Below are 72,089 nucleotides of genomic sequence, written 5' to 3' on the forward strand. Positions count from 1 at the left end.
TGGGGTTTCTGCCCCCGGCTCCTGCCAGCTGGGGTCTCAGCCCGCTGCCAGCCTGGGGTTCCTTCCCACAGGTCAGCAGCGGGCGCTGAATGGGACCGGCGGTGGGACCCTGGCTGGCAGGAGCCAGCGGTGGAAACCCCAGAGCGGTGGAGGTCTGAGTGGCTCAGCCCGCCCCGTGTGCCATCAAAAATCGGCTCGCGTGCCACCTTTGGCACGTGTGCTGTAGGCTGCTGACCCCTGATCTGGACGATGGGATAGATTGCACCCTCAGCAAGTTCGCGGATGACACTAAGCTTGTGGGAGAGGTAGATATGTTGGAGGGTAGGGATAGGGTCCAGAGTGACCTAAAGAAATTGGAGGATTGGGACAAAAGAAATCTGATGAGGTTCAACACAGAGTCCTGCACTTTGGAAGGAAGAATTCCATGCACCACTACAGGCTGGGGACCAACTGGCTAAGCAGCAGTTCTGCAGAAAAGGACCTGGGGATTACAGTGAATGAGAAGCTGGATGAGTCAGTAGTGTGCCCTTGTTGCCAAGAAGGCTAATGACATATTGGGCTGCACTAGTAGGAGCATTCTGAGCAAATTGAGGGAAGTGATTATTCCTTTCTATTCAGCACTGGTGAGGCCACATCTGGAGTATTGCCTCCAGTTTTGGGCTCCCCACTACAGAAAGGATGTGGTCAAATTGGAAAGAGTCCAACGGAGGGCAACAAAAATGATCAGGCTGCTGGGGCACATAACTTACGAGGAGAGGCTGAGGGTATTGGGCTTGTTTAGTCTGCAGAAGAGAAGAATGAGGGGGGATTTGATAGCAGCCTTCAACTACCTGAAGAGGCATTCCAAAGAGGATGGAACTCAGCTGTTCTCAATGGTGGTAGATGACAGAATAAGGAGCAATTGTCTCAAGTTGTAGTGCAGGAGGTCTAGGTTGGATATTAGGAAACACTATTTCACTAGGAGGGTGGTGAAGCACTGGAATGGGTGGTGGAATCTCCATCCTTAGAGGTTTTTAAGGCCCAGCTTGACAAAGCCCTGGTTGGGATGATTTAGTTGGTGTTGGTCCTGCTTTGAGCAGGTGGTTGGACTAGATGACCTCCTGAGGTCTCTTCCAACCCTAATATGATTCTATGATTCTGTTTTTTTGGCCATCTTGTAAAGTGTTCTTAAAACAATTCTCAATTGTCATTCACATTTTTCTGATTAAATTCTTCCTGATTTGGCTCATAAATGTTTTCAGCTTTTAAAACTAGCCCTCTTAAAACACCAAGTAGATATATCACTGGTTCTGCCTTTATTCTGTTTGCATATTATAAATGTAATTAAGTCATGATAACTTGTACCTGTGTACCTCTTTGTTTTAAGAGGTCTAATATAGAATTATATTGGGTGATTTTTTCAGCAGAAACTGTTTGCATGGAAACCCAAATTTTCCTGAAAAATATGTAAAAGCGACTAAAATAATCTATTTATACATACAATGCCACTGAGTCCATAGCATAAACATGTTGCAAAAATATCCAAGGAGCTGTGCTTTAAAAAAAAATCAATATAAATAATCCACTGGCTAACTTAAAAAAACCCCGCAAAGTTCATTTTTTTAAAGCTACACACACACACACACACACACACACACACACGAAATCAGATAGGGGTGAAATTTACCATATGCTCTCTTTATAGGGATCTCCTCATTGAGAGAGTTGTCTATGCTGACAAACAAAGGTGTTTTCAGGTCTGATAAAGTAAGGTTCTGAGCACCTCCTACAAGGTTCTGAGTGCCTTAATTAGTGTTCAGCGCACCTGTCAGGATTGGGCCTCTAATGAGACTGAAAACTTTGTTTTGGCAAACTTAGTATTGATGGTGGGTTAAAATGTTTTGGTTTGGCTTTTGTTTTCTTTCTTTGCACCCTGCTCGTTTAATCAACTTACCCATCCACTCAGCCATAGGGAGACAAAATACCCCTAAATAACAGAGGGTCAGAATAAACTTTACTCACTGTTGTATGAAGTTAGATGGGATATATGAGCTAAAGGAGTTAACATAACCCAGTCATTGTCCAAATTAAACAGTGTTAAACAAGGTCCAGAGTTTGGCATACAGAGACATCAGCCATGGCAAACAAACTATTAAAATCCTTTTTAACTTTTTATTAATGATAGAGAAAAGAAAGAAAAACAGTTAAAACATTTGAAATGTAAAGTATTAAGTGAAAATTTTATTTTAACAGCATTTCTTGTTCCCTTTTCCTTTAACTAGAGAGAATTTTAGAAGGAAAAAAATAAAACCAGCCCTTGTTTGACAGTCCCTTAGATGGTATTGAATATGGTAACAACCGTTTCATTGGGTAAAAGAGCAAAAGTTAGTTGGGATGGGCTGGAACTACTGTTGTTGCTGCTGTTAAACTCTAAAACTGCCCTTCCTAAGGAAAAAGAGAAGAAATTAGTTGAGATTATATTAGATTAGGTGTTGCTGCTGCTTTTAAAGTCGGATCCTATTTTATCACAGGTAGTATTTGGGATTTAGCTGGAGCCAGCAGAAGTGGCAAAGGTGTCTGAGTCCTCACTCTGGCCTGGTCTGGTCAGGTCATCTCTTAAGGTTAGTACAAAGAAGATCCAGGGTCTCAGGAGATAGTGGGGGTGGCAGCCATGATGGTGAAGCATGAGTCAGTACCCTCTGTCCACTCTTCTCCTTCCTCCCCAGAATCTCTCTCTTTAAAGACACAAAAGGGGAATGATGGGTGGAATAAGCATCCTCTCATTATTTTGTCCACCAATTAGGCCTAATATCTGACACACCAATTTTGGTTCATTAAGTTCTTGTTCTACATCTTCTGCTTTTACCAAGCATGATCTTAATGTAATCCTTGAACCATATCAGAAGGCCCTTTATTTAGACTAATTTATTTCTTCTGTCTCCTTTTTGTATCTTTTTCATCAACATGTGTTATTATAGGGTTATTGTGACCTCTTGTGAACTTTCATATACTTTTGACAGGTGAGTTCACAATTAGATAAATTTTTAGGCCCCACTATTACAACAGAACCCAACTCATTGTCTGTCTCTATAGGAACTCATATTTTCTCATCATCTCCCTTACTTTATTTTACTCTTTATTAAATTTAAATTATTGACAGATTTACTTTGATTTGTCAGAAACCAAAACAAGATAAACATCCATGTTCTAATAATCAGCATCTCCTTGAAGATGCTTTTTGCCCATTAGAACTCCTTGTTTCACTTTAGTAGTTGTTGATACTTCCTGAATTTGGAGATATTTTACACTGGATTTGATTCCACTTGGTTAACTAATTTTATCTGATTTGCTGGTCTTAACACTAGTATCTTTTCAGAAAGCAGAAGAATCTTTAGTTTAAGATATAATATCTATTTGAAAGATGTATGGTTTTTCTATATATTGCTTGCGTTATTCCCTACTGTGAACATTAAGAGATTCTGCTGTATCCTAGTCTTCTGTATCATCTAGTTCAAAATCAAAGAAAAGGGAAAAGCAAGTCCTATTTATAGAGAACTCCAACAGCTTTCTTTTGGACACTGAATTTAGCTCAGTCTCTCTGAAGTCATTTAAAGGGCAAAGTGATATCCAAATTTGAGGAACAATACATCTTTATTGCCATCAACAGCAAACAAATGTCTAATCTTAAAAAAAAAAGTTCACTATATTTGGTTTAAGAAAGCAATATGTTACCTGTGCATATATTGTATGATATGTGATGGATAATTCATTTGCAACAATAGGAATGCTAGAAAATCTGCTTGAACGCATAATCGCCAAGCCAGGAAAAAATGAGTTCTCATCTGATACCTAAATTGCATAATGCTATTTAACATTTAACAGGAAAGGGGGACTCCTTTTGACAAGGAAAAGACAACAACATAGTGTCCCTGGGAAGGTCACTTATAAGGTCTGTCAGTTAAACCCACAAAGATATTGACACTGTAATTTACAATTCCAGCAAGTGTAATACCTCAGCACCTTGCAAATATATGCTGAAATGCCAAAAGAACAAAACCAATAACATAAAAATCTTGTCTTTTGTTCCAATAGAAGCTTCCAATCTAGTGTGATGCTCTGACTAGAAAAATATAATGCAAACTCAGGTGTGTGTATCGGTAGAGGAAACAAACAGGACTGTGGGTTTGCAGTCCTGCTAATGGTCTCACCCCTCACCTCCTTGAGTGCCCTATATTGGGAAAAATTAGAAACATTTTTCAACTATGTCAATCAAAAATGGGATCATTTAAATATATGATTAACTGTTTGCCTATATAAGAACATAAAACAATATGGGTAAAATTCTGACCAGCAATACTCAGGTCTTAAATATATACATTATAAATTCACCACATATGTATACCTCAGTGTTCACTGTACATTAACAAAATGCAATGTACATTTTAAAGAAAAATACAAACAAATCATAAGGACCTAGCACATTCAATAAATAGCCAGGATAATCTCAATCTAGATACCTCAATCTTTTGTGGTCAGGGACCAGACAAGCTAGGAACAGCTGCTGGCCTGCTCCCTGACTAACTGCACTGCTAGGCAAGCTGCATTGCCTTAGAACTCACAGAATGGCTACAGCTCCTGACTGGCTGCTGATTTAGTAGTCTTGGTTATAAACCCGCACTCCCCCGCTACCTCCAGCAGATTAGTGGCCAGTTTATATCCATTTGTTCTTGTGAAAGCATTGGCCCATAACTTAAATAACTCCTTTTTTCCCTGGTGTTTATCCCTCTGATGTATTTATATGGAGCAGTCATATTTCCCCTCAGTCTTCATTTGGTTAGGCTAAATAATCCAAGCTCCTTAAATCTCCTCTCATAAATTAGGTTCTCCATGCCTCTGATCATCCTAGCAGCCCTTCTCTGCACCTCTTCCAGTTTGAATTCATTTTCCTTAAACAAGGGAGACCAGAATTGCACACAGCATTCCAGGTGAGGTCTTACAAGTGCCTTGTATAATGATAACAAATTTCCCTAGCTCTACTGAAAATACCTTGCCTGATGCATCTGTTACCAGATTAGCCCATTACTTTGGGATATACTCATTTATTAGGGTTTGGGGGTGGTGTGTGCTGTAATTCTATCTATTCTGCTTGTGTCACTTGTGTTCTCATATGGAGCTCTACTTCTCCCTGCTGCAAGTTCATTCCCAATGGAGCTATCCTGCAGGACCTAAGATCCCCAGGACTGGGTTCTTCCAGCCCCAGAATCAGAGGAACACATACATACGTGACCAGATGTCCCAATTTTATAGGGATAGTTCCAATTTTGGGGTATTTTTCTTATATAGGCTCCTAATACCCCCCCACCCCCTGTCCTGATTTTTCACACTTGCTGTCTGGTGTCACACACATACGCTCTCTAACAGAGCGTATCTGAGAAGACTGGGTTAATCAGCACTCCCAAGCTGACCCCTTATATGTCCCTGGACTCAGTAGGCTGAGTTAAAGGGAAAGAGAACAAGAACTGTTGTTAAAATAAAAATCAGTAGCCTGTCACCCTCATAGGCCCTTGGATTCAGCAGTAGGAAAATAGTTTGTCCTATTTAACATAGCACTGCATGATTTTCTTTCATATTTTATTTATGAGGGCTGTGGATTAATTTAAGTTAATTCAAATGATTAACTCAAATAAATTAATCACACTGTTAACCAATACCAATTGAAATTTATTAAATATTTTTGGATGTTTTTCTGCATTTCCAAATATATCCATTTAAATTACAACACAGAATACAAAGTGTACAGTGCTCACTTTATATTATTTTTATTACAAATATTTGTACTGTAAAAATGATAACAAAAGAAAGAATATTTTTTCAGTTTACCTCATACAAGTACTGTTGTGCAATCTCTTTATCATGAAAGTGCACCTTACGAATGTAGAATTATGTATAAAATAACCCTGCATTCAAAAATAAAACAAAGTCTAATCAGTCCTATTTCTTGTTCAGCCAGTCGCTCAGAGAAAGTTTGTTTACATTTGCAGAAGATAATGCTGCCTGCTTCTTGTTTACAGTGTCACCTGAAACTGAGAACAAGCGTTTGCATGGCACTGTTATAGCCAGCATTGCAAAATATTTATATGCCAGATGCGCTAAAGATTCATATTTCTCTTGATGCTTCAACCACCATTCCAGAGGACATGCCTCCATGCTGACAGGTTCAGCTCCATAACAATCCAAAGCAGTGTGGACTGATGTATGTTCATTTTAATCGTATTTGTAATAAAATATATATATATAAAATTAGCATTGTATACTTTATATTGTGTTGTAATTGAAATCAATATATTTGACAATGCAGAAAAAATTCAAAAATTTTTAAATAAATGGTATTCTATTATTGTTTTGCAGTGCAATTAATCAAGTACTTAATCATGATTAATATTTTAATCGCTTGACAGCCCATATATATATAATCAATAAAGATATACATTTTACATACACACACACATATCTATCTATCTATCTATCTATCTATCTATCTATCTATCTATCAACACGCTGAAGACAAGTGCACACTGTCCTGAACACTTAAATGTCTGGCTGACCTGCAGAAATGGAGTGACTATTTATAGGAAGACAATGTAAATCAATGGCATTTACCCTACAAGGCTGGAAAACCCTTGCAGGGAAGGCAGATTTCAATGTGACCCAGGACTATACAAAAAAAGAAAACATATAGCACTGCAATAGTAAGAGCATCATGGTTTTTTGATGACATTTCATTTGTTGGTGAGGAGGACAGAATTGCTGACAGGGAGCCCTGCTCAGTGTTCTGTGACCATCATATAATAAATTGACTCCTGGTTAGACGGCAAAATATATCTGTTTTTATATAGCTTGACATCCTTCAGCTAGGTTCACATCATGTAGGTTTCTTCTATGCAGCAAATGCAAATTGTTTTCTAATACATTCCTTGACAAAAGGCCTTGGTATTTTAAACATTTGTTTAACTATGGGGCAGAAGAGGAAGTAACAACAGGCCTTTGGGAGCGATCACACAAGAAAACAAATTTTGAAATTTACAGATGTGATTCAGAGCAAAGTTTTACTGTTTCTGTTACTACAGACAGCTGTGATGAAAATGGGTAAGTTCTATGACCCTGGACAATATCCCATTTTCTCATGGATTTGTGCCACAAAATATTGTGACATATATGGCAATTTCCTGTCATATTGTTGGGAGACCTTACTGAATTAAGTTTAAATATCTCTGAGGTTCATTATATTAAATGAATGGTATATGTGTTACTATGGGCCAGGATTGAATATAACTTCTCAAGGACGGAGATGTGACAGATGTGAGACATGGGTTTTCAAAGGACTATATTGCACAATGTGCCAGACAAGAATGGACTTTTGGAACAAAAGTGTTAAGTGGTTTTCCTGGAGACTATCTAGTGAGAGGTTAATGCAAATTTCTCACCTCTGATTATGCAAAAACCCAGTCTTTTGAAACTATTCCCTTAGGAGTTGGCTGACCACCTGTTATATGAGGCCAAGATCAAAGGCTCAAGCTATAGAAAGGAACAAATTCTTCATGGATGTTCTGATTCTGAATCTGAGATGATTATGAACTCATAACCACTGGGAAAATTCAGTTGTGAGTTTTGAAGGACTGACACATACGAGAGCCAGATGTTGGTGCTGGGGTGGCTTCTGGTAAGCTTTTTTTGCATGTGTGTGGGTTCTTTTATTATTTTGAATATATTTCCTCTGTAATGTTTCCACCTTAAGAATAAATGTGCTTGCTTATGAAGAGCTGTGTGGTAACTTATAACTACAGGCCATTACATTGTTCCAAGCCTCTGGAGAGAAAGCAAAGTGCAAATGGAGGATTTGGGTACTGTTCAGCTCTGAAATTCATGCCCAATGTAACTACAGAACTTAAAATAATAAATAATCCAAACAAAGTTTCTTAATATTAGGTCTGTGATCTGGCAGAGTTTTGTGCCCAGTGTGTCTCACTTTTACAAAAATTCTTCAGTTATATATTTGTTCATATATGTGTGTTTGCACAATCAGCACTACAAGTTGTAAATGATGGATGAAATGCAAAATCCTTGACCACTGAATGGAAAGAATATTATTCTGCACCCACTGTTACATTGCTATCTGGTATATTATTAACCAAAGAAAAAAGCCAGAAAGGTCAGCTAAGCCCAAAAGTTTTAGATAAAGCAACAGTAGAGTTCTAATTACTGTCCTAATAATTTCTATTAATTTGTTTGTTCGAGAAGGTTTTTAAGTCCGAGCAACATGTGTCTAATTGACGGTAGCCTCAAATCATTCTTTGTTTAATTTTTTCAATTGTGAAATGGGATAATAGTATTTTTTCAGCTTCACAATCTTATTCTGAGGGCTAATTAGTTACTGTTTCCACAGGACTTTAAAAACAAAAGGCTCTGTATGAGTACTAAGTATTATTAATAGAATAGTACATACAGAGCACTTTATTTTCAAAGATCTTTACAAACATTATCTAATTAAGTCAAGCACCTGCCACAGAATAACTAAAATCCCAAATGACACAAAGGCTCTCACACAGTGAAAGCTAGTTAAATAGCATGTACCAGTACACTCCAAAATATGGCAATATTCAACGGTATATGGAGGCTGAATAGGAAAGAGGCAGACAATTTTCACCCACCCACCTCAGGAGACTTGAGGAATTAGTGCTAACACTAACGGCTGCATCAATACATCACATTTTAACAATTGGAACTCCTTCTTTCTAGCACAATGAATTTAAGCTGAGAATTCAAAATTACCAAAGAGACTGTGGAATCTGTCATGTTAGCATGAGTGTTGTCTTTGTTACCAGTATGGACTAGAGTCCCTAGGAGAGTGCAACAAAGTTAAATGCAGAATACAGTGAAATAGAGAGTTAGTTGTACTATAATAGAATGGAAGATACCTGTTTTTATACCAAAATCAACTAAATATGAAAAATGTATTTGAATCTATTTTGGTCTGAAAGAGTCAGCTTGAATAATTTCCTCACGCCACATTCACTGGGTACATTTGCAATAATACTGTATGACGTTAAGTAACAAGAAGTGAGTTGACGAGGATATTAGTTCAACCAAGTGTCACATCCAAGGTGCAAGTGAAATCTCAGGGAGACAGGTGTAAAAGGAATGAGCTATGAATTGAAACTGCATTTTCATGAATCTGATGCAGATATAGACATTTGATGTGACTTAAGCCCTGATTCAGAAGACCCAGTTGAAACTCTTTTAAAGCTTTAACTCATCTCCACATCCAGAAAATAGCAAGAGTCTTAAACTGAATATCAACAGCATTGCACATCTAGACCAATAGTATTTTTCTTCCCTTGCTAATATCCATTGTTTCCTACAGAAATGTGGAGTCCATACATAAAAAATATTGAGTGACAATGTATTTTGTCAGTTATTCAAATGAAATAGGAATATCTAACCAATAGGACTCCAATAACTGTTTGAACATGGCCTGTGAAGCTTCTAAACATGAAAAGGAAATTACAGGGTTAGAAACAGACATAAGAAGAAATGTTTTTTTGAAAGCACCATTTTTCAGACCACTTTGAGTTACTTACAAAATTGCAGGCTTGTAATGTGCACTTCTAGCATGTTAGAAGCCATTCTGTTCCAGAATGAACTAGCTAAATGATAACAGAAAATATTCATATTCAGGTTGATTTGTTATAATATTTACATAGGATTTGCTTCAAGTTACTATTCCATCTCCTTCTTTCACTGTTATGCTTTGTGTTTTCATTGTTTTCCCTTGTTATAATTTTTGTACAAGAAAACAAATGGTTTTCCATTACCCCTGGCTTAATTGACATAATACTAATATCTTGCAGCGCTCATGGGGAATTTTTTATTATTATTATTATTATTTTGTCAGAAATGCCAATTTATCTAAATTGAAACTTTCATGGAAACATTGGTTTTGATGAAAACTTCATAGGGAAGATTTCTCAGGTCCAGGATGGAATTTCTTCTCAAAACCAAAGAGGTAGATAGACACCTCAGGAAAACAAAGGCACTCACCTAACATGGGGGACACCTAATGGAGTGCACACACCTCTCGTGAGTGCCCCGTTGGCCAAGTGCACACACCTGCACACTCTCTCTCTGACTGTTTCCAGGGAGGAAACCCTGGAGCACTACTCTATCCCAGAGCAGGGACAAAGTTTTTGCCCTCTTGGGGCTTTCTGGCTACAGCTTTCCAGCTGGTTCACTATGGTTCAGTTCCCCCTCTGGGGTGCTTCAATGTCCACTTCCCCCCAGTGGCTAATTGGAGCAGGGGGGACCCAAGCCTACCCACTACCCAAGGTCCCAGCCCAGGGGCCCTGTAGATCACCAACATCTGCTGTGTTCCTTTAAGTATATTGCGTCTCTCATTTCCTGGGCCACTTCACTGCAGCTCCACACCATCTTCATCCTTACCTCAAGGCCTTGTCCTAATGGAGTCCCAGCAACCAACTCAGGGCTCCTTCTCACTTTCCCCAACTTCTGGCAGCATTACCTGTCTGGGGTTCTGTAGCTCCATCAGCCAGCCACACCCCTACAGCTCCAGCAAGGAACTGAACTTCCTCTGGTACTGCAGCTCTTCTTATAGTAGGCTGATGGACCCTGATTGGTTGTGTCCCACACAGCCACTCTAGGTAGCTTGGAGGAACCTCTCCACTGCCCTTTTATGGGGCGAAGTATGACAAGGCCACAAGGCCTCCAACAAGGGGGCCTCAGAGGGTCTGGTATACCCCATCACAGGGACCCAGGTTCAAGTTATGCTTTGGTTGATTCAGAGCAGGAACTCGAGCCTAGCTCTCAGGTTAGTATCCTAGCCTATGGGACATAGTCTCTCAATCTCTCTTGTTGGAGCTGCTCCACTTTGTACACATAATTAAATATTCACTGAGCCAGTGAAAGAGACACTGACACTACAGCACAGTGTTGGACACAACGACTTTGAATGTAGGAGACCTAGATATGAGTTCTTTCTCTAAATCAGTGTTTCTCAACCTGGGGGATTGCGAGACATGTTTAGGTGGGTGACAGGATCTGTGCAGCAGGGCTTGTGCTCTAGGGTTGCCACCAGTCTTGCTGGAACAATTTCTATAGTGAGCGTGCTAAGAACCTTTGAACCTAACTGTGAACCCTGTATATGATGGCAACCACTTCAAGCCAGGGGATGCGGTAGCACCTCCAGCACTCTTAGTTCCAGCAACTATGGTTGCCATCTTACTAATGGCTGGTAACCAGATCCCTAAGGCCTCACCCTATCACTAGAAAAATTCTCCAGTCTCCATTTGTTTTTTTCTGATCTTTATTATGAATAAGCAAATGTTATTCCACCCTGAGATGGATGATGCAGACCCTGAGCATGCCCAGTGAAAACCTAGGATTTCTAAAATGGTGCTCTGGCAAAGAGCCGTGTGTGTGCGCGCATACCAGCAGATTCACAGTTCTGAGGCAAATAACCGTGAGCATGTGTAAGATTGGTGGCTACTGAGCATGTGCAATAAGGGTGACAGAGAGATCAGTTAACTGAGTAGCCAGCTTGTCAGAGCCCCCTCATGCTGGTCACAACTTGTTTTACAAGTCAAAGCTGTCAATCATAGCTCTGAGGTAATGGTTGATACTGAGCATGTGTGAATGGGATCATTGCTTAAGGGCATAGAAGAAAGTCCCAATAAGACAGTATAAAAGGCCAACTGTCAGCAGGCAGTTTCTTAGTCTGAGTCAGAGAGAAAGATAGAGCTGATCGGAAGAAGACGGATGAATTGGAAGCCAGCAAGGGGAACCAACAAGAAGAACCACTGAAAGAACTGTGGAAGAGAGAGATCAGAGGGGATGATCAAAAGGACAAAAGAACTGCTGAAAAGACAGTTTAGAATTCTGAAGAAAATACCTAAAGTGTCTGTAACATCAGCAGTGCCACAGCATTGGCAACACTAAAACAAAATAACTAAGGGCTAAAGGGACAGAGCAAAAAGAAGCTGCAAGGAGTGTGCTGCAAATGGAACTGTGACAGGAGAAGAGAAGCTGAGCAGCAGCAGTGATTTAAAGGGATACCCAACAGATTTATAAAGTAAGATTGCCAGGTTTAATATAATTATAGTGTAGTATAGTTTAGCATAGTATTTGATATGTACAGTAACCAGACAGCAAATGTAAAAAATCGGGACGGGTAATAGGAGCTTATATAAGAAAAAGACCCCAAAATTGGGACTGTTCCTATAAAATCGGGACATCTGGTCACCCTATTTATATGTGTATGCTTGAAGTGTGCATGTGTGTTTTAATTGTATCTTACTTATGTACAACTTAAAAGCAAATTGGAGATCTGCTGCCAGAGATTTGTTGCATGCTGGCCACTTGTAAAAAACTGCTTCACTGAGAATCATTTAAACTATTGCTGTTGTATTTCAATGTTCTTTAACTTGCAATAAGGGATTGTGTCAGAGATTTTGTGCCCTTTTTAGGATTTTTAGATTATATTGTATTAGGGATTCTTAGTTACTTTAATAAAAGATACTTTGTTTTGGAAAGAATACTGCCTGTATCAATTAGTTTATCAGAAGGTTATATCCATGTCCTTTAGTGTTTCCTTAACAACCCCAGAAACTTTTACCTCGGGACGAACAGACTAAGGGGCAATAGGTAGGTTATTATAGCAGTGTCCCAAAATCCATTTTTGGGGTAACAGCCCCCTGCTCCACCTCTTCCCCCCAAGGCCCCACCCCACCACTCACTCCTATCTCCCCTTCCCCCATAGGGTTGACACCTCTGAGGTACATCTGCCCACACATCCTAGTGGTAATAAGCACAATTTGCACACATGGGGGATTTTCATATACAGACACTCATTTGAACTTCTCTGTTTACATACACACACGCACAGACAGAGGCTCCCTGTTTTGCACTTACAGCTGGGATGAAAAGGAGGATTTATATATACATGGATGACCACATGGGGGGAACTCCCCTTATTTGCACTACTACCTAAGAAAGAAACAGGTGCTCCTCCGCTTGCAACACACCCTCCTGAGAGAGGCACGAAGGTGAGCACCCCTCCACCGATTTTGCACATCCGTCCAGTTCCTGTGTTCCGCCAAACGTCAGGCAGAGAAACATTCTGAACATTCCCCAGTTGGGCGGTTGGGAGTGGGCAGGCTAGGGAGGGCTGCAGGCTGTGATTGGCCAGGTGTGAAGGTGATTGACTGGGCTATATCCCCCTCCTCTTGTCAGTGGTGAGTGTTTGCAGGTTAAGTGTCTCTCCGTGGATTAAATTCAAATCAGCAATGAGAGGTTTCCACAGATCAAAAAAACTGGACATCAGGGCTTGCCACACAAGCCAAGCCCAGGTGAAAACTGGGCAGGTGGCAACCCTATCAGGTTCAGGCAGCTTGAGCCCCAGCCCAGGCAGGGGAAGGGGAAGGGGCTTGTGCTTGGTCCCAGGTGGCTTCAGCCCCAGGTGGCAGGACTTGGGCTCAGTCTCAGCCCTGGATGGCTTCAGCCCTGGCCCATGGTGGGGGGACTCTGCCCTGGCCCTGGGTGGCTTTAGCTTTGGCCCTATGTGGGGGGGCTTGGGCTCGGCCTCAGCCTTGGTTATAGATGGCTGCAGCCCTGGACTTGGGCAGCTTTATCCCTGGCCCCAGGTGGCAGGGCTCAAGTGGCTTCAGCCCCAGCCCTGGGCAGAGGGGTTTGGGCAGCTTCAGCCCCCTACCTTTTCAAGTCTTTGTGTGGGGAGGGGGGTCTCAATTTTTTTTTTAAGTCCAGAGGGTGTTGTCAGCACAAAAAGGCTGAGAGACTGCTTTAAATCATGCAGAACAGGGACTCAATCCTGTGTGTCCCACGTGCCAGGTGAGTACCACAACTCCTGGGAAACTGGCTATTCTGACCTGAGTCTCTTTTTTTTCACATTTTTTGAAACATCGAGTTTACAAACTCTAAGACCTCAAAAATTTCCACTAAACAGAACTTGTTTTCTGGCTAGTCTAAATCACTTGCACTTCTATAGTGCCTTCTTTCTGAAGCACTGAACAAACATGAATACATTAAGTATCGCAACATTCATTTGAGGTAGGGGAGTGTGATGGGGCAAGGCCAGATGGCTTTAGGAAAGTAGTGAGAAACAGGTATGTTAGCCCCAGGCTAAACAAATCCCTGTTACCATGGTAACCAAATGGCAGTTGCTCCAGGTTAATCAAGACACCCGGGGCCAATTAAGATCCTTCCAGAAAGCAGTGGAGACAGCTAGGCTGACAGGGACACCTGAAGCAAATCAGGTGCTGGCTGAAACTAGTTAAAAACCTCCCAGTTAGTGAGATGGGTGTGCATGTCAGGAACTGTGGGAGGAAGTTGTGCTGTTGGAGAGACTGAGTAATACACAGCATATCAGGTACAAGGAAGGAGGCCCTGAGGTAAGGGTGAAGTGGACCTTGAAGAAGTGGGGGCTGCTGTGGGGAAGTAGCCAGGGAATTCTGTGTCCTGTTTCTAAAAGATCAACTACCATAGCTGATACTATTAGGGTCACTGGGCTGGAGCCCAGAGTAAAGGGTGGGCCTGGGCTTCCCACTGATTAATCATTGAGACTCTGAGACTGTGCAAGGGAGGATAGCTTCTCCTCACCTCCCTTGCTGGCTTATGATGAAAATGGCTCAGTAGGCTGTGATCCCTGCCTCTAGAGAGAGAAGGGCTATGTGAAGGGTCACAGTGAGCCTCTCAGGCTAGTGAAATCTGCCAGGAAACACAGGACCCATGGAGACAAGGACAGAGCTTTGTCACAAGAGATACAGAGGGGTTAATGACATGGCCAAACACATAGAGCTATTAATAGAACTCAGATCTCTTAATATGCAGCTCATGCTTTAACCTCTTGACCATTTTTCTTCTGTGGAGACCACCTACACTATACTGTTTAGCAGAATTATGGAAAAGTAGAAAATATTTTTTTAAAAAATCTGTGTCACTTTGAAAATGTTATTTTTATTTATTTAATTTTTTATGTGAAAATGTTATGCCAATTTTTTTACTTGAATTTCATTTTCCAAATATTTTATTTTTTGTTTTTAAATTTTTCTTTTATGGGGGTGTACCTATGTGGATAACTTTCATCCTGCCCCACTGAAGTCAATAGTGCTATTTGCATCTTTATCATTAATTACATGCATAAATCTTTGCAGGGCAGGGTCCATAAGACCTAAAATTGCCTTCTCTTTTTCACAAACTAAAGCTATATAATGGCCCTAGAATCTTTGGCATCTCCCAGGAGTTTAGTTTTAGTTTCCCTTTTTGCACCAGTCAGATTTTTTTTTTTTAGTAACTAAAGGAACTTCTGAAAACTGTCAAGAATATCAGCAGAACAAAAAAAGTTAATCCCAGTCCTTGATCTTTGCATCAGACTTCTAAAATCCTACTCTACAGTAGTGGCTTTTACATACAATTTAATCAAAGGCTTCTGGAACATCACTTTCTGGCAGACACAGTTTGCAGATTCCATAAATCAATAGCTTAATATTTATTTAAAAAAAAACAACAAACAAATCCATTCTCTTCTCAAAAAATATAGAAATCAATTACAATAAAAAATACCCAATAAATCTGTTCGGGTTTTTCAAAATGCAAATGGCTTCTCAGTATAATTCCCCTTCCATCCAAATAAACAAGTTGCTATTGGTGCTTAATGATAGCCTTAACAAATTACGCTTAACACTTGAAAAAAAATTGTGCATTGCAATCTCACAATAATGCACAATATCAGCAATGAATAATAGTGCTTCCAATGAATTATGTGTATTTACAGATGGAAAACTAGCAAACTCCATACATACAAGTACAGATTGAAAAGATTCTGGCTTCATTCCACTGAAAATCAGATTTAAGAAAGACAAAAAACTAAAAAGCATGAGTTTAATTTATTCCAGATGTAGCTAGTTAAAAATAAATAAACTTGAGGGTTCTTCAGATCCCCATGGAGCTCTAAGCTGAACTGGAAGAGGCATTTGTCACCAAAGTTCAACAACCTACATGCTGTGGAACATAAAGGAGGGTGGCTAAACTTCAGAGGAAAAGGTTGGTTAGTTCCACAGCACTGTGAATGGGAGATGGATGTGAAAGTAAAACCTGAGTTGGATACATTCAGGCCAGAGGACAAACATGATATTTTTCCCTTTCAAGTTCAGTCAGTGGTGCCTCAATAATACATGGCAAACGACTGGGCCTCAAAGAGGAACATGACATTCCTCAGCTGCCTTCTCCTCCTCTCACCAGCATTGTGCAGGCCACTGAGACATTTCAAATTTAAATGTTTGTTTTCAACAACTACATCTGTAACAAATTAAGCTCCAGTTGTAGCTGTTTAAACAGACACTTGTATCACAGTGTGGTATCCACACAGAGAGAGCGATGGTGAGATGGGCTCCAAAGACCCAGACAGACCTTAATTTAAATCAGCATACAGAAGTGCAGATATATTTATTTGCAGGCTTGCATATATATGATAACCACACCTTGGTTATCTGTTAAAAATGTAGTGGAAAACCATGGACTGAAATTTTGAAAACACTTACAGTCTAACTTTGCTATTTCAAAATCATATTTCTTCATATATACAAGTTTATCTCTATCAAGATCTATGCCCATGTCAAGCTGGAGGTTTCTGAAATAACTAGTATTTGTTACACAGTCAAAAAAAATCAATAAATAATGAAAGGAAAGAAAATAATTTTAAGGCCCTGATTCAGCAATGCACTTAAGCACATGCTTAACTTTAAGTGCTTCAGGAATCCCATTGAAGTAAGTGCTTTGTGGAATTGAGTCTGTGAGTGGAACACTTTATTCATCACACTGGCCTGGTCTACACTACAAACTTAGGTCGATGTGAGCCATGTTATGTCTACACTACCGAGTCTCTTTTGCTGACCTAAGTGGCCTGTAAAGTTGACTTCTGTACTCCATCTCTGTGAGAGGTGTAGCACTTGATTTGACATCCATGGGTCAACATGGGGATAGTGTAGACATTGTGTGGTGTAATTTGAATGAATTGGCCTCCAGGAGGTGTCACACAATGCTCTGCTGTGACTGCTCTGGAGACCCTTTTCAACTCTACTGCACATCAGCCAGGTATACAGGAAACAGCTGCTCCCCTGTTAAAGACCTGGGAACTTTTGAATTTTCACTTCCTGTTTGATCAGCATGGAGAGCTCGCCAGCACAACTTATCATGGAGACTTAAGGCCACAAACATGCTCCAGCATGGAGTACACAGGAGGTGGTGGATCTTATTGCTGTGTGGGGAGAAGAGTCTGTGCAGGCAGAGCGCCGATCTAGCAGAAATGCTGACATCTATGCCAAGATTGCATGGGGGGGAAGGGCAACACCAGGGCCACGCAACAGTGCCACATGAAAATAAGAGCTTCGAAAAGCATACCAGAAGACAAAGGAGGTGAACAGTCATTCTGGTTCTGCCCCACAGACATGCTGCTTTGATGAAGAGCTGCATGTGATTCTCGGTGGCAATCCCACCACTATCCCAAAACGCTCTGTGGATGCCTCCCAGCTGCGGGCGACCTCGAGCAACAATAAGGAGGACATTATTGACAAGGAAGAGGAGGGGAATGGAGACAGGCAAGTGGAAGATCCATTCTCCCCGACAGCAAAGTACTGTTTTTAACCCTGGAGCCCATCTCTTCATAGGACCAGTTGGTGCTGGAGCGTGATGCTAGGGAACCTCTGGTTAGTACACATTTATAATCAAACTGTAGGGGTTACATGCTATTATTTATGTTTAATCTGAACAAAAATGTAGGTGTAGTGGGTATCGGTGGCCACTCCATCTACATAGAGGGTGCTTTCTGAAAGACTGTTTATGTGCACTGGGATGGCCCAGGAATCCTCCATGGAGATTTCCAGGAAGCTCTCATGGAGGTACTCTGCAGTCCTTTGCAGAAGGTTTCTGGGAAGAGCTGCCATTCCAGTATTAACTCTGCTGGCATCATTGCAGCGCATTGCAGCATAAGGACCAGGTCTGTACCTAGACGCTTGCAGCATCTGCTCCCTTGCCACCACTGTTACTCTCAGCAATGTGATATCGCATAGTGTCACCTAGGGGAAAGGGGGAAGTTTTCAATGCTAGCCCTTGAATTACAAACAATTCAACAAGTAATCCACCCCATTTGGTGAAATCTGGGTGTCATAAGCATGCTTTCCCAAACATGCCCTGGTTGTGGTTGGAAGGGATCACCGTATATTGCAAGCAGCATTGGGGGGGAAAAAAAGGAGGGGGGGCTTCCTGTTTGTCTCCTTTCAGCAGTTGTGATTATGTCGTGGCTTTCAGTGAAGTGTATTGAGGGGTATTTTTTTTTTTAATAAACAGAAACAATGTATGCACTGACAATGCTACCCTTATGCTTTGCATTCCTTGCAACTGAAACCTTGTCCGTCAGCATATCCTCCACACTGGGACAGAGACTTTCCCAGATTAGACGGCGGAAAAATAAGACTCAGGCAGACATGTTCAATGAGTTAACGTGAGCCTCTGAATGTGACAAGACTGAGCTCAGAACATGACAAATTACACTGTCCAAGAACCTAGTCATCTCAAGACTGTAAAGCCTATGGGCCCAGGGCCCAGGATCCTGTCCTTATGACTGTCTCTAAAGTATTTAGCGGCAAAGAGTTCTGTGGCACCTTATAGACTAACAGACGTATCGGACCATGAGCTTTCGTGGGTGAATATCCACTTTGTTGGATGCATGTAGTGGAAATTGCCAGAGGCAGGTATAAATATGCAAGTTTCTTCACTCATAGGTCATGTTTTCTAGACCTTTTATCATTTTTTCTTGCTCTTCTCTGGACTCCCTCCAATTTGTCCACATCTTTTTTATACGGGGGTGCCCAGAACTGGACACAGTACTCCAGTGGAAGCCTCACCAGTGCCAAGTAGAATGGGACATTTACCTCCCATGTCTGTCTTACATGTGTTAATATATCCTAGAATGATATTCCCCTCTTTTGCAACTTTGCATTTTATTTGTGATTGGCTGCAGTTAAGGACATGACTGGGACATGGGCCTAACCATAAGAGCCATGGTGATAGTCAGGCCTGGAGGTTTGATAGGAGCTGAGCTGGAGTCAAGGATCAGGACCATGGGACATCCAGGGTCACTGTAGAGCCATGGGTCAGAGTCAGGGATCAGAATCCTGTTGTGTATTTGGTTGTCATGGTTTTTGTTCCTATGGCAACTGAGTTAGATTATTAGGGGATAGCCCAGCCGGTTTCGGCTGGTTGGGTGAGCTCTGTGTCTGTAAATAAAATGGTAGTTTTGTTAGCTGTCTGCTGTCTGGCCTCAAGTGATTTCTTCCTAAACCGGCTGCCCCCAAGGATATAACAAGTGGCGATGAGGGTGGGATTCCGGTGCTGCTCCAGTAACAGAAGGCAGTAGAAGTCAAGGTAAAGAACAAACAAACAAAGAAGCTGCTTGTTTGCACTGACTGTGAAAGTGAAACGAAAAATCATGGCTACTCTGACCAGGCCACTGGAACCTTTTGATGAGAATATAGAGCAGTGGCATGTGTATACTGAGCGTTTTGAGCTTTTTGTTATTGCAAATGACATTACAGAAGCGAAGAAGGTGCCAATATTCTTATGTACGGGCTAAAACCTACTCCCTGCTATGCAGCTTACTACACCCTGTTAAGCCAGCGACTAAATCTTACAGTGACATTGTGGAAATCCTGGGGTCCCATTTTTCCCCAAAACCACTGGTAATTGCTGAAAGATATAGGTTCCACAAAAGAGACCAAAAGGAAGATGAAACAGTTGTACAATTTGTAGCAATTTTAAAAAAGCTAGCAGAACACTGTGAATTTAAGGAGATGTTAAATGATGCCCTGTGTGACAGGTTAGTGTGTGGCCTCTACAGTGAAGCTATACAGAAGTGCCTACTGACAGAGGCTCAGCTTACCTTACAGAAGGCTGTTGATATTGCTGTCTCCATGGAACTGGCTACAAGGGAGGCGCAATACATCGGTGCATCCCCTAGGGTGCAAAAAGTGTCACAAGAACCGACCCACAAAACTGTGAAGAGTCAAGAATGTTACTGCTGTGGTAAGCCGGGTCACCAGGCATCAGAATGCTGGTGTAAGGACCTGGTGTGCTGACACTGTGGCAAAAGGGGACACATTGAGTGTGCCTGTAAACAAAAGAAAAAGAGGCCTGTGGTCTGGCCGACAAAAAGAGGAACCCTGCATACCCTAGAGCAGACCCAGGATGATCAAAGTGACACCTCATCGCAAGAGGAAGTGCCACTGCATGTTTTGTCTTTGGCAATGGGCTCACATGAATACTGGGTAACCCCGTTGTTGGATGGCAAACCTATACGCATGGAACTGGACACCAGTGCAGCCGTCTCGCTGGTCTCCGAGACTGTGTATAAAGAAAAGCTACAGAATCTTCCGCTTAAGGCAACAAAAACTGTTCTGAAGACGTATACGGGAGAAGCTGTGCCCATGTTGGGCACTATTGATGTTAAGGTGGAGCTCAATGGACAGGCTGCTAAATTGCCACTGTTTGTAACTACCCAGCCTTAATGGGTAGGTCTTGGCTTGGGAAGATTCAACTGAACTGGGCAGAAGTGCACCGGATGACTAAAGAAGAAACCAGTCTAACCCCTATACTAAGGAAACATGCTGCTGTTTTTGGAGATGATTTGGGAAGTATGAAGGGAATCACTGTGACATTGAACATTAAACCTGACAGTCCACCAAAATATCTGAAAGCCTGAACTGTGCCATATGCCATCAGGCTGAAAGTCGAAGCGGACCTGGAGCGCCTGGTCACCAATGGAGTCCTAATACCAGTTACCCATAGCTCATGGGCCACTCCTATCGTTCCAATAGTGAAGAAAGATGGCTCTCTCCAGATTTGCGGTGATTTTAAAGTCACTGTCAACCCAGTGTTGTGTGCAGAGCAATACCCGCTTCCCCGCATCGATGACCTCTTTGCAGGCCTGGCTGGGGGACAAAAGTTCAGTAAGATTGATCTGAGTCAAGCATATTTACAGATGCACATCGATGAAAAGTCCCAAGAGCTGTTGACTATTGTGACTCATAAGGGGCTTTATCGATACTGTCGCCTACCCTTCGGAATAACGTCTGCTCCAGAGGGCTATGGACCAGATCTTGTGTGGCTTGTCAGGAGTTCAGTGCTATCTGGATGATATCCTGGTCACTGGAAGAAATGAAGAGGATCACTTAAAGAATTTAGAGGCTACCCTACAAAGACTGGAAGAGTATGGCCTACGAGTTCGCAAAGAAAAGTGTGAATTCTTCAAGCCCTCTGTTGAATATTTGGGACACATCATTGATTCTGCAGGTCTTCATAAGGCCCCTGCAAAAGTTAAAGCTATTGTGGAGGCTCCCCCACCTCGAAATGTAAGCCAGCTGTGCTCGTTTCTAGGACTACTGAACTATTATGGAAAGTTCATCTCACAGTTAGCCACACTGCTAAAACCACTTCATGAGCTGCTTGGGCAGAACAAGGCCTGGAAGTGGACTGAAGCCTGTGATGTTGCATTTAACAAAGCTAAGGATGCATTGCTAAATTCTGAAGTTCTAACGCACTTTGATCCATCCTTACCCCTACAATTGGCCTGCGATGCATCCCCTTATGGAGTGGGAGCAGTCGTGTCACACATTATGCCTTCGGGAGAAGAGAGACTTATTGCTTTTGCTTCACGCACTCTAAGCAAAGCAGAAACTAACTATGCCCAAATCGAACGTGAGGCATTAGGAATTGTTTTTGGAATTCGGAAGTTTCATCAGTACCTGTTTGGGCGAAAGTTTACTCTTCTCACAGACCATCGACCTCTGATGTCAATTTTTGGACCGTACACAGGCATCCCCCCATTAGTTGCTAGTCTTATGCAACGTTGGGCATTGTTACTTTCAGCACACACATATGAAATCAAATATCGGGAAATCCACTCTGCATGGCAATGCAGATGGCCTCTCAAGGTTGCCTTTGCCGGTCAAACATCAAGATAGTGCCCAAAAGGAAATCTTCTACTTTGAACAGGTAGAGAATACACCCATGACTGCTACTCAGATAAAGAAGGCAACTCAGTATTGTCCCAAGTTATGGACCTGGTGATGCATGGAAAATCTCGACAAATCTCTCCGGTCTCACCCGACCTTGTTACCTACATGTCCAGGAGGATGGAGTTATCGGTCCAATCTGGTTGTTTGTTGTGGGGGAGACGTGTCATTATTCCACCACCACTGAGATCACAGATGTTAGAACAGCTACATTCCGGTCACTGTGGAATAGTGCGCATGAAGGAAATTGCACGAAGCTATTTTTGGTGGCCTGGATTGGACAGTGCTATTAAAGAGAAGGCAAAAGCTTGTATGTCATGTCAGGGTGTGAGGAATGCACCCCAGTGGGCACCCCTACACCCATGGGACTGGCCTGAAAACCTGTGGCAACGTATTCACATTTACTTCGCTGGCTCCCTTGAAGGAAGCATGTTCTTGGTGGCAGTAGATGCCCATTCTAAATGGCCAGAAGTCTCTATAATGCAGTCCACTACTGCAGAAAGTACTATCCAAAAACTACGAGGACTCTTTAGTCGTTTTGGTCTGCCAGAACAACTTGTGAGTGACAATGGACCGCAATTCGTATATCAGGAGTTTCAAAATTTTATGAAGACAAATGGGATACACCACATCACGTCAGCACCATATCATCCATCCACCAACGGATTAGCTGAAAGATTTGTGCAGACAATGAAACACGCTTTGAAATCAGCAAGGGGACAACACTCCATTCAAAAGCATCTGAATACCTTCTTACTTTCCTACAGAAACACACCTCATGCTATGACCAAGGCATCTCCGGCCTTTCTAATGATGGGATGACAGCTGCGCACTTGCTTTGATCTGCTGAAACCTTCTGAACCCCGACAAATTGTGCAACATTAGCAGCAAAATCAAGTTATCAGACAGGCACCCAGAGCAAAAGAGTGAACCTTTAGCCCGGGATAGCCAGTTTTGGCTCAGAATTATACTTCCAGAGCTAAATGGGTCCCTGCCACAATCATCACTCAAACAGGGCCTGTTTCCTACACAGTCCGGACTGCAGAGAATCTTACCTGGCGGCGACATGTAGATCAGCTATTGCCAGGTCATGCCAGTCCTCAGGACACATCTGCAGTTGAGTGGTCTGACTTCACCACTTCTGGTGAGACACCGAATCACAAATCACCTGTTTCTGACTGTTCTCCTCCATTACTGCCGGCGGCTGAGATACCCCTTTGCCCAGCACGAGCTGATACCACCTCCTCACCTGTTCGTGCTGCGGACCCAGAGCCCATGGTACTTTCGGGTGCAACAACACCAGAAGTTCGCTGTAATCCACCTAGAGACAGAAGGCCTCCTCATCGTCTGGATCTTTAGCTAGGGCGAACCCACGGTTATGGGGCAAAATAATCCCCAGGGTTTAGCCAGGAATGGAGGCAGTCTACCCTCCTTCTCTAGTCTAGTGTGTGTTTTATTTAGGTCATGTTCTTATTAGGGGGGGAGGAATATGTTGTGTATTTGGTTGTCATGGTTTTTGTTCCTATGGCAACTGAGTTAGATTATTAGGGGATAGCCCAGCCGGTTTCGGCTGGTTGGGTGAGCTCTGTGTCTGTAAATAAAATGGTAGTTTTGTTAGCTGTCTGCTGTCTGGCCTCAAGTGATTTCTTCCTAAACCGGCTGTCCCCAAGGATATAACAAATCTGAATGCCAAAGCCAATGGGTAAGCTGGAGACAGTCAGAAATCAGAGCCATGAGTTAGAGCCAGGCTTGTCAAGAATGGAGAAGGGCAGGAGCTGAAGTAGGAACAAGAGCAGGCAAGGCAGGGAGCAGGAGGAAGTAGTTGCAGGAAGCAGGACCAAGCACAGCTTCAGCAATGGAACACATTGAGCAGCCAGTGAGCTCTGGCTGCTGCTTGGTCAGCCCCTGGTAGGATCAGCTGTGTCCAGTATGTTGCTAGGAGACTCATTCTCCTGCAGCTGACTCCCAGAGAGTTACAACTCCCAGATTCTTTACAGTAGTACTGCTGCCTAGTTAGTTGTTCTCCATTTTGTAGTTGTGCATTTGATTTTCCTTCCTAAGCGTAGTACTTCACACTTGTCTTTACTGAATCCCACCATGTCGATTTCAGTTCTATGAGATAGGTATATCTCTATATATTATATTTTTTTATTTTTATTATAGTCCGACTTGGCTGCTTTTTGTGTTGAGTTCTCACAGCATTTTCTGTAGTTTGATAGTATTTTCGGTGATCAACACAATATCATCCACATATCTGTGATGGTTTAACTGCCTTCTGTTTATGTTGATTCCACCCTTCCAATTCATCCATCTTATTACCATTTCGAGGCAGGCTGTGAAGAGTTTCAGTGAAACCGTGTCTCCCTTGTTTCACACCTTTCTTGGTGCAGTCAGAATTTGCTTCCTTTAATAGTTTGATATAGTTTGTGTCAATGCCCTGCTCTGCAAGAACTTTCAACACTGCATTTAGCGCTATGCTGTCTAATGCTTTTTTATAGTTGTTGAAGACAATACATAAAGTGAATTTGTATTCCCTTGAACGTTCTAATAGCTGGTTTATAGTGAAAATATGGTCCATTGTGCTGAAATTCCTTCGAAAGCCTGCCTGCTCTCTCAGCTGCTGCTCATCCAAACTCTGAGAGTCGGTTTGTTATTATTTTGGTGAACAGCTTGTAGACATGTGAGAGCAGGCATATTGGATGATAGTTCTTTAGATCTTTATGATCACCCTTCTTGTATGGTAGAATGGTGTTGGATTCCTTCCAGCTATATAATATCTTTTGCATTTCCAAGTAACAGGTAAACTTCTGAGCAAGGGTTTTTGAACTTCACTAACAAGGACTTGGAGTATATGCTCATTGGTCTGTTGAAGTGTTGGTACTGGGACATTTCTCTGAGACGTGAACAGTTCAATGTAGAAATATTTGCAGACCATTTCCATCCCTTTCTGTCAATTACCGGTTTTCCATCACTGTTTTCAGCACCATTAAATCAATTCCCTTTTGCATTTTTTGAGGCTTCTGTAATCTTCATCCATCTTTAAGAGCCTTTCATTTTGGTACTTCTCGAAGTCCTCCTTTAGGCTTCTTCTCATCAACTTGCAGAGGAGGGAGTACTCAAGTTTGCCACCATCATTTTGCTTCATATTCCTCCACTTCTCTAGCAAGTTCTCCATTTCCTCAGAGATTCTTCCCTTTGCTCCTTTTGGTCTTTCTTTCTTGGCTAATTTCATGCATTGCCTCAATTTATCAGTGAAGTTTTTATGATCCTCACCACAGTTATCTATAAGACTCCAGTCTTCCTTGGAAATATTCAGTTTCAAGATTGCCTCATCGAATATTTTTGGCAGCTGTCTCTGATAGGCCATCTGTAGTGCTTTCTTCTCCACCTTTTCACTGAAGTTGAGCCATGCTCTGAGCAAGTGGTGGTCAAGACTGGTGTTAAATGATGGCACTACTGAGATGGCTTGTGCAATGAGCCACTTATTGATCAGAATATAGTCAGTCTTGTTCTTGTTCTTCACATTGGGAATGATCCATGTCCACCTCCTCTTGGCATTCTTCTTAAACCAGGTGTTATCAATGAGCATTTTTTCATTTCTCCGCCAGAGTTGCCAATCACTCTCCTCATGGATTCCATTTGCTGATGCCATACCTTCCAATGAACTTTTCATCTTCTTTTCCTCTTTCAACTTTGGCATTGAAATCTCCCATCACAATTGTACATGTGGATTTTTGAGCAAGGGTTTCCTCAAGCTCCTGATAGAATTCTTCCACATAGTCATCTTTGCTTGTGCATGTGGGAGCATAGCTCTGAATAATCTTGAGGATGCTGTTCTTGTTTTGTTGGAGGTGTAGCACTCTGATGTACATGACTTGAACATGCAGGACATGATTTTTGAAGAACATTCCTTGTTGATGATGAAGCCAATTCCTCCAATGGTTGTTGTGAATTCTCCTTTTCCTAACATGATGGTACTTTTGTCTCTCCACTTCACTTCCATCTCCTTTCTTTGTCATGTTTCACTGAGACCAAGGATATTGCAGGCTGTCCTTGCTGTCTCCTCCATTAGATTGATCAAATTCTTGCTCATCAGTGTCCTGCAGTTTATAGGTGCACACTGAGAGGGAAGTCCTTTTTCTGGCCCCTGAGATTCTTAACAGCCTCTCATCGACTGAACTCCCCAGCACTGTCGTAGAACAGATCAAGGAGCACACAAGAAGCTGGGGCCTGTTTATTCATGTTGTAGCCATTTCTTCAGCCACCCACTGGCTATGCTCTCAGTGGCACGTTTACTTCCTCAACTTAGCTAGCATCCAACCTCAAGAAGGAGGACAGCTGTCCTCTCCCTGGGTTGGCAGTCTGATACCTTAATAGCATGGTTGAACCTACTGAAAAATACATTCCGCTACCCTCGCTGTCAGACAAGCCAGGGTCACTGCTATGCCACATTGAGGCGTGAAGGTAGGATTTTGCAGCAGACTTCCTTTTGTTTGTTTTTAAACCTGCTGCCTATTAATGGCACTTGATGACTCCCTAGTTTTTGTGTTATGAGAAGGAGTTAAGTGAAGGAGTAAATAACACTTCATGATTTGTGTGGAGAAAGTAAATAAGGATTTTATAGAACTCTATCATATCCCCCCTTAGTCATCTCTTTTCCAAGCTGAAAAGTCCCAGTCTTTTTAACCTCTCCTTATATGGAAGCCATTCCATAACCTTAATCATTTTTGGAAAAGGTTCAGAAAAGAGCTACAATTTTAATATCTTTTTTGAGATGGGGCGACCACATCTGCACTCATTATTCAAGATGTGGGTGTATCATGGATTTATATAGAGGTAATATTATATTTTCTGTCTTATTTGACAGCGAACCACTGATAATTGCTCTTTGAGTACAGTCTTTCAACCAGTTGTGCACTCACTTATAGTAATTTCATCTAAACCATATTTTCCTAGTTTGCTTCCCTGGATTCCCTAATGTGCTGTCCAGAGTAGTGCCAATAAATTGATGCATGGTTCTGAAGGACTCTTGCTGCCCAGGGTAAAGGAGCCAGCAGAGGACCATGGAGAGCACTATGTTGAATGGAGCAGGAGACATACAATTCCCTCCTAAGGAGTTCAGTCACAAATTTAGTTAACACACAATTTTTTAATGAGTATCATCAGCATGGAAGCATGTCCTCTGGAATGGTGGTCAAATCCTGAAGAGGCATATGAATGTTTAGCATATCTGTCACATAAATACCGTGCAGTGCCAGCTACAATAGTACCATACAAATGCATGTCCTCATTTTCAGGTGACATTATAAAAAAGCATTATCTCCCATAAACGTAAACAAACTTGTTTGTCTTAGCAATTGGCTGAACAAGAAGTAGGACTGAGTGGACTTTTAGGCTCTAAAGTTTTACATAACTGCAGTCAAAAACAAAACTATGTAAAACAATAATAATTCTACATTTGTAAGTTGCACTTTCACAATAAAGAGTGCACAAAAGTACTTATGAGGTGAATTAAAAAATACTATTTTTGTTTTTATAGTGAATATTTAATAAAAATGATTATATAAAGTGAGCACTGTATACTTTGTATTCTGTGCTGTAATTGAAATCCGTATATTTGAAAATGTAGACGACCAAAAAAAATTTAAATATTAACAGTGCAATTAAAACTGAGATTAATTGAAATTTTTTTAATCTCATGATTAATCACATTTAATTTTTTAAATCATTTGACAGCCCTATTTTCTGCATAATCATTTGAGAAATATACAGAGTATAGATCAAGTAAAGATCAATGGTTTTAGAATCCTGTGCAAAGTGTCTGAGTGTTTCATGTGTTACATCTACCACATGTCCCTTGAAGAGGTAGACGTAACACATGAAAGAACATGCAGATGGCTGGAGTTCTTGGAGACAGTGTGATTGAACTGTTTTATGGAAAGGAGTCTGAGGGCTTAGCACTAGTTCCATGAGCTGAGCAGTGGTCTGCATGGTCAGAACTCTCATGACAGGGTACTAAACGGAGATTATGCACTCAAGAATGTGCCTAGGGGCCTCTCGATGGGGGACAGTTCCTGGACTCCATTCAGACTGTGTAGGCTTAAAACAGCCAGGAATTCAGACCCTGGAACCCCTCAGAGCAGTCCAAGTGGCCAAAAGGTGATGCTCAACTGGATCTCTGACACAGTCAGTATATTTCAGGGATTTGAATGAGGGCAGTGTGGTACATTGGCAATCCGGTGTTGGGAGGTTGGTCAGCTAAGAGGTAACAGCATGAAAGAAAACATGAAGACAAGAATGGGAGTAATGAAGGAAGCATTGAGGCTAGTATCATTGGCAAAATGGAAGGGCAAAGGGATGTGATAAGATATGTTTGGATGTGTACACAAGAATGACCATACTGGGTCAGACCAACGGTCCATCTAGCCCTGCATCCTGTCTTCCGACAGTGGCCAATGTCAGGTGCCCCAGAGGGAATGAACAGAACAAGTAATCAAGTGACCCATCCCCTGAAGCCCATTTCCCAGCTTCTGGCAAACAGAGACTAGGGACACCATCCCTGCCCATCCTGGCTAATAGCCATTGATGGATTTATCCTCCATGAGTTTATCTAGTTCTTTTTTGAACCCTGTTATAGTCTTGGCCTTCACAACATTAGATAGAGGTGTGATCCAAATCCTATTGAAATCAGTGGAAAGGCTCTGATTGACTCTAATTTTGTATCAGGCTGTAGATACCAAACACTTCGCTCACACAAGTAATCTTTGTTCACATATATAGTTCCACTAACCTGGTATGAACAAGGACTGCTCACATAAGCAAGTGTCGCAAGATCAGCCCCCATGTTTGAATGTTTTACACATTTTGATTCCTCTTTGAAATTCAAAATATATAGATGGATAAACAGTGATAGCAATGTCAGATTTCCATTTCAATATCCTCCCCTATATATTAGACTATATGAAAATAATTCAGTCTAGTAGCTTAATTCTTTCTTTCAAACCTGTGAAATTACTTTTTTATTTATTGATGTTTATATACGTTTTATTCTGCACATAGAAGCCTTGTTTGCTGAAACCATTTCCACATATTGATCTATGAGAGGACATTATACATCATCCGGGGAAGAGTGTAGCTGAACAAAGTTGTTAACACAGGTACAGTTATTTTCATTTAAAATCTGACAGTTGTCCATCAGACATAGACTGTTATAATTTAGTCTGTCAAGGAGCGTATTTAACTTGTCCCATACTATTAGGAAATAGATTCTTCATAGTCTGAGCTTAATGATGGCATTGATCAAAATGTTAATTTATGTTGATTTATCAAGATATGATGATTATGGTGATAAGACTTCATGATTGGAACTTCCAGAGTAAATGTACTGAAATGATAAATGCATATTTCCCAGGCCAAAGAAATAGATTTTGTATTGCAGTTAATGTTTCATACAGCCCAACTTCATTAAGCACAACTCAACTAATGACATTGTGAATTTGTTCCGTTTTATCAAATTGCATTAATTAGGGAAATGCATCAAAAGTTGATTGTGAAGAAATGTACTTTTCCCTGGAAAAACTGAAAAAATAAATAAATAAAAAGTAATTGGATTAAATTGTCCTCCCCCCATTAAATTGGAATGTAAAAATTCTTTCTCAATTTTAGGGCATGAACTACTTTGTGTTTAACATGTTTCTCATTAAATTTAATTGTAGGGGTTTTAAGTGGGAATGCTCACTGCCTGGATCAGTGCCAGCCTGTTACTTTTTTCCAATCATTAAATGCCACCTCTCTTAGAAAACCAGCATTTGATAAAAGTCTGTGTTATCATTTTTCTTTATAATGTTTTAAAAAGTAATCAACCAGGTCTTTCTTGTGATTCCTTACAATGGATTAGGAGTGAATAATTTATCGAACCAAAATGTGTACTGCAATATTGTTGTCATATGAGTTCTGTTTGTGCGGATGGGGCTCTGCAGGATGCATATGATTCATAGTGATGTCTGTGAGTTCTTAAAAACATTGTTGTGGTGCATTTAATTATAGGAACAGATTCTACAAACAGTTGAAAATTGCACAATTTGCATGTAATTATGGAGATTGGAAATGGATAGGTGGCTTTCATTAGGGAGAAAGTATAGGACTTCCTACTTTTAATCTTCTGTTGACCAGGGTTCTTAGTCATAAGTTCAAGTTCACATTAGAAAATCAGCTTGATACATACTGGAAAACAGCTGTTACTATGTTGTTTTTTTCTGTGTTCAGGAAAGAGAAATATTGAGCTGACTTGTATAAGAGAAGATTTCATTTCCTAAGGAGAGGAGATTCCTGGGGAGCTGATTAGGGCAGAGATCATCACATTTAAGTTATGAGTAAACAAAGGAATTTTAGATAATACTCTGTACTAAGTATTGATAATTGCTTCATGAAAATACATTAACAGTAGCTGTCTCTGGTGCCAAATTGTTCAGAAAATGTGCATTTATAATTTACCATAGAGGAAATTTATCCTTAAAGCAAGCTCTGTACCTGTATCAGAAAGTGCAAGCTATTCAACAGTGGCTACTTTACAAATAAGGCATTTTTGTTCAAAAGACACATAGACACATAGTTGTTGTTCTGTCTGGCAGGCATAAGAACTTCAGAATGGCCCTGATGGGTCAGACCAGTGGTCCATCTAGCCCAGTATCCTGTCTTCTGACAGTGAACAGTGCCAGCCACTTCAGAAGGAATGAACAGAACATGGCAATTTTGAGTGATCCATCCTGTTTCGTACAGTTCCAGCTTCTGGCAGTTGCAGGTTTAGGGAAGTCTGGAGCATAGTACTGCATCCCTGACCATCTTGGATAATAGCCATTGGTGGACCTATACTTCATGAACTTACCTAATTCTTTTTTGAACCCAGCTATGCTTTTGGCCTTCACAACATCCTATAACAACAAGTTCCACAGACTGAGTGAGTGTGTGTTGTGTGAAGAAGAACTTCCTTGTGTTTCTTTTTAAACCTGCTGCCTGCTACAATCAAATGGTAAGTCCAATTGGCTCTGTAAGCTTTTTCATTAGCTGACTGCAATCTGCAGCAAGGCTGTGACCAACTTCTCCTTCTTGAGAATCACTCAGACCATGAGCTAAGCATCTGTTAAAGGGCTTGTGCATACAGGAAAGTTTTACATGTTCTACCAGTATAGTTAGGCTGATATTAATTAAACCAATATAGATATACTGGTATAACTCCCTGTGTGGACCCCCTAGTTCCTGAATAAGAGACTTTTTACACTTTAGCTAAAACCCCTTCCAAAGTGACATAAGCTAAATGGAAAAAAGGATTGTCCAAAAGGAGTAGTTATACCAGTATAACTATATTGGTTTAAATTCCAAGCTTAGTTTATCCAATATTTACTTTCCCATGTAGACAACCAGACTTGTACTGTATTGTATTGTCAAATGACAATATTAAGTTAATTGAGATCTATTGTCCCCTGAAACCATGTGGATTGGTATTAATTGTATGTCCATCCTTTTTCTTTATTGATAAATATATATTAGCAGAGCAGAAATTAAAATTAACCCTGTAAATTTCTGAGCACCCTCGATACCATCGACTCTGCTCAGTGTGCTCTCTCTTCTTGAATAGTGATGCAAGGTTCACAAGCAACAAAGAAAACTGTTTAACATTGTGCTGAATTCGTCTTTTTCCCCAATGTAACCATGTTGCCAGCAACAGGGTTTTATGAAATATTCATCCTGACATTCGAAAATCCACAGTGCTGAATCAGACATTTCAGAAACAGCATCTTCTGATAGAGATGTTTCCAGAATTGTTAATTCATTGTTCCAAGGTACGGTTTACCCATCTGCAGTAGGACAAGACAAAAAAAGAGAAGAAAAGAAAAGGAGTATAGTGCATCCCATAACATTCAGATATTCTATCTATCCTGAAGATGGAAAGTATTATTTCCATATATGTAATTGATGCCCTGCAACCAAGAAGTCATTTACAACCTGATTGCTGCTGAGTGTTCCAGTTATGGTACAATGTGGTAACAAGCACCCATTGTGCCTCTGAATGTCAAGGAGATATCTTAATAATCATGTGACTTCAATTGAATGAATGTGCATGTGGAAAAAAATGAGATACATACCACCATATGGCTACATGAAAAGGATACAACTTTATTTCAAACTATTATCTATTATGGAGAAACCACACCACACAACCAAGCAGGCCATTTCCCTTCTCTGCATCAGTGCTAGGAGAGAAAAGTAGATGGGTGCCACAAGCCACACAGACATAGAGGCAAATCCCCTCACTCTGCCATGCTGTGTTCAGAAACAATGTACATGTAGGCCACTGAGTTACAGAGACCTCAGTCAGATCCTTTCTAATCCTGCAACCTCATTGGAACCTGCCAAATTTGTGACAATCCTAATTAACTTCCCTAAACTGAACTTCTTGCATGATGTATGGAAGGTGAAAAATCCACACAGCAGTTTGCTGACTTTATCATATGGAAAAAAATGCCATCTAGAACCCCAAACTGGCAATCAGCCCATCCCCCCCAGGTTCAACAAAGATCCCCCTAATTAAAGTAAGGGTGGGAAATAGAGACCCCACAATGGTTACCTCACATAGGCAGCAAATTGTATCATCACCCCTCACACTCCACAACAGCCATACAGGAGCCAGTCACCCTCCCCTAATGGGAGTCATTCAGCCAGTCTCAAAATCACTCTCTGTGATAAATGAAGATGCAGTGGCAGGAGGGAGGAGGGGTAGCTCCCTTTTATGGACACCCAGCCAGCCAGTTAGCTATAAAGTCCATCTTGATGGCTGTTTGCTGCTTGATTTACCTGTCAAGGTTTAACAAAGTCCCCCAGGTAAAGGAAAGGGAGTGGCCTTTGACTAAAAGAGCCAATGGGAAGGCTAAAACTTTTTAAAATGGGGGAAAAAAAACTTTCCCTTTTTCTTTGCTTGTCTTTTTTTCCTCCAGGAAAGAGGGGAACAGGGAGCAGTTATGCTGTGAGAAGCTTTAAGCCAGTTATGATCATAAATCATCAGCTCATACCTAGATTTACTTATTTGGAACCCCCAAATGTGTAAGTACATCAGGAATGTTTAGAAAGATGCGATTAGGATTATTTCTGTTTATTTTTTTATGGCTAATGGTCTATTCTGTGCTATCCCCAGATGCTTTTGTTTGCTTGTAATCTTTAAGCTGAACCCCCAAGACAGCTATTTTAGGTGCTTCATTTTTGGAATTGCTCTTTTTAAAATTTAGCAAAAGCCTACATTTCAGATGTATTTTCTTTCTTTTGTTTTTAATGTTTCCTTTTTTTAAGAACAGGATTGGATTTTTGGATCCTAAGAGATTTGTGCATATGTTGTTTGTTTAGTTGGTGACAACAGCTAATTTCCTTTCTTTTCTTTCTCAGCTCTTCCCTGGAGGGGAAAGGAATTGAAGGTACCCCACAGGAAGGAATTCCCAAGTGTATCTTCCTAGGTTCCAAAAGGGGTTTTGCATTTGGGTGGCGGCAGCGTTTACCAAGCCAAGATCAGAGAGAAACTGTAACCTTGGAAGTTTAATACAAGCCTCGAGTGGCCAGTATTACTTTTTAAAATACTTGTGGGCCCCCACCTTCTGAGTGGGGAATCAGCCTTGACACCCCCACTGCCCAGTGGCAGCAGCAGTGGGTAGGACAAGTCCCAGAGCTGAGGCCTCAGAAACAGCAGATGACCTACCCCCAGGTCCTGAGCACAAAGAAGGATGTGTAAGAGGGTAGTTGGGGGAAGAGAGAAGCATCAATTTTCACATGCTGAGGTGAGAGTGAAAGAGAAAGAGAGGGATCATGTGGAACACTTCCTTGGCTGCTCCCAGTTGAGGCCTCTTCCACCCCTGCATCCCTCAGCACTGGAAGGTGTCTCCACTGCTGACGATGTAATAATTTTAATGGTCAATGATAGCAAAATAGGTGTGACCAAGAACTAGCACCACCAGAGTTAGATGAAGAAGCTGCAAATTGCTAAATTAGTAAAAAAAAAAATTCAATTAAAAAGACAAGTGATGCACCAATGAAACAGTCTTGGCTTTAGCCAGTAAATTGCTGTATTTAAACCAAAATGACATGTTGCAACATTATCCAAGAAATTTGAAAGGATTAAAATCTTAAACCTGCAGTGAGTGACCACACAACTGGACTATTTCCAAGTTTTAGAGCCTGACTTGTCAAGGTGCTTCATTTCCCAACAAAGACAATTGGAATTCAGAAACATTCAGGAGGTAATGACAGCCTTGCAAGACTGCAATTACAGAATGATAATTGTGCCATTATGGGCCAAATTGTCTGGTGGTGTAAATGACCAGCTCCTTTGAAGTCAAAGGAGCTAAATTGGTTAACAACAGCAGAGAATCTGGCTCTCTAGTTTTTATCAGAATGAGAATGTTAGTAGTTACTGGCAGCATATGACTATACTCAGGGCCGGCTCCAGACCCCAGCGCGCCAAGCGCGTGCTTGGGGTGGCATGCCGCGGGGGGCGCTCTGCCTGTCGCCAGGAAGGTGGCAGGCGGCTCCGGTGGACCTCCTGCAGGCGTGCCTGCAGAGGGTCCGCTGGTCCCGCGGCTCCGGTGGACCTCCCGCAGGCGTGCCTGTGGATGCTCCACCGGAGCCGCGGGACCAGCGGACTCTCCGCAGGCACGTCTGCAGGAGGTCCACGGGAGCCGTGGGACCAGCGACCGCCAGAGCGCCCCCCCGCAGCGTGCCGCCGTGCTTGGGGAGGCGAAATTGCTAGAGGCGCCCCTGACTATACTATGTTCCCAATCAACCAGCTTGTGGTGTGTAATCAGGGAAAATAACTGGTGCAAGTTCATAAGTGTTTACATTAAAATCAGAGATAGCTTCCAGCCTGGTAGTCCCATAGTTTTATGCACTGTTATGCAAGGACACTAGTTAAATATCCAGTGTATTCCAGCTAGAGATAAATGAATTGCTTCAGAAACCCTCCCCACACAATTCATTCCCTTATCCTTCAGAATCTTCTTGCCATTTTGATAACCAATTTAAAATCAATCTTTCTTAGGCTCTGATATTTCATATTTTTGGTCAAGGATCTGAAGTATAAGCCTCAGAAATGTTGTAAAAAGCATTTTCATGCATTTTTGGCTTAGGTGTGTAGGCTTGTGGAGGTTCTATTTATCTCAACTTATAACCAAAATCAGGGTCTTTTCTGATAAATATCTGAAAGTTCAAACTCCCAATGTTTGGATGTTTACCCATTACCAGTTATCTCTCAGATGAATTTAAAGTGTTGTGGAAGAAGTGCCTCAGGTCAGAGATCCCAGCAACTGATTATGGTGATATTTTAGGGCCCAGTACTCTGAGTTGCTAATGGCCCTAAACTCCCAGTGTTATCATAGAGTGATTTTTTTTTTCCCTCTGGCATTGAGTTGTGGGTATTCTGAACAGCCTTCCCACATGCACAAACAATGCCCAGAGAATTCCCCCACCTGGGAGATGATGATGTGATAATGAAATACTTTATAGTCTATTAATAACCGAGGAGGATGTTTAACATCTAACAGCCACGTGGTGGAGGCTGCAGAGGGGAAGCATTCTGATAAATATCTGAAAGTTCAAACTCCCAATGTTTGGATGTTTACCCATTACCAGTTATCTCTCAGATGAATTTAAAGTGTTGTGGAAGAAGTGCCTCAGGTCAGAGATCCCAGCAACTGATTATGGGCCCTAAAATATCACCGAGGAGGATGTTTAACATCTAACAGCCATGTGGTGGAGGCTGCAGAGGGGAAGCATTCTGATAAATATCTGAAAGTTCAAACTCCCAATGTTTGGATGTTTACCCATTACCAGTTATCTCTCAGATGAATTTAAAGTGTTGTGGAAGAAGTGCCTCAGGTCAGAGATCCCAGCAACTGATTATGGGCCCTAAAATATCACCACTCGAAAAGCCTCCGCAGGAGGTTCCTGGGGAGAGGTGCCTTATTGGGTGCTCCGTGGAAGCACACTCTTCTGCGCCAGGCTATCCTCACGTACAGTGGGAGCATTGCCTCGATGAGCATGGCAGCATAAGGCCCTGGTCTGTGCAGGGTTTCACGCAGCATGTGCTCTCTGTCTCTCTTAGTGACCCGCCTCAGGGTGATCTCGCTCGGCGACTGCTGCATCTAATTAGGGGAATTAGTGTAATGTTACTATTGGGAATGCTTCACTTTTCCTTTGCATAACAATAAGCGTCGTTTAACAGCCACGTGGTGGAGGCTGCAGAGGGGAAGCATTCTGATAAATATCTGAAAGTTCAAACTCCCAATGTTTGGATGTTTACCCATTACCAGTTATCTCTCAGATGAATTTAAAGTGTTGTGGAAGAAGTGCCTCAGGTCAGAGATCCCAGCAACTGATTATGGTGATATTTTAGGGCCCAGTACTCTGAGTTGCTAATGGCCCTAAACTCCCAGTGTTATCATAGAGTGATTTTTTTTTTCCCTCTGGCATTGAGTTGTGGGTATTCTGAACAGCCTTCCCACATGCACAAACAATGCCCAGAGAATTCCCCCACCTGGGAGATGATGATGTGATAATGAAATACTTTATAGTCTATTAATAACCGAGGAGGATGTTTAACAGCATCTAAAAGTTAAACATTTTTAAATCAGAAGGTCCAGATAACTTGCATTCAAAAGTATTAAAAGAATTGGGGCATTCTCAACCACTAATGGTAACTTAACAAATCCTATTGCAATGGGGAAGTTTCAGAGGATTGTAAAACAAGTCTTCCTAGGCCAACCTGGGAAACTATAGGTCAGTTGGCCCAACATTGATCTTGGGAAAAAATCATGGAAAGGGCATTATGGGACATAATCAGTAAAAAATCAAATGTTTGAGATATAATTAATGCCAATTAACATAGTTTTATGAAAAATATGTCTTGTCAAACTTCATACACTTTTTGATGAGATTACAAGTTTGCATTCACATAATATAGTGAGATTTCCAACACTAAGGGTATGTCTACACTACAAGAGTAGTTTGATTTAACTTAGGTCGAATTTGTGGATTCGACCTTATGAAGTCGAATTTGTGTATCCACACTAAGGACACTAATTTGACTTTGTGAGTCCACACTAACGGGGCAAGCGTCGACACTGGAAGCGGTGCATTCTGGGCAGCTATCCCACAGTTCCCGCAGTCCCCGCTTCCCATTGGAATGCTGGGTAGAGCCCCCAATGCCTGCTGGGGGAAAAATGTGTCGAGGGTGGTTTTGGGTAACTGTCGTCATTCAACCGTCACTCCCGCCCTCCCTCCCTGAAAGCGCCGGCGGGAAATCTGTTAGCGCACTTTTCTGGTCAGTGACAGCGCGGACGCCACAGCACTGCGAGCATGGAGCCCGCTGCGATCATCGCTGCACTTATGGCCGTTGTCAACTCCTCGCACCTTATCGTCCACCTCTTCCACAGTCAGCTGCTGAGAAATCAGGCGAGGAGGCTCCGGCAGCACGGTGAGGACATGAAGTGTCAGAGTGGCACAGACCTCTCACAAAGCATGGGATCCCACGCTGCGGAGATCATGGTGGCAATGGGTAACGTTCATGCTCTGGAACGGCAATTCTGGGCCCGGGAAACAAGCACGGACTGGTGGGACCGCATAGTGGATCACAGTGAATCACAGTGGCTGAGAAACTTCAGGATGCGTAAGGGCACTTTCCTTGAACTCTGTGACTTGCTGTCCCCTGCCCTGAAGCGCCAGGACACCCGGATGCGAGCAGCCCTGACTGTGCAGAAGCGAGTGGCCATAGCCCTCTGGAAACTTGCCACGCCAGACAGCTACCGGTCAGTAGCGAACCACTTTGGCATGGGCAAATCTACCGTGGCTGTGATGTGATGCAAGCCCACAATTGTTGAGCTACTGCTCTCAAAGGTAGTGACCCTGGGAAACGTCCAGGTCGTCATAGATGGCTTTGCCGCAATGGGATTCCCAAACTGCGGTGGAGCTATAGATGGGACTCACATCCCTATCCTGGGACTGGCCCACCAGGCCAGCCAGCATATTAACCGAAAGGGCTACTTTTCAATGGTGCTGCAAGCACTGGTGGACCATAGGGGATGTTTTACCAACATCTACGTCGGGTGGCCGGGCAAGGTTCATGACGCGCGTGTTTCAGGAACTCTGGTCTGTTTAGATGCCTGCAGGAAGGTAGTTTCTTCCCGGACCACAAAATAACTGTTGGGGATGTGGAGATGCCTACAGTGATCCTCGGGGTCCCAGCCTACCCGCTAATGCCCTGGCTCTTGAAGCCCTATACAGGCGCCCTGGACAGTGACAAGGAGCTCTTCAACTACCGGCTGAGCAAGTGCAGAATGGTGGTGGAGTGTGCTTTCGGACGTCTCAAGGGGAGATGGAGGAGCTTACTGACTCGCTCGGATCTCAGCGAAACCAATATCCCCATTGTTATTGCAGCTTGCTGTGTGCTCCACAATCTCTGTGAGAGCAAGGGGGAGACCTTTATGGCGGGATGGGAGGTTGAGGCAAATCGCCTGGCTGCTGATTACGCTCAGCCAGACACCCGTGCGATTAGAAGAGCCCAGCGGGAAGCCCTGTGCATCCGGGAGGCTTTGAAAGCTAGGTTCCTCAGAGAGCAGGGTAACCTCTGACTGTTCAGTCTCTTTACAGAGAAGCTGAACCTGCCCCTGTTTCAGTTACTATTAACTTTTTTCAGCGGTTACATACCCCGTTCACCAGGTTTTCCCCCTTCCAACAGACGTTTAAAAATAAAGTTATTGGAACATTGTTAATTAACAAAGTTTTCTTTACTAACGAATTCGCGTTAAAGGGTTCAAACAGGGATGCAGACTGTGGTGGGTACGGTGTGCAGTGATGTACAGACCGCTTCTACACTCGAGGAATGACAGGCTCCTGCTCCTACAGCGGTCTCTGGGGGGAGGACGGTTACAGGAGGGTGTGCAGGAAGGGGTGGGTTTGCAGGAAGGGGTGAGGGGTGTGTGGGAAGGGTGAGTAGGTGTAGGGGGATGATGGCTCTGGCTGGGGCTCAGGGCATCGGAGAGGCTCATGGCTAGGGTGGAAGGGCATGGTAAGGGCAGCCTTCCTTGCCATTTGTGGATGCCAGGCGCTCGGACCCTGGGGCAGCAGACACCTCCCAGAGTGACCCAGGTGCCTAGTGACTGCACTCTGTGTGTGACCTGCTGTTGATCCTGCCCCGATGTCTGTACTCTGGTAATGGTGGCTGTCCTATGCAATTAACAAACCCCTCCCCCCCCTTCACACAAAGTCTTCTGCAAAGAAACATGACGGAAACAGTAATTAACAGCAAACTATTTTTAATACTCAACTACACAGTTGGGGGATGAAACTGGGATTTGGGATTGGGTGAGCCAGGAAGGGAAGCAATTCTCATACTTTAGGGAATGAGAGCTGTTTGGTACATGAGCGCTCTGCTGGGGTGGAGTGACAGTTTTCACGGCCCCTAGCGCCCCTCCTTGTTATTTTGGGTGAGGGGGGAACAGGACTTTGTGGCGGGGGAGGGCGGTTGCAGATACAGTGCAGGGGGGCTCTCTCCTCCTGCCTGCGGTCCTGCAGAACATCCACAAGGCGCCAGAGCGTGCCCGTTTGCACCCTCATTAGGCCAAGCAGCGTTTGAGTCGCCTGCTGGTCTTCCTGCCGCCACCTGTCCTCCCGTTCGCTGTGTGAGCGCTGCTGCTGAGAGAGGGTCTCCCACCACTGGCTCTGCTGGGCCGCCTCGGCTCTGGAGCAGGCCATCAGTTCAGCGAACATCTCGTCCCGAGTCTTTTTCTTTCGCCGCCTAATCTGCGCCAGCCTTTGTGAGGGGGATGCCGGGGCAGGTCGGGAAACAGCCGCAGCTGTGTGATGGGAAAAAGGAAGTGATTTCCTTGCAAAGATACATGTTTGCGAACACTGAACACAGTCTAGTCTGTCTCTGTGAACAAGACCATACACAGCACCTATCTCATGCGCTCTCAGGACAAGTTCGAATTTTCGGCATTCGCTTTCATTGCCTGGGGTCTTGCACTGGAGATCAGACAAGCGGGGCAGGACAGCAGAATCCGTGTAGTAGCCAGGCCTGGTAAGCCGTAAAGTTTAGGCTGCTTAAAAGTTAATGTATAGCAGTGCCCTCCTGCTGCAGGCAATCTGGAAAGCATAAACTCTGACTCTGTTCCACCCCCTCGCGGCTGTCCCCGGGAAAGATCCCTGTATGCTTCCCCTCTGCAGCCTCCACCACGTGGCTGTTAAACGACGCTTATTGTTATGCAAAGGAAAAGTGAAGCATTCCCAATAGTAACATTACACTAATTCCCCTAATTAGATGCAGCAGTCGCCGAGCGAGATCACCCTGAGGCGGGTCACTAAGAGAGACAGAGAGCACATGCTGCATGAAACCCTGCACAGACCAGGGCCTTATGCTGCCATGCTCATCGAGGCAATGCTCCCACTGTACGTGAGGATAGCCTGGCGCAGAAGAGTGTGCTTCCACGGAGCACCCAATAAGGCACCTCTCCCCAGGAACCTCCTGCGGAGGCTTTTCGAGTACCTCTATGAGAGCTTCGTGGAACTGTCCCAAGAGGATTTCTGTTCGATCCCCATAAACATTGACCTTCTTTTCATATAGTTTTTATTCCTGTTTTTTAAAAAATAAATGTTTACATGTTTATAGCACTTACCGACTGATCCTTCCCCTGATTCAGAGTCCGGGTTAACAGCCGGGGAGGGTTGGTAGGGGATCTCCGTGAGGGTGATGAAGAGATCCTGGCTGTCGGGGAAAGCAGTATTGTAAGCGCTGTCGCCTGCCTCGTCCTCCACAAACCCTTCCTCATCTTTCCCATCCGTGAACATCGCCGAGGAACTGCCCGTCGACACTATCCCATCCTCAGAGTCCACGGTCACTGGTGGGGCAGTGGTGGCAGAGCCACCGAGAATGGAATGCAGTGCCTCGTAGAAGCGGCATGTCTGGGGCTGGGCTCCGGCGCGTCCGTTTGCCGCTTTGATTTTTTGATAGCCTTGTCTCAGGTCCTTGATTTTTCACGCGGCATTGCATTGCATCCCGGCTGTATCCTCTGAGTGCCATGGCTTTGGAGACCTTCTCGTAGGTCTTTGCATTCTGTTTTTTGGAGTGCAGCTCCGAAAGCACAGACTCATCGCCCCACACAGCGATCAGATCCAAGACTTCCCGGTCAGTCCATGCTGGGGCCCTCCTTCTACTCTGAGATTGCATGGACCCCTCTCCTGGAGAGCTCTGCATCGTTGCCGGTGCTGCTGAGCTCGCCCCGATGTCCAACCAGGAATTGAGATTCAAACTGGCCAGACAGGAAAAGGAATTCAAATTTTCCCGGGGCTTTTCCTGTATGGCTGATCAGAACATCTGAGCTCGGACTGCTGTCCAGAGCGTCAACACAGTGGTGCACTGTGGGATAGCTCCCGGAGCTACTAAGGTCGATTTCCGTCCACACATAGGCTAACTCGACATAGCCATGTCGAATTTAGCGCTACTCCCCTCGTCGGGGTGGAGTACCGAATTCGAACTAAAGATCCCTCTAGGTCGAACTAATTAGCTTCCTGGTGTGAACGGTTGCACGGTTAAATCGAATTAACGCTGCTAAATTCGAGACAAACTCCTAGTGTAGACCAGGCCTAAGACATTTGACCTAGTCCTACATTCTATTCAGATTTTTTAAAAAAAAATAGCAGTAGACAAAATCATTGTTGCTTATATTACATATATTTAAACTGGTGAGCTGATAATGAGAAACTATCATCCAGAGATGTCCCTCAAACAATTGTTCTTTGCGCAACACTGTTCCGTATCAGTTTTCCCATTTGCAAAATGGGGATTATGATATTGACCTCATATGTAAGGTGCTTTGATGAAAAATGCTATATAAGATCTAGGTATTACTATAATTATCAATCATTGGAAGAAAATATAAAATCATTGCTGGTAAAATTTATAGATATCGCAAATTGTGGAAGTGGTAATTAATGTTGAGGACAGGTCAGTTGTAAAGACTGGTATGGTGGTGGTAAGGCTTATTTGAACAAAATGCATTTCAAATCAACACAGCCAAATGCATGGTCATACAACCAGGAACAAAGAATGTAGGTCACATTTATAAAATAGGGGATTGTACCTGAGGAAGCAGTGATTCTGAAAAGGACTAAAGGCTTGTCTACACAAACATTTAGTTTGCGGCAAGCTGGGCAGTGAATCTACTCTGCACTAGCCTGCTACAAACTATCTATGTGTACTCTGATGAGCATTAATAGTTTGTTAATCCACTTTAATGTAGTCTTCCTTTGAAATGGGAGTAATCAAAGTGGATTAACTAATGTTAATAACCATCATCAGATCCACATGGACACTTAGTCCATGGCAGGCAAGCATGGGGTAGTTTCCACCCCAACTTGAGATGAACTAAATGTTCATGGGGACAAGCCTTTAAGCATCATGGTAGATAATCAATTGAACATGTGCTGCCAGTGCCATGTTGTAGATAAAAGATGGGCACAATCCTTGGATGTATAAGCATGGGAATATCAAGTAGGACAATGGAGGTGGTATTAACTTTGTAAAAGGCATTAGTGTAATCATTACTATGTCCAAATCTGAATCCCACTTCAAAAAGAATGCAGGGTTGGATGGTGGTGGAAAGGATTCAGAAAAGAGCTACAAGAATGATTAGAGATCTGGAAAACATATCATATAGTGAAAGACTAAAGAAGCTCAATCTATTTAGATAATCCAAGAGAAGATTAAAAGGTGACTTGATCACAGTCTGTAAATACCTACATGGACAAGAAATTTCTGAAAAGCAACTAGCAGAAAAAGGCATAATGAAATCCAATGACTGGAAGCTGAAGAGCCACAAATTCAGACAAGAAATATGGTATAACTTTGTAATAATTAGGTTAATTAAACATTGGAACAATTGACCTAAGGATATGATTGATTCTCCATTGATTAAAGTCTTTACATCAAAGCTGAATTTCTTTCTGAAGGATATGCTTTAGCTCAAATGGAATTTATGGCTTTAAAGCAGAAATTACTGGGTGAAGTTCTATGGCTGAGTTATGTAGGAGGTCAGACTACATAATCATAACAATCCCTTCTGGCCCTAAAATCTACTCATTTATGAAAATGGCTGCAATACAGAGCCTCAGTGGTAGTCATTGATAACTGAAAAATAGAGAGTTTTCAGGACTTTTTATTGGATGGCAGTAGGGTGACCAGACAGCAAATGTGAAAAATTGGGACAGGTGGTGGGGTGTAATAGGAGCCTATATAAGAAAAAGACCCAAAAATCGGGATTGTCCATATAAAATCAAGACAACTGGTCACCCTAGATGGCAGGGACCTTTGCTCTACCAAAAAATTGTAACAAAATTAAATAATTTCAAAGTATTTGAAAACAGGTCCAAATGATGTATCCACATATTCTATGACAGGAAAAAATAGATCTGTATTAGCCATTCAGAGAAATTTGCATTCACGATGCCTTCTTCCCAAAGCCCAACCAAATCAGCTTGAAACATTTGAGATGGTTACCCCTGATAATTCAATCTTACAATGGAAACAACAATAATACATTCACGAAAAAAGATATGAGTCCTATTATTATAAATCTCCATTGCACAGTGTAGAGGTGTGCTAATATTGTATCTGGCTAGCAAGTCAATCCATCCCTGTCAGCTGGGAAGAAAACATACACCTATGTGAAAAAGAAGTAACTAGGAATCGTTTCTCTACATTATTTATGCTGGTAATTAAATTAAAAAGTATAGAAAGCAAATACACTGTCAATTATTTTTTATCAGAAAATATATGCAAATATGAGAACACAAGTTTACAGTGTTTGTCATTGTGATGCATGTAATATGGTGATAAACCTTAAAGCCTAGCCAATTTTGTCTTTGATAAATTGATAATGTTACTTCATTATGTGCCGAATCCAATGCCCATTAAAGTAAATTGAAACCAAAACAGATTGGAATTGGCAGACAATAAAAAGAAAATATATTCTTAATACAATCTAAAGATGGTAACTATAGTGTTTCCTCAGTGGCTTCAATGTGGCTTTGTAACTCCTACCCAGATTTATTTCTCTTGACGAAAAAACTTCTGTAGCCACTAGGAGGCACAGAATGCATTTAAGGTACAGTCTGTGTGTTCAGAGTGAATTATAAGCCTGCAGAGCCCAATATAAAGTTTATAAACCTAAAATGATAATGGGGAGATAAAATAGAGCTTTTACAGAATAAAATGATGGAAAGGCTTTATACTTCTGGATCTTGATTTAATAGTGTATTCGGATGTTGTTTGTACCATATCATGCCAGTAATAGCCAGCAAATGCCAGGCTCTGATTGTTATTGTTTTATACATATGGATTCATTTGCATATTAGCAATGAGAGTGCGACACAGTGCATGTCTAAAGAATGGAAAAAAGGACAGTAATTCATCATATCAGTCCAAGAATGCATATACCCACCACACTGATCATCTTGCCACTTTGCATGTTTTCAGTCACCCTGTCCCAGAGAGGAGACAGCACTTCCATAAGTGATAAATCTCTCAAAACTGACAGATATCCCTCATCCTTTCTTCGCATCCTGCTTGACTTTAGTGCACCTTTTGACTCTGTTGAACAATCTGCACTCCTTGACAGAGACCAACACCTAGAAAATCTCCACCAAGCATTCTCAAGACTACAGTACCCACACGAGGAAATAAGGAAACAGATCAACAGAGCCAGACATGTACCCAGAAGCCTCCTACTGGAAGACAAACCCAAGAAAGAAACCAACAGGACTCCACTGGCCATCACATACAGTCCCCAGCTAAAACCCCTACAACGCATCATCAGGGATCTACAACCCATCCTGGACAATGATCCCACACTTTCACAGGCCTTGGGTGGCAGACCAGTCCTCGCTCACAGACAACCTGCCAACCTGAAGCATATTCTCACCAGCAACTGCACACCGCACCATAGTAACTCTAGCTCAGGAACCAATCCATGCAACAAACCTCGATGCCAACTCTGCCCACATATCTACACCAGCAACACCATCACAGGACCAAACCAGATCAGCCACAACATCACCGGTTCATTCACCTGCACTTCCACCAATGTAATATATGCCATCATATGCCAGGAATGCCCCTCTGCTATGTACATCGGCCAAACTGGACAGTCTCTAAGGAAAAGGATAAATGGACACAAATCAGACATTAGGAATGGCAATATACAAAACCCTGTAGGAGAACACTTCAACCTCCCTGGCCACACAATAGCAGATCTTAAGGTGGCCATCCTCCAGCAAAAAAACTTTAGGACCAGACTTCAAAGAGAAACTGCTCAGCTCCAGTTCATCTGCAAATTTGACACCATCAGCTCAGGACTAAACAAAGACTGTGAATGGCTTGCCAATTACAGAACCAGTTTCTCCTCCCTTGGTTTTCACACTTCAACTGCTAGAACAGGGCCTCATCCTCCCTGATTGATCTAACCTCGTTATCTCTAGCTTGCTTCTTGCTTGCTTATATATACCTGCCCCAGGAAATTTCCACCACTTGCATCCGAAAAAGTGGGTATTCACCCACGAAAGCTCATGCTGCAAAACGTCTGTTAGTCTATAAGGTGCCACAGGATTCTTTGCTGCTTTTACAGAACCAGACTAACACGACTACCCCTCTGATACTTGCACTCCTTGAGTGCCTCAAGAAAGAAGATGGCATCTTCAGCTCTTTCTTTTCCTGATTTGAATAGTTATAGCTTTTTATATTGATGGAGGCTTTACATCTTTTTTCCTCTTATCCACCCTTTCAATGTGTTTCAATACTCTGTGCTTGGCTCTTTTCTCTCTTTTTTTTTTCCTGTCCTCTCCATTTCTAGTTTTGTACTTGGATATCACTGTAAGGATAATAAATGTGATAACTGACTCTAAAGATCCCTTCTTTCACTTGTTCCTTTTTTCTCCCATCTCCCAGTTCTGGCTGTTAGGTCCTGGCTGTATCATAGAATCATAGAAATGTAGGTCTGGAAAGGACCTTGAGAGTTAATCAAATTCAACTCCCTGTGCTAAGTCAGGACCATGTACCTAGACCATCCCTGACTAATGTTTGTCTAATCTATTCTTAAAAACCTCCAGCGATGGGGATTCTGCCAACCTCCCTTGGAAGTTTATTCCAGTGCTTAACTACCCTTAGAGTTAGAAAGATATCTTAATATCTAACCGACATGTGGGGTTGCTGCAGACTAAGCAGATTACTTCTTGTCCTACCTTCAGGACAGGACACAGAGAACTGATCCCCATCCTCTTTACAACAGCCCTTAACACATTTGAAGACTTATCAGGTCCCCTCTGTCTTTTTTTTCTCAGGACTAAACATGCCCAGTTTTTTTTAACCTTTCCTGATAGGTCATGTTTTCTAAACCTTATATAATTTTTCTTGCTCCTCTGGAGTCACTCCAATTTTTCCACATCTTTCCTCAAGTGTGATGCCCAGAATTGGACACACTACACCAGCTGAGGCCTTACCAGTGGTGAGTAGAGTGTGACACTATGTCTTACAGACAACAAACATGTTAATACACCCCAGAACATTAACCATTGTTTTTGCAAATGCATCACATTGTTGACTTTGATTTGTGATCCATATTCAATTTATATAATAACTGCTTGCAACTGAATGGTTATAAAGTTTTACTGCCTTTTGGGGGAAAAAAACAACAATAAACAAATGTGCATTTAATTGTTGTCAAAAAGAGAAACTACAAAGCAAAATATAAAACAAATTGTGGGACACAAAATACAGAGTGACTATAAAGTATACATATTTTATGTATGTTTGTATGACAGACAGCTTTTCTAAAATTCCTGTACTCTAGGTTGAGAATACAGAATGTTTCAGCTTTATTAATCTCTCTATGCCAAATAATATTACATCAGCAGCCTATTGTGAATCTCGTGAACAGAAGTTCCCTTTTGTTTGTTTCCTTTCTCTGAACTGTCTTCATTTGTCTGTCTTTAGACTGTGATCTGCATTGATTAGTGACCAGACCTTCTTTAATGTCTGAAAATTGGCTAGCATATCTTGGGCATGACCACAAACAAATAATAAGACATTGACAGGGAGTCAAAGATTCTTTCATCCCTCTTCATTATATGTAAACTAACCTCTGTGCAGTGGGCCAGCAGAACACCTATGCACTACGTAAGTTCCCTTGGAACTCTCAAAATAAGGCATCAGTGGTATCTAGGCCTTGATCCAGCACTCTGCATAGGAACTAATTTCCCTCTTTATGAGGAGCATCGCTGGAGACAGAAACAAAAAAACCCAGAGTAACTGGAAAGGTTAATGAAGAAGTTACAAGTTTTCTGGAAAGAAACAAAGGAATGTGAAGAATAGCTAAAAGGTAAAGATAGACTCAACAGAGGAGAGAGTAACTGAGAAACATAATTTTTGATGGATGACAAAATTATCTATTTGGCAGACCTACTCATAAACAAACTAGGGAAATATAGTCTAGATGAACCTACTATAAGGTGGGGACACAATTGGTTGGAAAACCATTCTCAGAGTAGTTATAACTGTTCACAGTCAAACTGAGGGGCAGGACTTCCTCCGTCTATAGTGTGGGGTTAATCCCTTCTGGCCCAGTGTGGTCTATGCACACCCTGTCACATAAGGGTAGTTAAGCATTGGAACAAATTATCTAGGCAGATTGTGGAATCTCCATCATTGGAGGTTTTTAAGCACAGGCAGCAAAGAGTCCTGTGGCACCTTATTCACCCACGAAAACTCATGCTTCAATACGTCTATTAGTCTATAAGGTGCCACAGGACTCTTTGCTGCTTTTACAGATCCAGACTAACACGGCTACCCCTCTGATACTTTAAGCACAGGTTAGACAAACACCTGTCAGGGATGGTCTAGATCAGGGGTTCTCAAACTGTGGGTTGGGACCCCAAAATGGGTTGGGACCCCATTTTAATGGGGTCACCAAGGCTGGTGTTGGCCCTGGGCCCCAGCAAGTCTGAAGCCCAAGCCCAAGCTCTACCATCCAGGGCTGAAGCCAAAGCTGAACCCCCACTGTTCAGGACTAAGCTTATATTACCGCCCCCCCATCCCAGGAAGAACCCTTCGGGCTTCAGCTTTGGCCGCCCTGAGCGTAGGGTGGCGGGGCTTGGGTGGGCTCAGTCTTTGGTCCCCACTTCTGAGGTCATGTAGTAATTTTTGTTGTCAGAAGGGGGTCACAATGAAATAAAGTTTGAGAACCGCTGATCTAGATAATACTTAAGCCTGGTCTACACTAGGCGTTTAAACCGGTTTTAGGAGCGTAAAACCGATTTAATGCCACACCCGTCCACACTAGGAGGCACCTTATATTGATTGTAATGGCTCTTTAAATCGGTTTCTGTACTCCTCCCCGACGAGAGGAGTAGCGCTAATATCGGGATTAACATATCGGAATAGGGTTAGTGTGGCCGCAAATCGACGGTATTGGCCTCCGGGCGGTATCCCACAGTGCACCACTGTGACCACTCTGGACTGCATTCTGAACTCTGATGCACTGGCCAGGTAGACAGGAAAAGCCCCACGAACTTTTGAAATTCATTTCCTGCTTCCCCAGTGTGGAGAGCTCATCAGCACAGGTGACCACGCACAGCTCATCTGCACAGGTAACAATGCAGTCTCCTGAGAATCGAAAAAGAGCCCCAGCATGGACTGCACGGGAGGTACTGGATCTGATCGCTATATGGGGAGAGGATTCAGTGCTAACAGAACTGCGTTCCAAAAGACGAAATGAAAAAGTATTTGAAAGACTTTCTAAGGCTATGACGGATAAAGGCCACAGCAGGGACTCAGTGCAGTGCAGAGTGAAAGTTAAGGAGGTCAGACAAGCCTACCAGAAAACCAAAGAAGCAAACGGTAGGTCCGGGGCAGGTCGAAAAACATGCTGCTTCTATGCTGAGCTGCATGCAATTTTAGGGGGCTGCGCCACAAGTACCCCACCCCTGACCGTGGATTCCGAGGTGGGGGTTGTAATCTCTGCCATGTCTGAGGACTTTGCGGACGGGGAATATGAAGATGAAGAAGAGGAGGACGACCTAGCAGAGAGCACACAGCACTCCATGAGCCCCAGCAGCCAGGAGCTTTTTCTCACCCTGACGGAATTACCCTCCTCCTAGCCCTCCCAAGCAACTATCCCAGACAATGACGCCATGGAAGGGACCTCTGGTGAGTGTACCTTTGCAAATAGCAAACATTGTTTTTTAAGCAAGCGTTTTTTAATGATTGATTTGCCCTGAGGACTTGGGATGCATTCGCAGACAGTATAGTTACTTAGAAAAGTTTGTTAACATGTCCGGGGATTGAGCGGAAATCCTCCAGGGACATCTCGATGAAGCGCTCCTGGAGGTACTCCAGAAGCCTTTGCAGAAGGTTTCTGGGCAAGGCAGCCTTGTTCCGCCCACCATGGTAGGACACTTTACCACACCATGCATGTAGCAAGTAATCAGGTATCATTGCATGGCAAAGCATAGCTGCGTATGGTCCCGGTGATTGCTGGCATTCAAGAAGCATCCGTTCTTTATCTCGCTGTGTTATCCTCAGCAAAGTGATATCGTTCAGGGTAACCTGGTTAAAAATCAGGAATTTAAGTAAGGGGGATGGCCATTTTCCTACTGGGTTCGTGGACTGCAGCAGCTTAAAAAAAAACCTTTCCTGCACGTAGCCAAGTGGGGGGAGGGGAGGAGTGAAATGCCGATGATCTTTTTCGTGTTTGGTCAGCAGGGATCTTCCCCAAGCTATCAGCCACGCAGTGGGTGGGGGGGTGGGAAGGGTGTTGATTAGCAGGGAGCTAGCGTGGTATTAGCCATGCATTGGGGGGAGGGGTAAATCACTACAGAAGCCGAAAGACAGTGGCTTACCATGGCTGCATGCAAGCTGAATTCTGATGCCCGGACCTGTGTCTGTGAGATCTGTAACCCCAGAGCTGCAGGCACTCAGTATTAAGATGAAAAATGCAACCTTGTAGGGAAATCACATGTGCTATGTAAGGTGAATAGTGCTGTTCACTGTGAAAGAGTATAACCATTGTTCTGTAAAATGTATCTTTTTAAATATTTCTCTCCCTCATGCAGCTACAAATTTTTCAAGCGTCCCTCCTCCATCCCAAAGGCTAGCACAGATAAGGCGGAGGAAAAAGAAGACGCGAGATGAAATGTTCTCGGATATTATGGAAGTTACACGCAAGGAAAGAGCTCATCTGAATGAGTGGAAGGAGGTGGTATCAAATTACAGGAAAGATGCCAGTGAACGTGAGGATAGGAGGGACACCCGAGATGAGAGGTGGCGGCAGGAAGACCGGCAGGAAAATCAGCGGTGGCGGCAGGAAGATCAGCGGTGGCGGGATGCAACTCTGGGGCTGCTGCGTGATCAAACTGACATGCTCCGGCGTCTGGTGGAGCTTTAGGAATGGCAGCAGGATCACAGAGTGCCGCTGCAGCCCCTGTATAACCACCCTCAACCCTCACCATGTTCCACATCCTCCTCACCCAGAAGTGTAAGAACGTGTGGGGGGAGGCTCCGTGCACCCGCCCACTCCACCCCCGTGGACAGCCCAACCAGAAGGCTGTCATTACTGTGAAATTTTTAATGGCCTTCTCCATCCCTCCTATCCTCCTCCCAAACCACACCCTTACTTCTCTCCCTCTTTTTATAATGAATTAATAAAGAATTCATGATTTTTATACTATAGTGACTTTATTTGCATAAGTAAGCTGCACTCGAAGCGGGAGGGTGAGTTGCTTACAGGGAATGAGTCAATCAAGGGGGGGTGGGTGTTCATCAACAAACACAGCAGTCACAGTGTACCCTGGCCATTGATTAAGCTCATTTTCAAAGCTTCTCTGATGCGCACCGCTTCCTGGTGTGCTCTTCTAATCTCCCTGGTGTCTGGCTGCGCGTAATCAGTGGCCAGGTGATTTGCCTCAGCCTCCCACCCCGCCATAAAGGTCTCCCCCTTACTCTCACAGAGATTGTGGAGAATACAGCAAGCAGCAATAACATAGGGGACATTGGTTTGGCTGAGGTCTGAGCGAGTCAGTAATGTGCACCAGCGCGCCTTTAAACGGCCAAATGCACATTCCACCACCATTCTGCACTTGCTCAGCCTGTAATTGAACAGATCCTGACCACTGTCCAGGCTGCCTGTGTATGGCTTCATGAGCCATGGCATCAAGGGGTAGGCTGGGTCCCCCAGGATAACGACAGGCATTTCAACATCCCCAACTGTTATTTTCTGGTCTGGGAAGTAATTCCCTTGCTGCAGCCATTTAAACAGAGTAGTGCTTCTGAATACGCGAGCGTCATGAACCCTCCCTGGCCATCCCACGTGGATGTTGGTGAAACGTCCCTTGTGATCCACCAGTGCTTGCAGCACCATTGAAAAGTACCCCTTCCGGTTTACGTACTGGGTGCCCTGGCGCTCCGGTGCCAAGATAGGGATATGGGTTCCATCTATCGCCCCCCCACAGTTAGGGAATCCCAGTGCAGCAAAGCCATCCACTATGGCCTGCACGTTTCCCAGAGTCACAACCTTTCGTAGCAGCAGCTTAGTGATTGCTTTGGCTACTTGCATCACAGCAGCCCCCACAGTAGATTTTCCAACTCCAAATTGATTCCCGACTGACCGGTAGCTGTCTGGCGTTGCAAGCTTCCACAGGGCTGTCGCCAGTCGCTTCTCAACTGTGAGGGCTGCTCTCATCTTGGTATTATGGCGTTTCAGGGCAGGGGCAAGCAAGTCACAAAGTTCCATGAAAAGTTCCATGCGAAAGTTTCGCAGCTACTGGGAATCGTCCCACACCTGCAGCACAATGCGGTCCCACCAGTCAGTGCTTGTTTCCCGGGCCCAAAATCGGCGTTCAATGGATAGAATCTGCCCCATTACCATCAGGATCTCCAAAGCGCAGGGGCCCGCAGTTTGAGAGAATTCTGTGTCTACGTCCTCATCACTGTCATCGCCGCGCTGCCGTATCCGCCTCCTCCTCGCCTCGGTTTGAAGGTCCTGGTTCACCATATACTGCACGAGAGTGCGCGAGGTGTTTAAAACATGCACGATTGCGGTATTGAGCTGAGCAGGGTCCATGCTTGCTGTGTTATGGCGTCTGCACAGTTCACAAAGCAAAAAAGGCGCAAAACGGTTGTCTGCTGCTTTCAGGGAGGGAGGGGTGAGGCTGTACCCAGAACCAACCGCGACAATGATTTTTGCCCCATCAGGCACTGGGATCTCAACCCAGAAATTCCAAGGGGCGGGGGAGGCTGCGGGAACTATGGGATAGCTACGGAATAGCTACCCACAGTGCAACGCTCCAGAAGTCAACGCTAGCCTCGGACTGTGGACGCACATCACCGATTTAATGTGTTTAGTGTGGCCACGCGCACTCAATTTTATACAATCTGTTTTGCTAAACCGGTTTATGTAAAATCAGAATAATCCCGTAGTGTAGACGTACCCTTAGTCTGCCTCAGTGCAGGGGACTGGACTTGATGAACTATCAAAGTCTTACATTTCTATGATTTATACTGTAGATTAGCAACTGAGTCTGAGAAGAGTAAGGATTGAATTTAAAAATAAAGGGGTCAGAAAGAAAGAGATTACTCATAAATCTGTAAAGAAGAATGTGAAGAATATAGTTTTATGGGACAAAACTGCACCATGGTATATGTGAATCTTACCTCAGCACCCTCTAGACTCCCTATGCCCATTATGCAGGTACAACTGCATGGAAGTCAATAGAGCTGTACCAGGGATGTATTTCAGCTAGTCTTTTAGAAGTCTTTGAAATGAGGAAGGCTCCAGCAATTCTTTGGGACCATTCCAGCCATCACCACCACAAACCATGGTGAAGAACCACCGGATTAAGTAGAAAATAGGTTTCTTGCAGCTGGTTTTGTTCAAAGTTATCATGTTATAAAGATGCTGAGAGTTGGTCACAGAATATAGGAGAAGAAAAGATCTGCCATGGTTTTAATCCAGGATGGATATAGGTTCTATCCCCCCGTTCCAGACTTTGTTTGACATTTTCTGGCTGTACATAACCTAGTTCTGGAGCCCACCGCAGAATTCAGATGTCCGCATGTGGCTGACCCATGCAGAGGTGCAAGGACATAAGAACATAAGAATGGCCGTACCGGGTCAGACCAAAGGTCCATCTAGCCCAGTATCTGTCTACTGACAGTGGCCAATGCCAGGTGCCCCAGAGGGAGTGAACCTTACAGGCAATGATCAAGTGATCTCTCTCCTGCCATCCATCTCCATCCTCTGAGAAACAGAGGCTAGGGACACCATTCTTACCCATCCTGGCTAATAGCCATTTATGCATTTAGCCACCATGAATTTATCCAGTTCCCTTTTAAACATTGTTATAGTCCTAGCCTTCACAACCTTCTCAGGTAAGGAGTTCCACAAGTTGACTGTGCGCTGCGTGAAGAAGAACTTCCTTTTATTTGTTTTAAACCTGCTGCCTATTAATTTCATTTGGTGACCCCTAGTTCTAGTATTATGGGAATAAGTAAATAACTTTTCCTTAGCCACTTTCTCAATATCACTCATGATTTTATATACCTCTATCATATCCCCCCTTAGTCTCCTCTTTTCCAAGCTGAAGAGTCCTAGCCTCTTTAATCTTTCCTCGTATGGGACCCTCTCCAAACCCCTAATCATTTTAGTTGCCCTTTTCTGAACCTTTTCTAGTGCTAGAATATCTTTTTTGAGGTGAGGAGACCACATCTGTACACAGTATTCGAGATGTGGGCGTACCATGGATTTATATAAGGGCAATAATATATTCTCAGTCTTATTCTCTATCCCCTTTTTAATGATTCCTAACATCCTGTTTGCTTTTTTGACCGCCTCTGCACACTGCATGGACATTTTCAGAGAACTATCCACGATGACTCCAAGATCTTTTTCCTGACTTGTTGTAGCTAAATTAGCCCCCATCATATTGTCTGTATAGTTGGGGTTATTCTTTCCAATGTGCATTACTTTACATTTATCCACATTAAATTTCATTTGCCATTTTGTTGCCCAATCACTTAGTTTTGTGAGCTCTTTTTAAAGTTCTTCACCATCTGCTTTGGTCTTAACTATCTTGAATAGTTTAGTATCATCTGCAAACTTTGCCACCTCACTGTTTACCCCTTTCTCCAGATCATTTATGAATAAATTGAATAGGATTGGTCCGAGGACTGACCCTTGGGGAATACCACTAGTTACCCCTCTCCATTCTGAGAATTGAACATTAATTCCTACCCTTTCTTCCCTGTCTTTTAACCAGTTCTCAGTCCATGAAAGGACCTTCCCTTTTATCCCATGACAGCTTAATTTACGTAAGAGCCTTTGGTGAGGGACCTTGTCAAAGGCTTTCTGGAAATCTAAGTACACTATGTCCACCGGATCCCCCTTGTCCACATGTTTGTTGAAACCCATAGCTGTTTGTTTCCAGATATTCTAACAGTTGGGGGTTTAAAATTATTGAATTTTTGTTAAGTACAATTATTAGGGGGGTATTAACTGAAAAAGCCTTTCAATCTTAAATGTTTTTACATTTTGTTTGTGACTGAAGTATTATAATCTGGGATCATCATACAAACCCTTCCCTTTTCACACATTATTTTTGCTGCAGTAATATCATTCCCTTCTTTTTTCTCTCCCCGTTCTGAAACTGGATCAAGGACTAGAGGCAGGCTTCTAAATTTGCCCTTTGATGTACTTTTATCACAAAATGAGGCAAAAGTAAAAAGTATTACTTCTGTATTAGTATAGTGTTGGCTGTTGAAATGAGGTCCTAGGGAAAAAATAATTAAGACTGTGAGATACAACTCAGCCATGTGTTAAAACCTCTCCCCCTCCAAATAACATGCCAAATCTCAGAAACACACCTGTTATTATATCAGTTAGAAGAACTCAGAGATTCAGGATATAAAGTATCTCAGTCACCAAGGCAGACTGCAGGATAATCCACTAATCCAGACAGATGAAAGGAAATGCAGATTTTATGCCCTCTTGAGAATGACAGCCTGTCAAAAAAATAGATCCTTCTGTTCTGCTTGCCAAAAAGGAGAAGAAGAAAGGTCCCCCTCTCAGAAACAAACACGCACACACTTTGTCTATGCTGCAGAGGAACATTTATCAACATTATTACAGAAATCAATCTGCAAACATGTACAGGGAGGAACTTTTTATTTCTCTTAACAACATTAAAGCAAATGTATCTCTTGAAGAAATGCAGTGGTCTTTACATCTAACTGGTGCACAAGTACAGTAAGAACAGAATGACTTTGTTTACAAAGAAATCTTAATTCAAATGACAAATTCTGCTAAATGTCTTCAAACCTAAGAGTTTTTCACAGTGAGTTGGGTTCTGCCACTCTTACTCGAGGTGAATAGCCCTGTGATTTCAACTGGAATACTTGCATAATAAGGTTTTTACTCAACATGAGTCAGGTTGGCAAAAGCTGGCCTATTGTTTTTAATATGATGGTGCACTTTCATTTAAATCTCAAGTGGCATTTGAGGGATTCATTTTCTTGGAAAAGGTACAGAATGTACTTTGAGGTGAGAAAAACAAACATGAGTGATCACTTAGCTTCTCCTTTTCCCTTGTATTTAAGCTATTTGTCCTTTATATACATTGGGGGCAGAAGGCAAAGGTGAGGATGGAAAATCAAGTAAGGCGCTAAGTAGATATAGTCAAAATTTTTAAAGTGCACACTGTCCTCTAATGTGCAAAATGTGCATAATCGCTGAAGTGAGTAAATATGCATGTTTGGGAGGAAAAATTAATCCATTAAAAATCTTCTACAAATGTCAAAAAAGAGATGATACACAAAGAAAGAACCACTGAGCACTTTTGGTTTTGCTAAACAAAGTATTGTATTTTGTTACTAGTGCATATTATTAAATGGGTATTGCTATATGCACACAGATTTGTTTTAATGTCAAAGATTTAGCCATGCTATTTGCATTCTATAATTCCTATTCTTATATTTTAAACAACTTGTATTTGTGTAATTTTCCAAGTCATATGCACTTTCATATTTATAGATGATATAGTTTCTATTGGTTAAAAGTCATAATAAATGGAAAAAAACCTCCCTTACATTAAACATCCTTTACAATTTCCAAAAGATTATTAGTTACCCTTTATCAGAGTACTGCAAAATTACACTGATATTTTGTAGGTCAAGATACATCAACTGCAGTTCTGTATCATGTTTATTTTCAGTATTCTTAAAAAAAAAATTTTAAATGTATTGCAAACATTACTGTGCTACTTCAGCATCATACAAAAACGTGGTCCCTAATCTATTGCGAAAGTGAGATCCTCTGCTCCATTCATGGTGTCGTCACAGTTGGCAGCTATGGACAACTGGGGAGATAGAAGTGACCTCATTTGTGTATGGAAGGAAAAGAGGGATTAGAAGGGAAATGAGACACTAACAATCCTCCACACAGTGTAGACTACTGGCAAGAGAGGGCTGTAGTGGAAAACACCCAGTCCACTAGCACTCGGAGTCCAGGTGGAAGGATTTCCTTCCTCCAGCTTACACAAAGAACCCCTGGGCAAGGCCTGTTTACTCGAATGTTGCTCTGGAAAAGAAGAGTTGAATACAGAATGTATATACTCATCTTCACTGTTTGATGGATTAAGATTTAAATAGAATAATAAGAAAATTCATCATTCAACCTAACCTGACAAAGCATGGTCCCTACCTTTACACACTGTTCTGAGACCCTAGCAAAAACTGCATTATGGAGGGAAATAATTCTGAATATTTTTTATTTTAGTCAATTTTTCATCTCAGCAGTCACTTTATTTTTAATAGAGATTTGGGATTGTAGATGTAATGTAATAATATTAATTGTTAATTATTATTATTATTGTACTGTGGTAGTGCCTAAGTACTCCAATCATTGACCAGAATCTCACTACATTAGTTGCTGTACAAACACATAACAGAAAGCCCCTGTCCCAAGAAGGTTGCAATTTAAGTATAAGGCAAGGAACAACAGGTGCCTAGAATAAAGAGACAGGGAGAACACAAAGGTAACAATGAGACAATACTAGTCATATGAAAAACCGTGGCCTAATCGTCAATTGTTTTTAAGCATCACAGAAAAGGAGTTTTAAGGAGGGATTTGAAGGAGGGCAGGCATGGATTTGCAGATATTTATGGAGAGCTCTTCCTAATGTGAGGGGTAGCATGGCAGGAAGTATGAAGGATATATAACCCCAAAGTATCATTATATTTTACCTTAATATGTATTTTATTATATAATAGTTTATAATTATATCTACCTTTCTTGTTAAGAGTGCTAGAAGGCTTAATTAAACCTGGTTTAAAATTTCCAAATAAAAGATGCTATAGAAATGCAAGGTATTGCTATTTATTATTGAGGCATTTCAATCTTAGTAACAATTGGAACCAACATAATTTCAATGAAATATCAATTGTACCTCTCACAATATATGTGGACGCAATGGCTTAATTTTGCACTTGGATGCCTCTCGGGCATCCATCCTTGTGGGCACAATCTGTAATGTTGTGCAATACCATGTAATACTGCCATACTTCCTCAGATGTGTTTTCCCTTAAATCAAAAGGAATTTTCTGAAAAAAAGGATGCAGGAACAGACCTTAGTTTGTAAGAACACAGTATAGGTATAAGCATCTACTGATTAAGTTTTGATTTTTTAATTTAATGTAACAGCTTTTGTTTAAAAATGGGCTTCTATGTGTGAATAGTAAGTCACAATTTTATCTTGATTTGTGAACATAAAAAATAGAGTCCCAAAGGATTCTATTTAATCAGAATAGTAAGTTAAATCATTTGTTGGAATTTGTTTAGTTGATATATTCTGATCGGCAATATATGTAAGATTGCACATTGATTCTGCATTATAACATATAGGGTCACTTTTTCATCACTACATTTACAGGAGGAATTTGAAATGTAAAATTTGCACGTGTAATTTTGCATCCACATTTGAGCTGCCGGCACACATCTGAGTGCTTGGACTTTTTTAGGTGTGAATCAGGAAATTATCTGGACTGGTGCCTATAATTCAAATAAAAGAAAATTGTGATACCACGCCCCAGCTGTTTATAACTCTTAAACATCTTCAGGAAATGAAGTTTTCATCTGAATTTTTTCCTCAGAAAGTAACTGGTCTCTTCTATGCTAGGGCTAATGGCCATGAGCTTTTCACTAATTATAAGCTGCCAATCTGTTGCTTTAAGATTGTTTGTACTGTGCAATTTTCTAAAGTAATTCTCCTCCAATGTAGGTTCAAATCAACACACACATTTTCTTTCCTGGTTAATGGCTAAATAATGTTATGTGTTGAATCTCCCATTACCTGCACTTCACAGGCGCTCTTACTGTTACTAACAGGACTACTATTATTATATTTAGGTTGCCAGACATGGACTGAAGCCATCCCTGAGAGGATGTGAAACTGAACAGGCAAAGAATGAGTGATTTACATCAACCACAAGTACACTATTCACGAGGACGCTGCAAGCCATTCTTTTGAAAAGCTGTTCTAATGAATGGGATTCATACCTCTAAAATAAACGAAAAAGGGATCTGCCAACATCTTTCCAGAATAATCCTTGGTATCAAATGTTGAATATATGGAGTCTTTCAGCATATCAATTCGGCCATGGGATGTAAATATTAGAAATAGTATAAAATGTATATGGTAACTTCTGTCTATTATTGGAGACAGCTGAAAAGCGTGCTTGTTTTTCTTCCCCCTATAGGAAACTAATAATTTTAATACAAATTTCATGGATTTCCATCTGAATCTCATACTGAACTCATTGTCAGTGGTCTTTTATTATTTGAGTCCCTGCCTATACCATCCTTGAATTCCACTATTTTTTATTGAACATTTTTCCCTTTCCAACCTTTACTATACACTCACTGCACTCTTATGACCTCTTCCTGCCACCATGTCAGTAAATGGACTTCACTGGGAAAAGGATTGAGTCCTTAGACAAGATCATCCAGAAATTAATAGAATTAAAGGCTGTTTTGAAATCACGTTAGACCCTAGAACAGGATAAACAATAGGTAAAATGTATTTTCAGCTTACCTTTTAGTCCATTTACACTTGCAAAGTATTTTAATTCCCTGGGATTTCCCCCCTCTCTTTCTACTAACTACACAATACACTAGTTTAGACTGATGTACATTTGCCAGTTTCTGATTGTGTATTGAATTCTGAAGGCATTTAAGTACAATTTATTTCCAATAATCCACTTATAACCATTAGCAAGATCAGCATTTACCGTTTAATTACCTGTTCTTATGCCATAAAATTCATCAGAGGGCTGCTGTATTTTATTTTTTTACATCATTTATAGATAAACATCATACCTGTCTGCTTTTTTTCTAAGATACTCCTTAAATGCTTCCAAAGGAATTGTTTTCTGTGTAACATAATTGAACAAATTCTACAAGCTTTTCCTAGAATTAAATATTAGTGTTTAACAAAGCAATGTTCCAGTTCTCAAGTCGATAAGATAGGATGGTAAAGACTTGGTCCAGCACAGCATAGAATACCGTGTAGAATTCATGATCCCAGTCTTTATCTCCAAGATGCTTAATGGTTGAGGATATGTAAAAAATAAAATCTGGGAAGAGGATCATGGTTAACCACAGCACTCCTCTGACACAATGGAATTGTCTGCCACATGGGTAAAGCTCCTTGTGACCCTTTCCTATAACGTTGGTTTATGTCTTTTTTTACATCCATCCATTTCTGCTGCTCTTACTAATACATGTTGCTCAAGACTCTTTACCTTGCATCTCTTTGTATGTGTGTGTGTGTATGTGTAAAAACAATGAGGAGTCCTTGTGGCACCTTACTGCTCGTTGTTTTTGCTGATACAGACTAACATGGCTACCACTCTGAAACCTGTGTGTATGTGTGTGCAAATCTTTTGTTAGACTAATTATAGAAAGCAGACATTAAAAAAAGGAAGATTAGTCAGTCTCCTCTGTTGACAAAGCTGAGAAGAAATTCTCCAACTAACAGCTTCACCGCTGTTTCTTGTAGTGATGTGTCATCTCCACTTGGGAATTCTGTATTTCCATTGTCAGGGTGGGTATATGCTAGATTGATAGCAGCTTCAGTAACAGTTCCACACACAGAAATGTACCTAAGCTTAGCTGTCCTGAGTAATCAGTTCTGTGAAGAAAAAAGTCTAGCTGATACAAAATTGAGTTCTACAAGAACCAAAGTGAGGTCAGGTGTGAAGTCTTGCAACAGTGAAATCAATTCAAGGAAACATTTAAAAGGGTTTTAAAATGTCATCACAAGATTGATAGAGGTTTATGTGATGGCAAAATGAAGATAAATAAGATTCAAAAGGTTCAAAAGCAGATAGAAAAGATACACTACCCAATGACAGCCTGAAAGGACAAGTATATCAAGGACTTATCTAACATCAGAAGGTTCAGACTGCCAATGCTATTGAAGATTATATTCTATTCCTTTCTCCTAAGACCCCTCTAGGGATATCACAGTAATTTTGCCATGGAGTTTCTCCACTGATGTCCGGAGTTATTGTTGAGTTATATTGGCGTTAGAGGAAAATTCTAACACTAGTATATATGGTTGTCAGATAGTCTAGTCTTTTAAGGCTTTTCTAAGCTAAGTAAATAACTTGAGTGACCATTGAAAAGTCCTAACATAAATAATAATCCAGAACTATTGTACTCAAGAACTTTTTAGGTATGAATCTATATGAATTCCTATCAAAACCACAGAATTAACAGAGCAGTATACTATGAGACAATAGGTACTTCTAAAACATTGCATGAGGAAAGTAGAAGAGCTGATAATTGATAATGTTATGGGTATAAGACATATTCCCCAACAATATAGTTGACAACTGTGGTTCTGAACCAGTCTGAGTGTGATTGTGGTTATATTCCATGCCAAATTTGATTCAAGTCAAGAAACTATATTAAAGGAATATTAAGATTACAATGTGAAGCATTTTAAAGTCAGAAATGCCAAAGGTAAGGTTATAAATACAATCTTTACTCTACTCCCTTATGTGTATGCATTATGGTATAGTACATGGTTGATGCTGTTATTTCCACTATCTCATGCACAGGTTTGAACAGTGCAGAGCGAATAAGACATCAATTCAACATTTACTTACAAACCATACTGTTCAATGAGTGGATCCCTACCTCATTCACTGGACATCAACCAAACTGCATTGGACATTAAGAAAAACTTCCTAACTTTCAAGGTGGTTAAGCACTGGAATAAATTTGCCAGGGTAGTTGTGGAATACCCATCACTGGAGATTTTTAAGAGCATATTAAAGAAACAATTTTCAGGAAGGGGACTGGACTAGATGACTTCTCGAGGTTCCTTCCAGTTCTATGATTCTATGAAAGAGACAGGGATCTTCTGACTGAGCCCTGATAAGTTGAGAGGGAAGAGGTGGTCAGCTAAATGCCCCTGAAGATGCTGGATGTGAGAGGGGTTTAAAGAATGTGGGAAGTCCTGGGCTAGTAGGATTGGGATGATGGGGAGGTTTCAAACTCAATTTTCTTTTCCAAGCACCTCCTGTCAGGGGATGCCAGGAATATTCTTTCCTTTCTGGCTGAGGATGGGTGAGTGTAGTTTCGATGAAGGATCTGTGGTTTTGAATGGCACTTGGCAATTACACCTGCTTTTGAACCATACTTGGATAAAACATATTTCAAGTCTCACTTTGAATATAAACAGAAAGTGAAGCTCAAGGACAGTCAATCCATGTGAATTAAAACTACCAAAGTAAGCAGAGATGATAGCAACAATTTGATTTTTACTGAAGCAGAAACTGTATGTTTATGTGTACTATTACTTTAAATCTGTAACACAAAGGAGACAGGAGAAGGACAGGACAAAGTTCTAGCTAGAAGTTCTACAGTGAAGCACAGAGACACAGACTAGTATTGCCCTGAGCGGTAGTTGATGTGGGCCCCTATAGGACAGCTTCTCATTGGTAGAGAAATCTGTGACACAATAGTATACTATCATTGTAACTTGTTTTATTTACACATATATAGCAGTCCTGGAACAGAGATAATTACAAATGGCATGGAGGCAATCTTTTCTTTCAATTATCTCAGTCCAACACCAGTGCCTGATTCCCAGAGAGCAACGCAATCTCAAAAATTTCCTCCAGTTAGGCAGATTAAGTCAAAAAGCAAAATTTTCTCCTGTTTCCCACAGCTCCTCACGAAGAACCCACACTAACAAAACTAACAAAACCATAATTTCTCCAAAGACTAAAAACTTGGTCTCCCACTAAAAATAGAAACTTTTAAGACTATGTGTAACAGCACTATTTGGTGACTCCTGCCATAACAAAAGTTCCTTATTCTAAATAATCCCTGTTCAGTGTTTGAGGAAATTAACTCGTTCTGTGATTTCTTTCTCATAGTTACATGGCAGAAACTTTGCTTGAGGTACTTGATCTCTTAGAAATAATTCAGAAGAAGCAGCAACTTTAATGGAAATATCTAAACTATTGATTCAGTTTATCAACCATTGCTCTAATAATAATGAAAAAGGTGATTTTTAGATACCTAAATATCCGACTTACTTAAGTTCTAAGGGTTTTGAGACACGTGGTATCATTTATTTATCATTTATTGTGATTTGCTAAGCAGACTTTTTCCATATCAGACACTTTCCTTTTAGTTTTCCCTTTACATGTGCAGTTGATACAATGAAGAATTGGACTCAGTAATATGATTTCTATGGTAGTTGTTGAGAAAGTGCCTGACTTTCAAAAAGTTCTTTGTTTTTTGTGAATATGCTGTTGTACCTTCAGTGAATTAGACTCAAAATGTTGCACCTACAGTTTTCCTGGCAATTCATTGTGGGTGCAAAAATATGCCCACAAAAATAGGGGCCAGGTTTGAAAATCAGCCCCTTTGTTTTTATTAATACTATCTGTTTTTTGCCTTTCACAGTCTGAGTCTGCTGTGACATGCCTAGCCAGAGCTTCACCTTCACAATATTTCCTATAGTTCTGGCAGTTGCCTGCTTTTCTGTGGCTGTGTCACTATGTCAAAGTCCAGTGTCTGCTTGCAGCCAGATACTGCATTAAGATCAGCCATTGCAGCTGAGCTCCTTGGGTAGTCCTTCAGCTTCTGGTCTCCAAGCTATGCTGTCAAACTGTCGTTAGAAAGTTGACAGCGGGAGACTCAGGGAGGCATTTTATTTGGACTGAAGAGGTACTAGTACTAAAGCATTTAAAATTCAAAGAAACTGATTAAAACAGGCTGAATAGACCCAATCTGGAACTGTGTTTATCTCTGAGGAGAATTCTTGGCTCTTTGTGTAATTAGGGTTGCAATTTTCATAATAATTCAAAGAGAAATATCTTGCCTTGTTTCTTCTGCCTTCCACTAATATTTCATTATGTCTAGAATTAATACAAAGATATTGAACAAAGGAGACTTTTGATAAGCTACACGTCTGCAAATGTTTGGTTTGGCAAATGCAATATTTATTCTTACCAGGTATTCTGTTAAGTGGGTTCTGTTGTATTGATTTGAATTTCTTTGTGTAAAAAGGGCAGAAATGAAATGTATTTTAATATCAATTTTTGTATTGATTGTTTTATGCTTTGTATAGAATCTGTGACCACTCTACAAATTCTCAGCTTATGTTGTCTAGTACAATGAAATCCTTTCTCAAAGTGACATATCTAATTTCTATGATTTTATTCCTGCACTGGCAGGAGGATGGACTGAATGATCTGAGAGATCACTTCTATCTCTAACCACTGTGCCTCTGGGCCCAACTTTAAAATGACCAAAAGTGTGTATCTTTTTATATTTACTTCAAAAAATCATTTCTAAGAGCTTCTTCCCTAAACAAATACACAACACAAAGCCAAATTCTATTCTGAGGAGCATCACTGACGTAGGTTGTCAGGTTACACTGGGGTGTCCCAGTGTGATGGAGAGGAACATTTGGCACAAACAGTGCCATAAACAATCAAGTCAATAGCAACACAAGTCCATAAACATCCTAAACTCTAAGCTACAGCTTGATGTCCCTTGGGAATATTTGATTTCATGCTGAGATGGGTCCAATCTATTTCACAGCTAAGATTAATTTAGTACTTTCTTTTTCCAGTTCTTTGCTTGTCATGGTGACTAATTTTAAAGCAGATACTCAAACCAAAGTTCACCATCCAAACAGTCCAGAAGTGTGGGGTGTTTGAAATTTGGATCTGAAATTTTATAGCTGGAGCCCACCTTGACTTTAAAGTGAACGTGTTTGTCTAAATCAGCTTTTACTAATTCCACTCACCACTCACTGTGGGTAAATTGTGTTTGACAGGTGATTAAAATATCTTAGTTCTATCATTCCCACCAGGTAAAGAGTGGCTAGTCGATTTTATGTCTATGTTAGTAAATTTTCTTGACAGTTTTGCAAGACTGATCTAAATAAAAAATTCAACATTAAACCACACCTGCAAACAACTTCCCTTGAAATAATTAAAGTAATAGAACAATATATATTATTTTTATGATGGAAATGCAAATTGGTAAGAATCATGTCATCTTCTACTGTGTTACCAGTGGATAGCATTCACAATGTTTATGTTAATTACATTACAGTAGTTAAAGCTGCTTATAGGACATTAAATCCCAGGCCTAGTGTTCTCATCTTGGATAATAAAATGCCCATTTTCTATCATTTAAATTAAGAACATATATGACAATATGGATTTATACCATAGCATGATTAAGCCAAAACTCCATTTCAGAGGGAGAAGGATCAGGCTCCATACATGAAATGAGAAATCCCTGCTCTGTACAAAGAGAGATTAGAGATGGTTTTGTCCTACTAGAGAGAGAGGAAATAGTCACTGAGGAGTTTGATGAGCAAACCTGCTCCCTTAAGTTTAGAGACTGATGCTGGAACTCCAAAGTACAGGGTAAATTGGAGTTTCCTTTGCCCTTTACCACTGCTGAGAGACTAACCTAAGATAAACAACTTCACGAGGCTGATGCAAACTGTCTTTGGTCACTTAATTGTTGTATTTCCCTTACAGTTATTTGAAATATTCAGCAGAGAGCAAATATTTTTTGGAACAAGTCACATTGCAAAAATGGCCAAGAGTTATGGTCCCCTCCTTCTCATCTTCCCTGTTCATGTGTCTGTTCCAGTTCTATTACTGTTACCTCCACCCTAGCATGCTATGTCTATGTAGTATTGTCTAATTTTGTATTGTCTGACCTTGCAGGTTTGACAAATTGTAAAATGGCATATTTGCATAATTCTGTTGAAGATCATAGTATCATAGAAATGTAGAATGGAAAGAGACCTTGATAGGTCATGTAGTTCAGTCCCCTGCACTGAAGCAGGACTAAGTATTATCTAGACAAGGGGTAGGCAACCTATGGCACGGGTGCTGAAGGCAGCACATGAGCTGATTTTCAGTGGCACTCACACTGCCTGGGTCCTGGCCACTGGTCAGGGGGCTCTGCATTTTAATTTAATTTTAAATGAAGCTTCTTAAACATTTTAAAAACCTTATTTACTTTATATACAACAATAGTTTAGTTATATATTATAGACTTAGAGAAAGAGACCTTCTAAAAATATTAAAATGTATTACTAGCACGCGAAACCTTAAATCAGAGTGAATAAATGAAGACTCAGCACACCGCTTCTAAAAGGTTGCCGACCCCTGATCTAGACTATCCCTGACAGGTATTTATCTAACTTGTGCATAAAAAACTCCAGTGGCAGAAATTCCACAAACTCCCTAGATAATTTGTTTCAGTGCTTAACTACCCTTATACTTAGAAAGCTTTTCCTAATGGCTAACCTAAATCTCCCTTGCTACAATTTAAACCCATTACTTCTTTTCCTGTGTTCAGTGGATAAGGAGAACAATTTATCACCATCCTCTTTATGACATCCTTTTACAGACTTGAAGACTGTTTTCTTCTCTTCTCCAGACTAAACAAACCCAATTTTCTCCAGTCTTTTTTTGTAGGTCCTTATTTCCAGACCTTTAATCATTTTTGTTGCTCTCCTCTGACTTCCTCCAATTTGTCCACATCTTTCCTGAAGTGTGGTGCCCCGAACTGGACACAGTACTTTTCAGTGCTGAGTAGAGTGGAAGAATTACTTCTTGTGTCTTGCTTACAATACTCCTGCTAATATATCCCAGAATAGCTTGCTTTATTTTGCAAAAGTATTACATTGTTGACTTATATTTAGTTTGTGATCTAAACAGAATTAATTTGAGAGCCCACAAAGTGGGAAATATATGGAAGCTGTAAATCATTCACCTTTTTGTACTTTTCTATGTCTGTTTCTTTATGAAAATCAATAAATAAATCACCAAAAGATTAATTACTTGAAAAGCAAGTTTCCCATTAAAGTTCGAAGTCTGAAAAAAATATCTAGACATGCTTGTAATTTTTTCTGCATTTTAAGAAACCTCTTATCTATAGCTATTCAACTACTGACAGTTTCAAACATGAATACAGTATATATACCTGCAGGGCCGGCTCCAGACCCCAAGCGCGCCAAGCGCGCGCTTGGGGCGGCATTTTGCCAGCAGGGCGGCAGGCGGGTCCGGTGGACCTTCCACAGTCATGCCTGCGAGAGGTCCACTGGAGTTGTGGGTCCACCAGACCTCCCACAGGCATGACTGCGGACAGTTCGCTGGTCCCGCGGCTCGTGCACCGGAGCTGCGGGACCAGCGAACCCTCCGCAGCTGCGGGAGGTCCAGTGGGGCCGCAGGACCAGCGGACCCTCCGCAGTCATGCCTGCGGGAGGTCCGCTGGTCCCGCGGCTCCGGTGCACCTCCCGCAGGCATGACTGCTTGAGGTGGCCAAATTCCTAGAGCCGCCCCTGTATACCTGCCACATCTGTCAGCAAGGTAATCACCTCTGTTGCTAAATATTAAAATCAATTAAAGAAAATCTGTATTCAGGCTTAGAATAAAATTTTCAAAAAGGCCTAAATGACAGAGGCACGTAGGCCCAGATTTTTAAAGGTACTTAGGCATTGCTGTGCTCAGTGTTGCAATGCCTAACTTACTTTCAAAAGACATTTAGGAATTTAGGAGAGGGATGTTGGATCTTAAATCTCATTTTTAAAGATGAGTTAGTCTCCTTAATGTATTAGGTGTTGCAGTGTTGAGTGCATCAATGCCTAATCACCTTTAAAATATAGTCTTTAGGACCAGATATTTAGGTTCCTAAGATGCAGACAAGAATGTAGCTGGATTTTCAAAAGCATCTAGGCTTTGCAACCAATGGGAGTAAGGCACTCAGGCACAAAGGGCTGATTTTTAAAAAACAACAAGGAGTCTGGTGGCACCTTAAAGACTAATAGATTTATTTGGGGCTTATGTCCAAATAAATCTGTTAGTCTTTAAGGTGCCACCAGACTCCTTGTTGTTTTTGTGGATACAGACTAACACGGTTGATCCCCTGATAATTGATTTTTAAAGGTATTTCAGTGATTAAACATGTAGATAGGTGCCTAGCAGAATTTTCAAAAGTGCTTAAGTAACATTTAAAAGTGAGACTTAGGAGGCTAAGCCACTTGTGTGCTTTTGAAAATTCGACCCTTGGTCTAGTAATTAACACTCACTCTTGATGATCAATGTAGTTATTCTTGCTATCCTGCCTGTCTCTGATTATACATTTTATCAGTATGTTATTTGTTTCTTTACTGACCTTTACCATACATGTTGTGTATTTGGTTGCCATGGTTTTTGTTGCTATGGCAACTGAGTTAGATTATTATGGGTTAGCTCAACCGGTTTCAACCGGCTGAGTGAGCTCTCTGTATATCTGTACATAAAATGGAGGTTTTGGTTAGCTGCCTGCTCTCTGGCCTCAAGTGATTGCTTCCTACACCGGCTGCCCCAAGGACTTAACACTGGCGACGAGGATGGGATCCTGGTGCTGCTCCAGTAACAGAAGGAAGTAGAAGTCAAGGTAAAGAACAAACAAACAAAAAAAAGCTGCTTGTTTGCACTGACTGTGAAAGTGAAACTAAAAATCATGGCTACTCTGACCAGGCCCCTGGAGCCTTTTGATGAGAATACAGAGCAGTGGCATGTGTATACTGAGCGTTTTGAGCTTTTTGGTATTGCAAATGACATTACAGAAGCGAAGAAGGTGCCAATATTCTTAACTGTTATAGGGGCTAAAACCTACTCTCTGCTACGCAGCTTACTGCACCCTGTTAAGCCTGAGACTAAATCTTACAGTGACATTGTGGAAATCCTGGGGTCTCATTTCTCCCCAAAACCACTGGTAATTGCTGAAAGATATAGGTTCCACAAAAGAGACCAAAAGGAAGATGAAACAGTTGTACAATTTGTAGCCATTTTAAAAAAGCTAGCAGAACACTGTGAATTTAAAGAGATGTTAAATGATGCCCTGCGTGACAGGTTAGTGTGTGGCCTCTGCAGTGAAGCTATACGGAAGCGCCTACTGACAGAGGCTCAGCTTACCTTACAGAAGGCTGTTGATATTGCTGTCTCCATGGAACTGGCTACAAGGGAGGCGCAATACATCGGTGCATCCCCTAGGGTGCAAAAAGTGTCACAAGAACCGACCCACAAAACTGTGCAGAGTCAAGAATGTTACTGCTGTGGTAAGCCGGGTCACCAGGCATCAGAATGCTGGTGTAAGGACCTGGTGTGTTGACACTGTGGCAAAAGGGGACACATTGAGTGTGCCTGTAAACAAAAGAAAAAGAGGCCTGTGGTCTGGCTGACAAAAAGAGGAACCCTGCATACCCTAGAGCAGACCCAGGATGATCAAGGTGACACCTCCTCACAAGAGGAAGTGCCACTGCATGTTTTGTCTTTGGCAGCAGGCTCACATGAATACTGGGTAACCCCTTTATTGGAGGGCAAACCTATACGCATGGAACTAGACACCGGTGCAGCTGTCTCGCTGGTTCCTGAGACTGTGTATAAGGAAAAGCTACAGCATCTTCCGCTTAAGGCAACAAAAACTGTTTTGAAGACGTATACAGGTGAAGCTGTGCCCATGTTGGGCACTATTGATGTTAAGGTGGAGCTCAATGGACAGGCAGCTAAATTGCCACTGTTTGTGGTGAGAGGTGACTACCCAGCCTTAATGGGTAGGTCTTGGCTTGGGAAGATTCAACTGAACTGGGCAGAAATGCTCCGGATGACTAAAGAAGAAACCAGTCTAACCCCTATTCTAAGGAAACATGCTGCTGTTTTTGGAGATGATTTGGGAAGTATGAAGGGAATCACTGTGACATTGAACATTAAACCTGACAGTCCACCAAAATATCTGAAAGCCCGAACTGTGCCATATGCCATCAGGCCAAAAGTTGAAGCAGACCTGGAGCACCTGGTCACCAATGGAGTCCTAATACCAGTTACCCATAGCTCATGGGCCACTCCTATCGTTCCAATCGTGAAGAAAGATGGCTCTCTCCGGATTTGTGGTGATTTTAAAGTCACTGTTAACCCAGTGTTGTGTGCAGAGCAATACCCACTTCCCCGCATCGATGACCTCTTCGCAGGCCTGGCTGGGGGACAAAAGTTCAGTGAGATTGATCTGAGTCAAGCATATTTACAGATGCACGTCGATGAAAAGTCCCAAGAGCTGTTGACTATTGTGACTCATAAGGGGCTTTATCGATACTGTCGCCTACCCTTCGGAATAACATCTGCTCCCACCCTGTTCCAGAGGGCTATGGACCAGATCTTGTGTGGCTTGTCAGGAGTTCAGTGCTATCTGGATGATATCCTGGTCACTGGAAGAAATGAAGAGGATCACTTAAAGAATTTAGAGGCTACCCTACAAAGACTGGAAGAGTATGGCCTACGAGTTCGCAAAGACAAGTGTGAATTCTTCAAGCCCTCTGTTGAATATTTGGGACACATCATTGATTCTGCAGGTCTTCATAAGGCCCCTGCAAAAGTTAAAGCTATTGTGGAGGCTCCCCACCTCGAAATGTAAGCCAGCTGCGCTCGTTTCTAGGACTCCTGAACTATTATGGAAAGTTCATCTCACAGTTAGCCACACTGCTAAAACCACTTCATGAGCTCCTTGGGCAGAACAAGGCCTGGAAGTGGACTGAAGCCTGTGATGTTGCGTTTAACAAAGCTAAGGATGCATTGCTAAATTCTGAAGTTCTAACGCACTTTGATCCATCCTTACCGCTGCAATTGGCCTGCGATGCCTCCCCTTATGGAGTGGGAGCAGTCGTGTCACATATTATGCCTTCAGGAGAAGAGAGACCTATTGCTTTTGCTTCACGCACTCTAAGCAAAGCAGAAACTAACTACGCCCAAATCGAACGTGAGGCATTAGGAATTGTTTTTGGAATTCGGAAGTTTCATCAGTACCTGTTTGGGCGAAAATTTACTCTTCTCACAGACCATCGACCTCTGACGTCAATTTTTGGACCCTACACAGGCATTCCCCCATTAGCTGCTAGTCGTATGCAACGTTGGGCATTGTTACTTTCATCACACACATATGAAATCAAATATCGGAAATCCACTCTGCACGGCAATGCAGATGGCCTCTCAAGGTTGCCTTTGCTGGTCAAACACCAAGATAGTGCCCAAAAGGAAATCTTCTACTTTGAACAGGTAGAGAATACACCCATCACTGCTACTCAGATAAAGAAGGCAACTCGCGTTGACCCAGTATTGTCCCACGTTATGGACCTGGTGATGCATGGAAAATCTCGACAAACCTCTCCGGTCTCATCCGACCTTGTTCCCTACATGTCCAAGCGGACGGAGTTATCGGTCCAATCTGGTTGTTTGTTGTGGGGGAGACGTGTCATTATTCCACCACCACTGAGATCACAGATGTTAGAACAGTTACATTCCGGTCACTGTGGAATAGTGCGCATGAAGGAAATTGCACGAAGCTATTTTTGGTGGCCTGGACTGGACAGCGCTATTGAAGAGAAGGCAAAAGCTTGTATGTCATGTCAGGGTGTGAGGAATGCACCCCAGTGAGCACCCCTACACCCATGGGACTGGCCTGAAAACCCGTGGCAACGTATTCACATTGACTTTGCTGGCCCCCTTTAAGGAAGCATGTTCTTGGTGGCAGTAGATGCCCATTCTAAATGGCCAGAAGTCTCTATAATGCAGTCCACTTCTGCAGAGAGTACTATCCAAAAACTACGAGGACTCTTTAGTCGTTTTCGTCTGCCAGAACAACTTGTGAGCGACAACGGACCGCAGTTCGTTTCTCAGGAGTTTCAAAATTTTATGAAGGCAAATGGGATACACCACATCACGTCAGCACCATATCATCCGTCCACCAACAGATTAGCTGAAAGATTTGTGCAGACAATGAAAAACGCTTTGAAATCAGCAAGGGGACAACACTCCATTCAAAAGCGTCTGGATACCTTTTTACTTTCCTACAGAAACACACCTCATGCTACGACCCACGCATCTCCGGCCTTTCTAATGATGGGACGACAGCTGCGCACTTGCTTTGATCTGCTGAAACCTTCTGAACCCCGACAAATTGTGCAACATCAGCAGCAATATCAAGTCATCAGATGGGCACCCAGAGCAAAAGACCGAACCTTTAGTCCGGGACAGCCAGTTTTGGCTCGGAATTATACTTCCAGAGCTAAATGGGTTCCGGCCACTGTCATCACTCAAACAGGACCTGTTTCCTACACAGTCCGGACTGCAGAGAATCTTACCTGGCGGCGACATGTAGATCAGCTATTGCCAGGTCATGCCAGTCCTCAGGACCCATCTGCAGTTGAGGGGTCTGACTTCACCTCTTCTGGTGAGGGACCGAA

General features: G+C 42.1%; 1 long non-coding RNA gene across 2 annotated transcripts; it reads left to right on the forward strand.

The window, feature by feature from the left end:
• Positions 1-13,187: 13,187 nt before the first annotated feature.
• On the forward strand, positions 13,188-59,003 carry LOC120400127. Of its 2 annotated transcripts, XR_005595548.1 has the most exons (5): positions 13,188-13,283; positions 29,190-29,287; positions 33,122-33,227; positions 33,564-33,592; positions 58,661-59,003. It is a non-coding gene; the product is annotated as an uncharacterized LOC120400127 (long non-coding RNA). The 2 variants fall into 2 exon arrangements; XR_005595547.1 differs by lacking the exon at positions 33,564-33,592.
• Positions 59,004-72,089: the final 13,086 nt, after the last annotated feature.

The sequence above is a fragment of the Mauremys reevesii genome, linkage group 3 (assembly GCF_016161935.1).
Source record: "Mauremys reevesii isolate NIE-2019 linkage group 3, ASM1616193v1, whole genome shotgun sequence".
In the NCBI taxonomy this organism is placed as follows: domain Eukaryota; kingdom Metazoa; phylum Chordata; order Testudines; family Geoemydidae; genus Mauremys; species Mauremys reevesii.